Raw genomic sequence first — 69,549 nt, forward strand, 5'->3', positions numbered from 1 at the left:
GATGATTGGGTTTTTATAAAGAAAGTTAAGACTGGAGGACTTTGAAAGAGCCTGTTGCTCAGTCCCCACCCAAGCGGTCTTCATTTGACAGTTTGTCCCCCCCCCCCCGTTTTTCAGAAGCAAATCAGTGTTGAGTACCTAAGAATGCAAGCCATTTCTCCTTCAGAGAAGTTTGGTGTAAATCAGGCTTCATAATCTCTCTTGTCTGAGTCTTTCCGACCTGCCAGGAACTGAGCCCTTCTCCTCAATTTCCATTTCTAAATGGACTTTCTACTTCGGTAGAATCATAGAATTGGAAGGGACCACAAGGGTCATCTAAGTCCAATTTCCTGCAATGCAGGAATCATTTGCCCAATGTAGGGATCGAACCCATAACCCTGAGATTAATTGTCTTATGCTCTACCAACTGAGGTGTAAGCAGCTTGTTGCCCAGCCCGTTTGTCTTGTGGTCCTTGGCCGAAACACTTGTTCGGGTCATCCCTTCTGTTATGTACTGAGCTGAATCCTAGAACAATAGGATCCAGAATGCAGCAGTCTGATTGGTCCGCAGGAGCCACCCAATCAGGCTCCTGGATGAAGTGAATCAGCAACCTGATTGGCCTGCAGGAGCAGCCAATCAGGCTTCTAGAGGAAGTGAATCCGCAACCTACAGGAGCAGCCCAGATTTAGCCAATCACGCGGGGCCCATTGTGTAAATAATGTCTATATAGCTAGACGTTTTGGGGAAAGTTTCATTCATTGCTATTACGAGCTGAATAAAGAACATGAAATTCACACTCAACTCCGAGTATATTTCACCTTCCAATCCTATATCTTCATAATCTGAATGGAAGGTGACACTCCTACTATAGAGAATAAATAGACCACACTGGTCTTCCAGCCTCTTATCTTATACTAGTCAATCTGGCTCAAAAGTGTACTTAACCTCAACCTTTTGCAGCATTTTTCTCCTGAAGAAAGGTAGGAAAATGATTTGAAGCAGTGCCATTTTTCTTGAAAAAGAGGTGCCTGAACTCACCACGAATGCCTCCCTTGTTCTCTTATAATGGCAATGGCGCTCATCTGAGAGGTGCCGGAACTGATTTTCTGGCAATTTCTGGCTGAGAAAAAAGCCCTGATTCTGAAAAAAAAAAACACATTCCAAGCTTCAAATCCATAAATAATACTTTGAATTTACATACAATTTAAGGCGCACTGTGGCTGAAATGTTCAACTTTGGTTGGGTCATGGCCAATATGAGTCTCAATGTCTTAAGATTAATTATCCCTTATCTATTTAAATTTGAAGTGTTGCACAGGAATTTGAAGCTGGAGATGGCCATTTTCAGATGGTATGGAGCTTGTTTGTCTGTCTTAGTCAGGGGTGTCCAAACTTTTTTCAAAGAGGGCCAGATTTGGTGAAGTGAACATGTGTGAGGGCCGACTGAATATGTTGAGCTTTTTTTTTAGGATTGAAGTTTAGCTTTTTCTACAATTTGACCCCGAAGGGGTGATTCTGGGAGGCTTTCAGTATGTGATAGAGCTTATCTTCCTGAGAACTTTGGCCTGTGTTGTGCTTTCGTTGCAATATGTTTGGAGTTAAACTTCTCAGAGGACTGTTAGTCCGGTCAGTTGGGAAAGAGGACAAGACTCCTTCTTGCACTTTTAATAGAGAGAGGTGCCATACAAGTGATGCTTGCGGATGCAGCTGCCTGGCGTTCTTGTCCCACCTGTCGAATGCGCATGCAGAAACCAGGAAAGGATCTGCACAGGTCCAGATGTGCAGAGACCAGATGTGTGATAGGGGCCCATCAAACTCCATTCCCACATAGGCCCCCTCTTTTTCTTTGTGGCCGAATAGCAAAGCATTGACGGGCTTCCCTGAGTATAATCTGATGCCATTAGGAAACAATGTAAAATCCATTCTGTTTTAAGAATCTCATAAATTCAAATCCACTTTTTGTTATTTTGAGGTGGAGGGGAGAAGGTTGGAATGACTCATGTTTTTTAGGAGGTTGGCAATGCGAGGACATTCAGTTACCCCAGCTGTCAGGAAGTCTCAGCGAGCGAGGGAGGATTTGTCACAATTTCTGACGTTAATTGTCACATTTATCAATTATGCTAATAATGGAGGCACTTCATCACTGGCACTTATTTCCCATTCTTTTGCTGCCCCAAGTTGCTCGACAAGTGATGCAGCCTTGTTTAGGCTGTAGTCCTAAGCAAAGTTGCTAGAGAGCAGGTGTAATATACTCTGGCATGAACATTCATACAGGGCAGCACATAGTGAGAAGATATATGAGGATCGAGACTATTGCGCTAATCAATAAATGGACCAATCCTGGGCTTTCAACTAGCCTTGTTGACTTGCAGAGCAATCCTAACTACAGAAAGCTGGCGTAAATTATATTGGCATCAGCGGGACGCGGGTGACGCTGTGGTCTAAACCACTGAGCCTCTTGGGCTTGCCGATCAGAAGGTCGGCAGTTCGAATCTGCACAACGGGGTGAGTTTCTGTTGCTCTCTCCCAGTTTATGCTAACCTAGCAGTTCAAAAGCACACCAGTGCAAAAAGATAGATAGGTACCACTGTGACAGGAAGGTAAACGGCGTTTCCGTGCGCCCTAGTTTCCATCATGGTGTTCTGTTGTGCCAGAAGCGGGTTAGTCATGCTGGCCACATGACCCGGAAAGCTGTCTGTGGACAAACGCCAGCTCCCTCGGCCTGAAAGAGAGATGAGTGCCGCACCCAGCCTTTGACTGGACTTAACTGTCCAGAGCTCCTTTACCTAGACAGGGAATGTCTAGCGGAAATCTAACCAGCACGCAAGGGATTAGAGTGCTAGACCTGTGAGACCGGGGCTCAGCCATGAAGCCCACTGGCTAACCTTGGGCCAGTCAACACCTTTCAGGGAGGTAGGAGGGGGTAGTTGTTTTGTTCTTTCTGATTTAACTATTTATTTGTGCTTTTATCTTGTATTTTTATCTTGTGAACCACCCAGAGATCTTTTGATGAAGAGTGGTATATAAATCTAATAAACCATCATCGTCATTGTCCTGTACCAGCAAACTAAAGGAGGGGTTTGGGACCACAGCTTAGTGGAAGAGCACATGCCGTCATGCAAAAGGGGTTAGGTTCACCCCTTGGCTTCTCCAGGTTGTTGTTTTTTTAAGGGCCAGGTTCCAGGTGATGTGAAGGACTGCTGCCTGAGACCCAAGGGAGCCATGGCCCCCTGGAAAAGACAATATTGGGTTAGATTAGGGCTGCAAAATGGCATCTGGGCAGATTGTTGCTGAATTGGCAAAATGTCCGGGAAAACCTGAACGTATGGCAAGTAGGGCGATTTTTTCAAAAAAATGCTTAAAAATAAAAAAAGCCCCAAAACTGTTTTTTTTTGGGGGGGGGGGCGGGGAGATGTTTCCAAAAATAGCTTTTTAAACAGCATGTGGCTCAGCTGTGGCATGAATCATGTGCATGTTGATGCCCAGCAGAAGTGCTAAACAGAGCTCAAGGCCATATAACCAGATTAGGTAACACCACTGTCTTAATGATGGAATCCGACCTCTGACATATCAACATCAGTGGCAGATCTAGCATCACTAAAATGGTGGCAATGGAGAGTTTAGGCCTGCAAAGAAGTACTCAAGGCAACTAAGGCATAGAGTTCGCCCCCCCCCCACCAAAAAACCAAAACACTTGGAGCCAGGTTAGGGTCTCAGGTGTCATACCTATGTGACTACATCTACATAAATAACTGGGGAATATTGTGTGAATCATGCAACAGAGTTTCTGCAGCCGTCATTTTTGTTATCGCCCTGCAATTGCGGTAGTTATTGGATTTTTATTGCTGCTTTATTAGCAATGTTGCTTGTGCATTATGCGGGTTCCTATGTGCACAGAATGTAATTTGTAAACATTTCAGATGATTGAGGGAACCAAGCAGTCCAGATTCTCCCATTTTAAATCCTTTCATGCCAAGCTGTGTTCGTTCTCAAGAGCAAAAAGACACTTGTGGAAGAACAGCTCTGAAATATACTGGGAGTCGAGTGTGAATTTAATGCTCTTTATTCAGCTCATAGTAGCAATGACTGAAACTTTCCCCAAAATGTCTAGCTTTATATACATTATTTACACAATGGGGCCAGCATGATTGGCTAATTCCGGGCTGCTCCTGCAGGCCAATCAGGTTGCTGATTCACTTCATCCAGGAGCCTGACTGGCTGCTCCTGCAGGCCAATCAGACTGTGGCATTCAGGATCCTATTGTTCTAGGATTCAGCTCAGTACATAACAAGCTCCAAAGCCCTTTCCAGGAATTGGCTTAGAAGTTAAGTCTAAACTCCTGGAGGCTGCCCATCTGAAGTGGGGAACTTATGACCAGGAGTCTCCATGGGATACAGGAAGCTTCCCGCTTTGGACAGATGGCCTCCACAAGTTGATGAGCAATGGGATTGGCTGAATCTCACCCAGTGTTAAAATGTGTCATATAAACAGGAGCAGCCAGGAGGGACATTCATTTCCACTGCCCTTCCAGCAGCAAGACCGTTGGTGTTTTGCAGGGCAGGCTACTGGTGATGAGGTTGGAACACTGTGCTATCTGCTCCAGTACATAAATACAAACATTTAACTGGAGATGCTGGGATCTGACTTTGAATCCTTCTGCATGCAGAAACTGTGTACTTCCATCGAGCTATGCTTCCCTCCTTGGCTCCTGCTGGCTACTTCACTTGGTAGCAGGGATAGCTAACATGCTGCCCTCTATGCGTTGTTAGACTCCAGCTCCCAGCCAGCCTCTGCCAGAGCAGTCAATAGATGACAGGAGCGAGCAGCAATAAATCACACTGAGTGAGTTGGAGTTAACCCTTTATTAGCAAAACAGGATCTACATAGGAGTGTCAGACCCAACGAGCAGAGCAACTCATCTCCGTCAGGCCTCGCGCCCGTGAAGCAGTTGCCAAACCTGCTCTCCCCGCAGCCGCCTATGTCTCCTCTTCTCTATGTTTTCCCCCAAGCAATCAGAGACTGTGCCTGCCTTTGCTCCTCCCGTTTCATGCCCCTCCTGATTCTGGGAGAGGGGAGCTGGATGCAGTAGGAGATAGCAACACCCATGCCTCTTCACAAGCCTAACCCATCTCTGCCTCGTGGTCTCCCCCCTCTCTCGCTTCAGCTTCTGGAATTCTCTCTGTCACAGACTCTCCCCGCTCACTAAACTCTGTTGCCTCTCCATCTTGTGACGACAACTCCTGCCAGTCTTCTCCCTCTGACACTCATAGTCATCCCACCACCACTCCCTGGGCTCTGAGCCTTCTTCCCTTGCTGGTTCCTCCCACCATTCCTTTGTATCCAACCAGCCCATGACAATAGTCAGGGACGGTGGGAACTATGGTAGGCCCTCAGCTCCCCAAAGTCACCATGGCTGGCTACCCCATCCCACTGTGTTGGTGAGGTACAATACATTGTTTGCAATTACACAAGGTTGTTGTGTTTTTTTAAGGTTCAGGAAGTAAAGGGGGAAGTGGGTTAAAAATCTTGTATTCTGGCTACAGATGGCCCTATGTTAGTCATGTTTACATCAAGAAAACATCTTTTTTACCACAGCAAAGATCTTGATTTCAAAAGTCTTAAGCCCCTTTAACTCTGCGTTGGGGTAGGAACCATTACATTCGGTCCCTACGCCCCAATCTTCTTCCAAACCCACCGTTGTTAAGTTATAAATACCCAGCTTCTAGCAAATGCTAACTTTTTCACTTTTGATTTTCTGCCATGCGCCTCCTTCCACTCTTTCAACTTTTATGGCATGCCCGCAGTGTGTGTCTGATAGGCCCAATGTGCATTGCTGTTCAGTGTTCTTTTTAAGGTTCAGTAATTAGGTAAGTAGCCCGTCTGAAAAACAAACAGAACAGAAACAGGCCATTCCTGATGGTCGTTCCCCCCTCTCCACCCTCAGAACTTTTGTATTCTTTTTTCCAAAGGAAGGGGGGGGGAATCAATAGTGTTTTAATGTGTGGCTAACTTGCCAGATGGAAACTGTGGCTCCCAAGCCTGGAGAGATTCTACAGTGCCTTTACAGAACAAACTTCCCCAGAGTGTTAATCATCCCTAATTTGGAGAGACCCTTTCTAAGGTTGACAGACAAAGGTCATTGTCGAAGGCAGGCTGATGCTTTGTAAGCTGTGCTGGCAGCCACAGAATAATGAAGCAGATATCTGCCAATTTGGAAGTGAACAGAGACGAACAGTGTGTTTCCCATACGTTACTATAAAATGGCTGTGTTTAAATACAATTTACCTGGCTGGATATGAACCTGCGGCCTCCGGGGGAATGGCTCGGTATGTTTGCTGAGTGATCTCTCTGTATCGTCTTATCTCTGGCATGGCCGCTTTGGCATTTCAAAGGTGATACTTTGCCGACTTTCTTGAATGGAGAGGATTGAATGACGCAGTGTTTCCTTGGGGAGTACTGGTCCCTTCCCTCGGCAGGACTCAAGAGATCATAGTTGAATGAGGGCGAGACCAAGGCTCAGGGGTAAAGGACATGCTTTGAATGCAGAAGGTCCAGTCCTTAGCATTAAAAGGAATAGGCAGCAGGTGATGTGAAGGACCTCTGGCTAGGACCCTGCTCTGCCACTGCTAGTCAGAGAGACTGTTCTGGACTAGATGGGCAAACAGTCTCACCTGAAAGAAGGCAATTCCATTAGTAAACACAGGTGGTCAAATGCCTACCTGCTTGGAAGTCAAGTGGGGCTACAGATGAAGGACCCTGCATGAGATACAGGAAGGGAAAATCTCTCAGGGTGAGAGGCTGGGAGAAGAGAGGGTGTGAGCTGCTTTTCTGTATGGGACAAAAGTTAAAATATATCTGTGGGGCAGGATTCTATCTTTTCTCTGTTCTTCTATTCTTTTTTTGTGTAATTAGTTAGTCTTTCATTGTAATGTGAAAAGTCTTAATAAAACTTTACCAGGGGTTGGGAGTAAAGGAAGTCAAATGGGGCCACCCTAAATTAAAGGGATGGTTTCTTTATTTGTTGGGGATTCTCTTGGTATGCAGAAGTTTATATTGCTGTACAGTGGTACCTCGGGTTACAGACGCTTCAGGTTACAGACTCCGCTAACCCAGAAATAGTACCTCAGGTTAAGAACTTTGCTTCAGGATGAGAACAGAAATCCTGCGGCGGCAGCGCAGCAGTAGCAGGAGGCCCCGTTAGCTAAAGTGGTGCTTCAGGTTAAGAACAGTTTCAGGTTAAGTATGGACCTCCAGAACGAATTAAGTACTTAACCTGAGGTACCACTGTAAGTTTAAAAAAGTTTTTTTAAAAAAATAATAATACCCAAGATGACCCAAGAAGGATCTACTAGGTTCCAGGATTAAAGGCAGAGAGATAAAGAGATATTGAAATAACTCATCTTGTGGTTCCATGATAACATGGGATACCAAAGAGAGGAGCTGGGAGTCTTTGCTTCTCCATTTTTTTTGGAGTAATGCGCAATGCTGCACCATCAAAGCAGTGCTAAAATTCTATGGGGTAACTCTGATTTCCACCTCGGAATTGGTGCAAAACACTGCAAAACAAACAAAAATAAAAAAAAACACCTGCAAGACTTTGGCACCAGTTTGGAGAGGGATCCCAAATGTTGGGGTTCACAGTTAATTTTCCTGTCGAAAAGGAAGTTGTGGTCTGGCAGACTGTGCGAGTCTCTCAACTTAGCCTATGGCTTGATCCCTAGAATGCAAGGGTGAAAGCTGAATGGAAAAATTGGGAGAAACAGAAGGCAGGAGGAGAGAGGAAGGCTGCCTGCTCAAGCATGAGGGTGTCTTATAAGGACAAGATTAGGGTTGGAGAAAATGCTTGACTCTAAAAACCTTGCCTTTCTGTGCTACGCAGGGATGTTTCAGGAGGCTCTTAGTGGGAACGCATCTTCATTTCAGGAGATTAAAATCAAGCCACACTATGCTTTAAACTTTTAAAAGTAGTTGCAGAGTGTTTGATAAAAGAGAGACATAAAAGAGCTGTGTGGGGGCACAGCCCATTGATGGCCTCCTCTTAGCAAATTAATTCTCTGCTCTGCATACTGGGGGTTAAGTGCCACGTAAATCATAATCCTCTATGTTCAAGGTGGACAGGCAACATACTTCAGCTTACTGCCTTGGCTTTCTCCATCAGTCATGAAGTCTTATTCTATTGACATTTCTGGAAACTCCTTTCTTGTGTCATCCTCAGATCGCAGCGATCTGCCATTTGTAGTTCCATTTTTTAAAAAAAACAAAAAAAAAACAAACATCCCCAAACCTTTCCCATTGCTGTTTCTGAATTGTGATTCCTGATTTCTCTAAATCATATAGATGTTGTTGTTGTTTAGTCGTGTCCGACTCTTCGTGGCCCCATGGACCAGAGCATGCCAGGCACTCCTGTCTTCCACTGCATCCCGCAGTTTGGTCAAACTCATGTTGGCAGCTTCGAGAACACTATCCAACCATCTCGTCCTTTGTCTTCCCCTTCTCCTTGTGCCCTCCATCTTTCCCAACATCAGGGGCTTTTCCAGGGAGTCTTCTCTTCTCATGAGGTGGCCAAAATATTGGAGCCTCAGCTTCATGATCTGTCCTTCCAGTGAGCACTCAGGGCTGATTTCCTGAAGAATGGATAGGTTTGATCTTCTTGCAGTCCATAATTCAAAAGCATCAGTTCTTCGGCGATCAGCCTTCTTTATGGTCCAGCTCTCACTTCCATACATCACTACTAGGAAAAACATAGCTTTAACTATACGGACCTTTGTTGGCAAGGTGATGTCTCTGCTTTTTAAGATGCTGTCTAGGTTTGTCATTGCAATCATGTAGATAGCCAAAAGAAAAAAGTGTCAGCCATATGCTGATGACATGCAGTTCTACTTCTCTGTAACACCAGAGTTGGGAGAGGCCGGGCATGATCCGGACTATTGTCTGGGTACAGCGGTGGGGTGGATAAGGACCAGTATCTTGGGAAGACAGACATTTTGAGTTGGCGGTGTGGGATATTTGCAATGCATGTTTGCTAGATAGGCACATGATAGGAGCTGTAGCTCACAGAGTTTTCCTGTAAATTTGCTAGAGAGGGCTCTGAGAGCCACTCCTACATAATCATATATATTCCCCTTACCTTTTTTGCCTCTCTTCCCTCTTACATCTTCATCTCATCACCAAGCCAGAAATGTGAGAACAACTAAGTCATCTTAAGCATGCCTTTGTAATTGAACTACCATTTTAAGTCTGTCTGAACAAAGCTGCTGTAACTGTTATTTTGCAACGTTGAGCAAGTAAATGGTTTTTGGGTGTGTGTTTTTTACCTTTTACAAGATTGTTTGTGCGATCATTGCTTTAAGGAGAAAAAAAGGGGGGATTTGCCTTGAGAACCCTGTCTGCCTTAAAGCACCCTGGATTACAAAACTAAAAGGCGAAAACTAGCCTATTTAAGCAGCCATACCTACAGCACCTGAAAAATGTGCATTGAAACACATAAAGACTAAAAGTGACCACTGGTGTTCATAGCTAGGGATGATGGGAGCTGTAGTTCAACTTTTGGCGACCCAACTTTGAGAAAGTCTGTATAGGCTCATTCAAGACTTCCTGGACTCTGACTTTTACTTTTTCATTGAATGTTGCACATGTATTGTTTTTAAGCTACAACTATCTGACGTTTAGAAGACATCTGAAGGCAGCACTGTTTAGGGAATGTTTTTAATGACTGATGTTTTAATGTATTGTTAATCTTTTGTTGGAAGCCGCCCAGAGTGACTGGGGAAACCCAGCCAGATGAGTGGAGTATGTATAAATAAATAAATAAATAAATAAATAAATAAATAAATAAATAAATAAATAAATATAATTATTATTAAGCAACCCATTTAGAGAGATTTTTTAAAATATAAAGTGGTATAATTTTCAATTAATAAATTCACAAGTCAGGGTGTCTAGTTCAGAGCAAAAATGCAAAGATCTGGGAAGATTCATAGGAACCGTAAAATAATCCTTTCAGCGGCTTTGAGATAGGTTTCCAGTTTTTATCTGTATGTGTCTGTGTCTATTTAAAAAAAACCCTCAACAATGCCCACCCTCCTGCCCCATGTTGCCTCACACTTTATCTAGGATTTCTTTATTAACCCTCTTTAAGTTTTCAGGCTGACACCTGTGCTATTGTATGGCTTATAAAATTTTAAAGCTGATAGTATAACAATCTCAAATAATAACACTGTGGATGTTCACAGGCAACCGGGGAGATATAACTTGGAAAGTCACAGGAGGAAGAAAGAGTTCCTGTGTGTATGTCTTCTGGTCTGAAACATGCTTGTTATTTTGCAGTTCTGGAAAGCGAAGCTGTGTTGCATCTGAGGATCTTTCTGACTAATTAGTTTCTGGCACCCAAAATGGCACATTTGCAACTCATTTGTTGAGCACAGCCCACACACCTTTCCTTTATCTTAGAGACGGCATCTTCCCATATGAACCAGCCCGGCCTCTGTGAATGGCCTTGTAGACCCTGCTCTCTGTTCTGTCCAGCCATTAAATGAGGTAGGAAGCTACAAGAGACAGAGCTTTCTTGGTGGCGATGCCAAGACCTTGGAAAGTCCTGCTCCAGAGCCACTGGACTCCATCTCTAGATAGTTGGCAAGTCTTTCTTTTATTGCAGTTAGCTTTTGAAGTATGGTATGACTAATTATTTTTAACCGGTGAGCTAGAGCAGTATTCGGTGCTTTTGCATAAGTGTTATACAGTGGTACGTCGGGTTAAGAACTTAATTCGTTCTGGAGGTCCATTCTTAACCTGAACCTGTTCTTAACCTGGGGTACCACTTTAGCTAATGGGGCCTTCCGCTACCGCCGTATGATTTCTGTTCTCATCCTGAAGCAAAATTCTCAACACAAGGTACTATTTCTGGGTTAGCGGAGTATGTAACCTGAAGTGTCTGTAACCTGAAGTGTCTGTAACCCGAGGTACCACTGTATGGGGTTGCCATATTTCAATAAGTGAAGAAGGGTGGGGGAACGCACCACAAAGTTTGTTTCTTTTATTGCGGGCCCAGTCGCAGTGTTACCACCTCCTCCCCAGGCAGTGGCTGAATGTAAAATGAGATTAATAAACTCAAGCAGGCAATGTTCTGGGTTAGAAATGACCACAACTTTATTGATTACAGTTATAGGTGGAGTTTTGGCTCTGGCATTGGGTGTACAGTGGTACCTCAGGTTAAGAACTTAATTCATTCCAGAGGTCCGTACTTAACCTGGAACTGTTCTTAACCTGAAGCACCACTTTAGCTAATGGGTCTCCTGCTGCTGCTGCGCCGCTGGAGCACAATTCCTGTTCTCATCCTGAAGCAAAGTTCTTAACCTGAAGCACTATTTCTGGGTTAGTGTAGTCTGTAACGTGAAACGTATGTAACCTGAAGCGTATGTAACCTGAGGTACCACTGTACAGCTGTTCCAGCTGCCCCAGAGGAAAAAAACCATATAATTAATTTTTAAAAGGTAAGGGAATTTGGTTCCTCCCAGTTCCTGCTCAAAACCCCCCCTGGTGTTATAGGTTGAGCGATTGAATGCAAAGGACACCACACCTGTATTACTGAAAGGTTCAGCTTTGCTCACTTCCGCTTTGGCCAAAAGTCCCTCCTATTGTAAGAACCTCTGTTCAGGAACTTTGTGTTTCTTTGTCCTAATCATAGTTCCTGCTGGATGTATTTGCCCTGAAGGTCATTTACCCATATGGATGCCATGCACATAGTGGGAAGAGGAAAAGCATGTGCCAAGGAGTCTGGTCATTTGAATGTGTGGAGCTGTAATAAAACTGGCAATCGTGTTGATTGGCTGCTTTGGAGAGGTCCCACCCACATTCCCACCAAAGAGATGGAGCCGTGCGATTGACTTGGCTGCTGTGTTAGCAAAGGGTTGTAGCTCAGTGGCCCGGCATCTGCCTTGCATGCGGAAGGTTCCCGGTTCAAACCCTGGCATCTCCAGGTAAACCTGGAAGAGAACCCTGGAGATCAACTGCCTGTCAGTGACAATACTGAGCAAGAGGGGACCAGTGGTCTGGCTCACTATAAGGGAACTTCCTATGGGATCAGGGACTTGGACCTCATACTCATAAAGAGATTGCCTTTTCCAATATATCTTTGCATGTTCTTCTGATCATGTGTTTCATGATTCCAGGGGTGCCAACTTGAACAAAATATTGGGAGGGGGGAAGGTAAGCACTGCCCCGTATGGGTGATCACATAAGGCAGTGCACACACACCCTTTGAATGGCAACGCCCATCAACTTTTTAAGGGGGGCGGCTCCCTCAAATATTTTATTGAGGGACAAAGATGCACCCCCAGGGTCTAGGAGTTGGCTCCTATGACTGCTTCACCCTAAAGAACTTGTTAAAGGAGATTTTATCAAATGTTGTTCGCATTTTCATTGTATTTTTTCCAGTGTAAACTGCTTAAGGATTTGAATTTTATTAGTGCCTGTCCACTGTGGCAAATTACATAACATGCAATTTACTTAATGAATTACACAAATTACATAGTTATTACATTTGAGTTTCCGTGGCAAAAAAAGCAACGAATAAGCTTTAACAACATTATTACTACTACTACTACTACTACTACTACTACTACTACTACTATTACTATTATTATTTCTGGATTTATGCTGGACATGGGATAAATAAGCCATTTCCACTTCTGTTTCTGTTGAAATTCTCTGACTTCCCTGCTCTGCATGGGACATTTTATTTCAGGTTCCACTTGTGAAACGTGCAAATCACTTTACAGGGGGAAGGGGGCAACTGCGAGGCTAAGGAGACCGGTCCATTTGATTCCAAAAACGTGGCAGCTTACAGGTTCCGAATATGAAAATAAGGAAAGAAACAGAAACTTTTACAGACTTTTACAAGAAAAAAAGACTCCCAAGCACTCAGCCAAATGTAATTGTCCCCCAACACAAGCCAGATCCTGTCAGCATACTGAGGAAAGCCATGAGGTGGTGGGGTGGGTGGGATTCTGTTTCATTTGGTGATGTACGAACGTTAAAAAAATAATTCTTTATGTTTTAATTGCAGCAGGAGTGGGAAATTTATCTGGGGACCACAGCCCAAAAAGAAAAACCCACGGTATAGAGAGAGAAGCACAGCCGTAAAATCGGGCGTGTATGTTTGCCAAGCTCTGCCTGCTTTTCTCTTAGGGATTCTATAGCTTCCCTTCATTCTTCACTTCTCTCATATTACAGAAAGAAGGTAATTTTTCCTGGCCATTTACTAAAGCTCATTAAAGACCGGAGAGAACAAACAATGCTACTCCTCAGAGGCTACCATTCAAAGTCACACTGCAATTCTCTCTTCTAATACTTGAGACATATTAATTATTCCTTAGTGAAAAGTGTATAATTCCTATTCTTCATTTTGCTGGGCGGGGGTGGGCTGGGGACAAATAATAGGAAGTTTCCATCTGAGTGAAAAGCTGTCTGAACTGAAGGGAAATGAGGAGGGGAAAGTGTGTTGTTCTAAGACGAGTAAAAGCAATTATTCTAATAATAATTCGAGGGATATTAATGTCTTTCTAAAGTGGATTGCTTTCAAGTAAACACTTAGGTTGAGAGAAGCTGTTTTATTTATTAATCATTCCAAAAAGTTCGCTCTTTTAAATGATCAGCTTCGTTGACACATAATGGATTTAGTTAAGTGGCAACTTGAAAACGTCGAAAAACTTTTGTAACCAGAGACTAATTTGTTTAATGCATTGAAAATGTTGTGCAGACATGAAACTACATATTAAACTTCAAAGGCAAATGCTCCAGAGATTAAATCATTTTAAAAGCAGGAGCAGTGGCATTAGCAGTTATGCATTACACATAACAGATTTTAAAATTCACCTACCTATCTGTTTTTTGGTGGGAGGGAGGGATGAAACTTAGGTGTTCGCTGACCTGCTTTCCTTCATCTCAGGACTGCGGTGCAGCGCCTGCGTTTAATGTCTGAACCAAAAATTTGAAAGGGGAAATATTTTCTTTTGTATCTCTATTAATTAGTCCTGTCTCCATTTGCCCAGCATATAGTGCTGTTGACATCACCTTTTCCGTATCCTTTAAAGAGTCCCAGGAGAAATCTATTGCAGAACAAAAAACGAAAAGTTGGGGGGGGGGGAGAGAGAATACATTTGGAAACCATTTTATCCCTCAATTACCAACCAAAACGTATGGAAAAGATTTACGCTCTATCTGATTTACACCATAATTATACTTTGAAAGCTTGGAAATAAGTGGCATGATCCTCAGAATCATTAGTTACTCTACCCAGTGTAATTGGTGTAAACTAATGAGTTTACTGGATGGCTGACCCTTAATTACTGATTAAAGTTAAAGCAGAACTCGAACCAATCCAAAGCTAGTTTGCTTTCAAAAGCTCAGAACTCTTTCTTATTTTTTATTTTAAAAGAACACATTTCTAAAGTAAGCTGCTTTATGATTAGCTGAGGCACATGGCACAAGCCTTTTTAAAGCAATCACATGCAACTTCTTAACAACGGTACAGCAAGCTACTTTTACTCTCATTAATTAAGGTCCATCTGACAAACGTGGAATAAACTAAGGTCATGATCTAGGGCCTTTTAAACTTGAGGGAGGGGAGAGAGAGTTGTTTTTGTTTGGTACTATGCTATGCATTTTTGTGCCTTTATATTTTAAGCTGCCCTGCGATGCTTGGAGGAACAACAGTATAGAAATTTATTTGATGATGATGCCCTTTAATGCCCTTTCCTAGAATGCTCCATTCCATCCCCTCTTCCCCTTAGATTTCCATTTCCTCACAACAAACATTCTGTGCCCATGAAGCACACTCAGTATTTACTGAGTGTAAGATTCCTTAAGATGCCACCTAAGATTTCTCCCTCCCCAAAATCCCCTCTACTTCTGCAGAACTTGGGGCTCCCTTGATCACGCTGTTACTTGCCTCTTGCATCTCATTCGCCTGTTTGCGCTGCTTCCCTATTGGTACTCACAAGATGTGTTCACTATTGGGAGGAGTGATAAGAGAAAGCACAGAATCCTTCAACTGGGAACTCTTTATCTGCAACGGTCTAATAGCAGATCCGGCGTGCATTTATATCATGTAAGGATCCACTGATTTCTAGGCTCCTTGGCTCTGAACCAGGGCGTCACGTGAACCAGGTTTGAGCCCGGCAACCTGCCTCCGTTATGGTGGGACTTGGCCTAGGAACATAAATGGGAGATTAATATATACTCATCCCCCAGCTAAAAGAGATAAATCTGTTCCTGGTAGCAGATGGCCTTTTGTGGAAACTTTCTAAGCCAGATGACAGATCGCATTATGATCGGGTGCTATACTTTGCAGCAGCCTGACACTATCCTAAGCTACCTCCACATGACAGCACCAGTCCATTTTGATGCATTGCTAAGTTCCATAATTGTGGGCTAGCCACTGAAAATGGCATTTCGTACATGCCATTAAAAGTGTACTCTTCAGTGTATCTTAGGTATGTTGTTGTTGTTTATTTGTTTAGTCGGGTCTGACTCTTCGTAACCCCATGGACCAGAGCATGCCAGGCACTTCTGTCTTCCACTGCCTCCCGCAGTTTGGTCAAACTTATGCTGGTAGCTTCGAGAACACTATTCAACCATCTTGTCCTCTGTCATCCCCTTCTCCTTGTGCCCTCCATCTTTCCCAACATCAGGGGCTTTTCCAGGGAGTCTTCTCTTCTCATGAGGTGGCCAAAGTATTGGAGCCTCAGCTTCAGGATCTGTCCTTCCAGTGAGCACTCAGGCTGATTTCCTTAAGAATGGATCGGTTTGATCTTCTTGCAGTCCATGGGACTCTCAAGAGTCTCTTCCAGCACCATAATTCAAAAGCATCAATTCTTCGGCGATCAGCCTTCTTTGCGTGGACAGGCGGAGTCCCCAGATCCCGCGCGGTCCCCACGTCATGTGGAATAACAACTCAAGACAACATGCTATGGGATTAAATTGGCCACAACTTTATTAAATTTCAAATGTGGGTAGACCTTGGCTCAGGCATTGGGCGTTCTCCCTCCCCAGTCCCCAGCCGGGGACCTACGGAGCATCAGGGTTATCCAGTGTGTGTGGGGCGGATGGGCCGGCTCTGGAGAACATATTTTCAAGCAGAGATAGCCGCCCCCGTAACGCCGCCGCCGCAGGGAAGAGCAATGACGACCTTTCGGCGTACGGTCAAAGCCTCCCTTCAGAAAACCCCTTTAACGGGGAACCCTGGTATCGCCACTGCAAAGAGGAAGATGGACAAAAGGATTCCGCCCAAGGCCTGATACCGCCAAAGTTGTGACGTTTTGCTATGGGAAAGGCGAAACCTGCCAATGCAGGGAAATTCCTTTCCGGCCCTTTAACAGCGACCTTAACGTAGCAGCGCCTGCATACCTGTGAAGAAAAGTTAACCTGCAAAACCTGTGAAGAAAAGTTAACCTGCAAAATGAGACGTTAACTGAGGGTGGGTAGGGTGGGAGAAGCTCTGGAGCCAAGAGAGGATTCCCAGGTAAGATCCTCCCTCTATTGTGTGGGCAGGTAATCCCTCCCCTACCTGGCCTGGTCTCCTTGGCAACGCTTCCCCCAGGTGGGATTGGACAACTGACTGAGGTAGGCGGAGACCTCCAGGTATCCCACCTGAGGAAAGGCAAAGCCAAGCCTATGGTGTTGGAGCCGCTCCAGATCTAGGCCTGCACGCGTCCACGCAAAGAGCGCCCCCCGTTTTAAACGGGGAGCGGTCATTATGGTCCTGCTCTCACTTCCATACATCACTACTGGGAAAACCATAGCTTTTACTATACAGACCTTTGTTGGCAGGGTGATGTCTCTGCTTCTTAAGATGCTGTCTAGGTTTGTCTTAGGTATGTACTTTGGGCCTAACCCTTTGGAAGCCTGGTCCTTTGATTCCTCACCAGCCGGCTTTCCTCTTGAGCCTCTAGTGCTGGCTTCATCCGCAGAAATCATTGGGCAATGCTTTTCTTGGCTTCTTAACCTGCCTCTGCCCAATTTGTCCTGCTTCTCCTCTCCCCACTGCCGCCAGCACTCCCACTGCCCAGGAGAAGCCCCCCTGACTTCCAAGAAGTTTTTTGGGGGGTACAGCACTCTGCACTGGAGAGGAAGGGATGAGGAAATTCCCTTTGCACAATTGTCCCTGCACTCTGGATGCAACCCAGTCTTTTTCAACGAACCCCCCCCCCCATAAGCAAACGGAGGATTCCATCCTTAGAGGTTTATCAGTCGAAAACACAATGTTAAATTGTTTCTGGAGATGTCCAACTGGAATGTGGCAAGTATGGTGGATATAGAGTTTCTCCTCTTTTACTTACGAGTTTATAAACTTCTAATCGGAGGCTACCTAGAAACCAGAAACATCAGGCCTTCCTTTCTTAACAGAAATACTATTATAGTGAATAAAATATACAGGCCATGCTTAAATGGATTAGCTGCTTTCTGATTGGATGAACCACAACATAAATCTCTTTCCTTCAGCCAAGCAGAGTGCAGCTATTCAGTAACGGTAAGATGAGCAACTGTCACTTTGCTGCACCAACATACATCAAGGCAAAAATAATTCCATTTTCATCAGTCATGTAGTAAAATAGAAATATGCAAAGCAATTGCAAGAGAATCTCAGGATCCAGGATACTGACTCTGAAAATAAATCTCCTGGCTTTGTCTTCGTGTTGACTTTCTATTAATACCACAACTTTGCCATGATATCTATTTAACGGCAGGAAGCCATTATCCGATGGCATTCTTTTCCATTAAGAGTAGCTTTTAATTGCCAGATTGTCACAAGACTTAGTAATCGCAAAGTGGCAAGTGTGTGCAGTCTGCTGCAGTTAGGTCTCATTCAAGCATTATTCCCTTCCTGGGGCATTGCATGGTACAACTTCCATTGGATTGGCCTATTGGATAGGCTTGCACAACAATTTGACTGGTGTGCCTCTTTTCGCAGTCCCAAGCAGGCAGCAGAAGACTTATTGAATCACTGGCGACCTATTGTCACATGCATTAAGTTATCTTAATTTTAGAAGCTCTAAATTGGTGATGACATAATTTAAGACGCCTTTAATGGAAATTGGCTGGATTTCTTAAACTTGGCCAGCTTAATTAGACCAGCTCCATCTTTTCTTAAGCCTCAACCCTTCCTCCTTCCACTGTTAGCAAACCTCCAGATGTTATATGAGTAAGTTCAGTTTCCTGTGTAGGAAGCCTATCTTACACAAGAGTCGTGGGTAGAATGTGGGTTCACGGCCATGGAGAAAATATGAAGTCATTCTCCCTACATTTGCATGGGATTGGAAAACCTCATTTGCCTAGTTGTCTGTGATTAGCTGGTCTGTCCTTTCTTTCTTTGGCTACATGGCTCTTCCTGATGACTGTAACCAAATGTTTTCAAAACCAGAGAACAGACATGGGAGATTCAAGTAGGACTTTCTTGGTGGTTAAGGAGAGAGATTCAAGCTGGAACTTCCTTTCAATGGGGTAATCATCCTGCATCTTGATTCCGAGGCAACTTGGGTCTGCCTTCATTTTGAACCAAACAATATTTGGATATCGGGCAAGACAATGCCATTAATTAAAAGCACATAATCCTGGGAACTGTAGTTTAGGGGTGCTGATAACTGTAACTTTGTGAGATGCAAACTAAAGTCCCCCAGGATTCTTTGAGGGGAAACGTGCTTTAAATGTACTTTCAGTCTATGATTTGCATGCTGGCCATCTAGGATCATTGGTTGGTTGGCATCTTGGGACACAGTGGAAGAGATCGTGTCTTTGGAGGTGAAGTCAAACCATTGGAGAATCACAGCGCCTGCTGTGACTGTAGAGACTGATACGGGAGAGACATGTTTTCTAGCAGCTGGAACAGATGAAGGCATCTGATTGTGCTGCTGAAGATGCACCATGGTGTTTTCCTCCCGGTGGTCATTCCTCCTCCAGTCACTGCTGTAGATACACAAACCTGACTGTCTCAGGTAATAACCCACCACACTTTTGTCTAGGCATGGAGACATGGCAGGTTGAATGGACTCCCGTCACTCCTTGAACACCCCATTGTCAGTTGAGTTGAAGGCATATGGAAGCAACAGAGAGAAGAATATAGAATAATATGTCAAAGAGAGCTGGAGCGAGAACACAGCTCTGGAATCATAGAATTGTAGAGCTGGTATAAAGGTCTATTTCTACAGAAGAAATTTCTTATGCTTTTTGCTAGTTTCACAAGACTGCTTCCCTTTCACTTTTAGATGCCATGAAAACTCTGGTTTCCTTTAGAATAGTTTCCCCCCTGATTTGAAAGCACCATCATCTGCCCTGGATTTGTCCCTCTCATAATTTTTTGGATCCATTTCCCCAGACTGATCTCAATATAAATACTGGAGTTCTTTGAGATAATTTATTCCGGCATTCTAGCTGCTTCAAAGAGATCAGATGGTGTTAGAAAACTCTGGAATTTTCTTTTTTAATTTTTATATAAGTTCTCAACTTTAAAAGTCTGGTTTGCAGAGCATTGATTAAGGAAAAAATCAGCATGCCTCAACACCTCAGATTACGCAACCATTTTTCTGCTTGATTTAAGGAGGGTCACTTAGGTTATGACGTATTTTCAGATTCCAATTAGAGACTCCTTTAATGAAATGGAGGGGCGGGGGGGGGGGAGGAACATAACATGCAAAAATGAAAAATAGTTTTAGAAGTGACACATCTTGTGGAGCTGATTCATATTAAAATGTTGTTGAAACAGTGTGTGCCACCCGTAAGTCTTCATGTAGCTCAAGCAGGAAGCCAATATGCAACTTGGGAACATAGGGAGTTGCCTTATTGACAGGAGAAAGCCAGCAGTAAATTTCACAGAGCAAGTTGGACTTAACTATTAGCAAAAACAGGATCCGCACAGGAGTGTCAAGTCTAATGAGACAGCAACTCGTCTCCAACTGGTTTTGCCTCCATGAAGCAGAGATTGAAGGTCCCTGCCTCCCCACATCTGACTAAATCCCCTCCGCTCCAGGGTTTCCCCTAAGCAATCTGGAACTGTGCCAGTGTGCAGCTAACTTCTCCCCTGCTCTTTTCATGCCTCTCCTGGTTCTTGGAGACCAGAGGGGAGGGGAGCTCGTCACAGCAGGAGGGAGAGACTCCAGCACCTCTTCACCAGCCAGACTCATCTTTGTCTCTTGACCTCCCTCCTTTCCTGCTTCAGCTGTTGAGACTTTCTATTCCACCTTAAGGAGCAGGGATTGTTACGTGTCACATGTCTGTTTACATTCCAGCACAGTATGCTGGGAACGTCCGTTGTGTATATAGCTTTTGCTTTTTCCTGTCTCTCTGAGAAGACAAAGAGAGGAACGACATGTTTCTTTGTCCTGATTTATGATTAATAAATCCGTAGTTGTAGTATGCTTCCACAAGCAGTTTGCTCTGCTGACATAGTGTGCCCTGGCTTTGAAGCCTGGGTTGCTGATTTACATTGGAGCAGAGGCCGATGGGTCTTCGCAGCGGGACGGCTGGAAGGAGACCACCCAGCTGGGGCTAGCCAGCTGGCCTTGCGACCCTCTGCATGCTGACATCAGCTTCTGCCTCTGATTCTGGACTCTCTCTGCCATATACTCCCTTCGCTCACTAAGCCCTGTAACCTCTTCAGCTTCTGACACCTCCTCCTCCTAATCTTCTCCCTCTTTTCCCTCTGTCCACTCAGCGTTGTCCCTCCACCAATCCCTGGGCTCTGAGCCTTCATCCCTTGGAGTTTCCCCAGCTGGTTCCTCCCACCATTCTGCTGCGTCCAACAAATCCACAACACTTATACGGAGTCAGGCCCTAGGTCACTCTAGCTAGGTACTAACTGGCTGTGGCTTTGCAACTGTTTCAGGCAGGGGACCTTCCCAAACCTACCTGGAAAAGCCAGGGCCTCAACCTTGGACCTTCTTCATGCAAACCAATTACTACAATCCTTCCCCAGAATTCAGGATGAATTCTTCTGCAGAGAACATGTCAAAGAGGATTCCAGGTGTCTTTCTGATCCGTAGAAGATTCTGTTGACTTGAGAAGCCAGCGACCGAACCATCTATGGCCATCTTCAAAAGACCCTGAAAAGGGTTGAAAGTGGAGTGTGTTTTTTGGCATGTAAACCACACACTTGAGAACAGTCACCTGTCTCAAATGAGATGCTGCATTGAGGTCTTCACACAATGTTCTGGAAGGAAGTGGGAAGCAACTGGGAGACACCGAGGAAAAGTAGAGAGGCATGAGGACCAATAGGGCAGGTGCTCAACTACCACAATGGCCCCACTTTAGTAACAAACGAAGCTGTGTTAAACAAAGTCAGACAGTTGGTTCATCTAGCTAGTTCCATATTCTCCACACAGTATTGTCCAGGGTATCATTCCCAGCCCTACCTGAAGATCCTTGGGGCTGATCCTGGTACCACGTTACCATTAAGCTTGCTGCCTTTTTTGCTTCCTAGCAGGAAAAAATGAGACATCAATCGTAAATACTGTTTATACTCTTTTGAAATTACCAAAACTTCACAATATATAGTCACTGGCAATGTGGTAGTAAATAATTCATTCCCTTTCTGGGCTGATAACAGGGAAATATGCGATAACTTAATAACTATGAGACACTAGTTGTAAGAAGGTATTTTAATGCTGCCCTACATATTTATCTCAGGCTTCCTCAACCTCGGCCCTCCAGATGTTTTGAGACTACAATTCCCAGCATCCCTGACAACTGGTCCTGCTAGCTAGGGATCATGGGAGTTGTAGGCCAAAAACATCTGGAGGGCCGAAGTTGAGGAAGCCTGATTTATCTGGTCAGAAAGGAAATGAAACAATCAAAATGAACCAGTCGATGGGTATGCAGTCATTTGAGTACAATGCTAATATCCTCTCTGAATTTTTAAAATTTGCTTGGCAGAAACATTTAGAAAAGAAAGCTAAAGTTGCTTAACGTTTTATTCTTCCTGTGGAACAAATTATTCCTGGATATTGTTCTTTATTAGCTACTCTCTAAGCATATTTTTAGAGCTCATTCCAGACTGCAGCGAAAGAGTGAGTAAAAATATAAAACCCGGGGGCGAGGGTCTCCCCCCCCCCCAAGCTAATACTACAGTATCTTAAAATTAACTAGTGAAATCCATGGTCACTTTGCATTCTGAAAATATTCAAAACAATTACAGTATTTCCTGTTCTTTACAATGAAATGACTAACATATTAGATTTTACTACTGGAATATTCTGAGGTAAGGCCAGGCTTAAAGAAACAGTAGTGATTAATCCAAAACAGTTTAGTTATGGTGCCAAAAAGGATGACTCATGCCACTGTGACATGTATCTTGCGTTCACTAAACCAAAAAACAGTTGGATCAACTGAATTATCCAAATTTACTTATTCATTTTAAAGTCCATGTTTTATTTGTCCACTTAACTTGCTCACTGAAAATATTGTGTGAAATTTTGTTTTGCAGCACCATGTCAAGGGTCCGTAGCAGGAGAAAGATGAGATAAAATATTTCAGTGTGGGCTGGGCTGGGGGCAAAGTCCAAAAGCCTGCTTTTAGATTGTATTGAAATTATTGTTATTATTGTAAATCTCAAACCTTAACAAAATGTTTTAGTGCTGAGCCATACCTACCCAATATTCCCCACACATAGCTACAATTCCCAGAGTTCCCTGGGAAGGAGGATTGCTTGCTAAGTCATTATGAGAACTGTAGCTGTATGTAGGGAATGGGGTCTTCTAATAACTCTCAGCATCAGTGCTTTTTTCCAACCAGAAATTGCCAGAACTCACTCACAGGTGGGTGCCATTGCCATTATAAGAGAACAAGGGAGGTGTTTATGGTGAGTTCCTGTACCTCTTTTTCTAGAAAAATAGCACTGCTCAGCATCCTTAACAAACTACCATCCCCAGAATTCTTTTGGGGAAAGCCATGGTGATTTAAATTGGTATAATAGAGTTTAAACATATAATGTAAATGGGGCCCACCTGTCCTTTTCGAAACACGCCCATAAGAGCGACATGATGCCCTCACACTCTGGGAACTTTTGTGTGAAAAGAGTGGCAGCTACCAAACGACTAAAGGGACTTCAGTGAATTTGCAGTGGTGAATTTTGTACCCTACCCCACAATTTTGGCTCCCCCTCAAATCGCCTGAATTCTCTCTCTGCCTCCAACTCCCCACTTTCACATCCTTATGAATGAGGCGAGGAAAGCAGAGGGGGATATTCCTTCACTCAGTATTAATATATTTTTGGAAAAAATGCTGGAACTTTTGCTGCATTTTTTTTTAAGGCTGTGTATGCAGCATACATTTAAAGCACATGACATCCCCCTCAAAGAGCACTGGGAACTGTAGGAACTCCAGCACCCTCGACAAATGTGCTTTAAATGTATGGGGGGGGGTGCAGCGGTAATTAGCAAAGATATAAGAGAAGTGGTGAACTCTCCTCCCTTGGAGGTTTTTAAGCAGAGGTTGGATGGCCATCTGTCATGGATGCTTTAGCTGAGATTTCTGCATTGCAGGGGGTTGGACTAGATGACCCTTGGGGTCCCTTCCAACTCTTAAGATTCAATGATTCTATGATGGGGTCTGAAAACATGGGGAAGACATGGGGAAGACAGATTCCTGCCCATCCTGCCCATTGGTTTGGATGGCTCTGACTTCCACTCCTGAATTATTATTTGGGGTGGGGGGTAGCCCGATCCAATGCATATTTGCTCAAAAGTGCGTAGAGTCTCTTGGGCTTAAAGGTAAAGTTAAAGGTACCCCTGATCATTAGGTCCAGTCATGGCCAACTCTGGTGTTGCGGCGCTCATCTCGCTTTATTGGCCGAGGGAGCCAGCGTACAGCTTCCGGGTCATGTGGCCAGCATGACTAAGCTGCTTCTGGCGAACCAGAGCAATGCACAGAAACGCCGTTTACCTTCCCGCCGGAGCGGTACCTATTTATCTACTTGCACTTTGACGTGCTTTCAAACTGCTATGTTGGCAGGAGCAGGGACCGAGCAACAGGAGCTCACCCCGTTGTGGGGATTTGAACCGCCAACCTTCTGATCGGCAAGTCCTAGGCTCTGTGGTTTAACCCACAGTGCCACTCCTGTGTAATTATGCTTGCAGTTGCAACCTGAACTGCACTATATTGAACTAAATGGTGAAAGAAATCAGAGTCTGCAACTCTGTGCATGCTGACATAAGAGTAAGTCCCAGTGAATTTAATAGGGCTTACTTCTGAGTAGATATGCACAGTATCACACTGTATATCAGAAATTAGCCATTTGGCCAGGATAAGCCAGCCAGCATTCAGCACTGTTAAGTCTCATTGATTTTAGTGAGAGAGCTGAGCATACTCCAAATCTCTCCCAATAAGAACTTAAGACTCCTAACTTGGACTGGATAATGCTCCTTTTCTAGATTTTCCTATAGATGGGGGGGAGGGGGAGGGGAGAGATGCTTAAGTCAGTGTCCCTGTCTGGACATAGAGAAGTTTGTAGCTCTCAAAATATTTTGGAAGGGATATTGTTGTTGTTTTTAAAAATGTAAATATATCCTAAGGCTGCTTTCCTATCTATAGATAACAGATTTCTGAATAATCATATAAATGATGTGCAACGCCAACAGCGATTTTTAATAACACAGATAACCTAAGCTTACCTGAGAGGTCTTTCTATTAGAATGTAATTAAAGATAGCTATTCAACATTGTAGGTTGTAAGCAGCACTGAACTTCTAAAATAATAATAGGTTTGTCACTTTTCTTCCTGTGGCCAAACCACTTGCAAAAAGTAGCATACAGTGGTACCTCGGGTTACAGACGCTTCAGGTTACAGACTCCGCTAACCCAGAAATAGTACCTTGGGTTAAGAACTTTGCTTCAGGATGAGAACAGAACAGCGGTTTCAGGATGAGAACAGAAATTGCGCAGTGGCAGCGGGAGGCCCCATTAGCTAAAGTGGTACCTCAGGTTAAGAACAGTTTCAGGTTAAGAATGGACCTCCGGAATGAACGTACCACTGTACGTCTGTCTTTGAAAGAGTGCCGCCCCTACTGTTAAGCATAGTGAGGAGGAGACTTCAGGTGGTAGATATTGAAGGACAAACCCCAGTTCCGTCTGACATCAAAACACAGGAAACTGTGTCCCCCGTCTCCCCTAATTCTGGTTGATTCAAACAAATCAGGATCAAACCATGGTTTGATATTCTAATTTGTTAACTAATAAAGTTAAAACAATCCAGTTTTCTGTAATTAGGGAACTGTGGTTAGTTGACAACTTTCAGCATCAATAAAAATTAGAAGCAACCAAGGACGCATCAGTCTCCAGGAAAAATACATTGTTCAAACAAGGTTCAGATGGAAAAGGAAACCCTTCTGTCCAGAAAGAACCGATGGTCATCCTGAATTAAAGGAATCAGTCCAGTGCCTGAAACTCCTTTACTGAGGAGCTGTCCCCTCTGCTTCATTGGCTTATCACACAGGGCAGCTATTTACAGGTCCCGACACAGTCCTCATTCTTCCATTCTTCCATTCTGCAAGTCAGCAGGGTATGTTTCTATGCCAGGAAAGCTTCACCTAGTGAACTCTGCAGAACAAGCTACTATGAGAAGAGCAGGTCATGCTGACATTTTGGTGCAGGATGCAACATATTTGACTATTACACCATCGCTGCTGAAGGTGATAGGGATGGGCCTTACATGCAGAGGGTCCCTGGAAGAAACCAGCCTCTTTAGGTAGGTCTGGGAATGTTCCCTTCTGAAACCCTGGAGAACTGTTGTGTAGTGACACTGAGATAGATGGAGCAATGGATCTGGCTCAGTTTAGGGATGGATCCTATGTTCCTTGGTATGGGAAAGGATAGCCTACATATTTTCTGCATTTCTGGTTTCCAGTTAAAAACATAAGTTAGAAGTAATAACGGGGTGGGGGGGGGGAGAGATAAACAGTAGCAATGCTACTGAAGTGTCTATCACCTCCACCTGCCCCCTGCCCAAAGGACAGATGGTCTTACAAGGATGCAGAGTGATAGAGAAAGCTCCATCTCTTGACCATCTGCCTACGAAGAGCCTCTTAAAGGCACTCTATATAAATGAATCTATATAAAAAGATGCAATATGCATATATAGAAAAAACTATCAACTGCATTCTCTCATCTGAAACACACTTGTTTAACACAACATTTTAGTGGCGCTGTCAAAAACATGGAAAAATAATTTTGTTTTTCCTTTTATTTTTCAGACACATACTTTTTTATCATATATCCCCCAAAGTATTATATTGCATTGAGCTACTCTTTTGGTCCTGCTGAGGCCACAATTGCAGAAATAAAGGACACCCAAAGGTGGCGCTGTGGTTCAAGTCCACCTATATACTGTATCTATATATATTTATTAGACTGAATTATAATCATTCATTTTCTCGCATTTTCAAAAGGGATAATGTTAGTCTTTGCATCATCACCATCATCATCTGTAAAGAGGTATCTCTGGCTAAAATCTTCCTGCTAACATATGTTAACACATTAACTTTGCAAGTTTCAGGGTACTTTACTGCCTTAGGTACTTGCCAATACACTGTGATCACTGATTACTTTCACGTGTCCCTTTACTCTTGTCAGTGGGGCTGTTTTGGTCAATTGTAGGACATGGGAAAACAGTTGTTCTTTGATCATGGCAGGGCAATTGCGGGCTTGGCCGTGTGCATTGCTCCAACCCCTCCCCCAACCATAGAAACCAAACCAAAACTCTCCTGTGATCACTTGCATGCAGATAATGCAATTTCCCTGTCTTGAGCAAAGGGCCAACTGTTTTCAATTGTCACAAAAGTGGCTCAGAGAAAAGCAGCACCGTGTTGCTTTGATTTATTGGCATGTGAAAGTACTTCTTGCCTGTCAAAGCAAGACCTTGTTTTTTCTATATTAAGGATAGGCCAGGGGCTCAGTTAAGAGCCACGGGAGCTTCCCATTGGACCCTCAGCACAGCTCATCATTCCACAGATGCAGCTTACAAGGTACCTCTCTCAGGTGTTTTTTCCTGGCCAAGTTAAGACCACAGGCAAAAAGGATCTTGGACACTCCCCATCCTCATTCGAACACTGAGAGCTAAACTAGAAGTGGGGGCTGCAGTTCTGCATGTCAGGTCATCACTTGGCTCTATGGAGACTTTAGTGGAGCTGGATAAATTTTGTACTTGTACTAAAGGTAAAGGACCCCGGACGGCTAAGTCCAGTCAAAGGCAACTATGGGGTTGTGGCGCTCATTTTGTTTCAGGCCAAGGGAGCCAGTGTTTGTCTATAGACAGTTTTCCAGGTCATGTGGCCAGTATGACTAAACCGCTTCTGGTGCAATGGGACACCATGGCGGAAACCAGAGTGCACATTTACCTTCCTGCCACAGTGATACCTATATATCTAATTGCGCTGGTGTGCTTTCGAACTGCTAGGTTGGCAGAAGCTGGGACAGAGCAACGTGGATTCGAACTGCCGACCTTCCGATTGGCAAGCCCAAGAGGCTCAGTGGTTTAGACCGCAGTGCCACCCGCGTCCCTTTGCTATACCAATAGAACAATGAGGTGCCTACTATGTCACCCAAGGTTGGCTTATTAAGCCTATGTTAACATTGGGAAAAGCTATGTGGAAAAAGTTCAAGAAAAAAAATTAAAAAAAAATAAAGAGGGGTGAGAGAATGGGGAGTTTTATAGGAGGCAGAGGTGGTTACCTGATATCCTGGAAGTGGTGAGGAGGAAGGGATGGTGCAAAGTGCTGTCTCCCCTCCCTCCCCAGTAAGAAGCGGAGACTTACCTGTCAGGAGCTCAGGTAGGTGCCATCACCCCTCTGTCTCCTACTGTTTGGTGGATGGTAGTTTTACAATGTTCAGAATGGCTTAGAGGCTTCTTTGAAGTGTGAAGTGATATGTAGATTACCTTACTAAATAATATAATGTGTCATCTGGGTAGGTGGAAGCACCAAACCCTTCCTAAAATAAATAATTACCTACCATTAGGCAGAGTGTGGCAGCTTCCTCAGGTGGCAAACAATGGAGTGGGCAGGAGGAAGGGAGTGACGCTGAAGGTTTGGAGGACAGAACTGTGTGTGCCACAAAGCTATTCCTGTACTCCTCCCCAAGCTATGCTAATTCCCTTTGGTATGAGGGAGAATGCTGCCCTACCAGTCAATACATGGAATGGGAAGTTGCCATCTTGTCCTTCAGCCTGTGAAGCTACTTTTTAAAACTTTCTCTCTCTTCAGCGGTGATCTGGAACTGGAAGCATTGCATAATAATAATATTTGTATACTGTCCTCGCATAAATATTCCCAGTGTGTTTATGTAAAGGGAAAACATTTACTTTACTGAAAATAATTTAAGGCTGATTTTCTGAGCAAATGCCCATCCAAAGTACAGTAGCTTACAATCAAAATGCAAACACTGTACAAAACGTAAAACTTTATAAACGTATGTGATGGCAGCAACCCCAGGTCTTTAAATGCTGGTCTGCCCCAACTGTGTCCAAAGTGGGGTGGGATTTAAAGGGTATTTGGGCACCAGCCCTCATCCTGCCTGTCTGTCCTGCAAACTAGCTCCTCCAAGGTAAATTTTCTCCTAGCTGGGCTCCTCAATGTGGCCAGATGCAAAAGAGGAAAGGGCTCCTATACCTTGAGGGGTTGTGCCATAGAGAGAATTTCATTAGCTGTACCTGCAAATTCTGTATTGTACACAAGTATTAAAGGTGGCAGAGCCTCATCAACTTTTGCATCTGGTCACCCTAGCTCCAATACAACAGGTAAGTAAGTGTTGAGACAGGGTTGCCAACTAACCAAGGAAAGATAAGACACAAAACCAGCCTGGCCTGTCCTTTCAATAGAGGTTTGATACACTGAAATAAGCTGGGTGGTGTTTTTCATGGCATCCACTAAATGCTATAGCTAAAACTGATGTTAAAGGGGCAAGGAACCAATTAAAAATTTGGCAACCCTAAGCATGGGGTATGTGTGCAGGAGAGATAGGTTAAACACCTCATGTTATGCCCTCAATTTCTCCTCTATTGCTGCTCTGCACACGGGTGAGGTAGATTAGTATTTAAAGCATAGGAAGATTCTTTGGAAAGGATAGTAGCTAAGTGGTTGGGCATCTCTCTTGCATTCACAAAGTCCCAGCTTCAGTCCCCAGCATTTCCAAGTACAGTAGGTCTGAAACCCTGTAGAGCTGCTACCAGTCAGAGTAGACAACACTGATCTAGATGAACCAATAGTTTGGCTCTGTCTAAGGCAGCTCCCTATGATCTATCACCATTCCCTGTAATTTGGCCCACAGGCTATGAGCTGAACCATCTAAGAAACTTCTTAAATTGTTCTCCCAGGTTTATGCATTTTATTGCATTTATGATATGTCACTCTGAGCAGATCATTAGATATAGGATCCTGTTGCCTGTGATATAGAAACATAGCACTGAATATACCTACATCCCCCTTACCAATATTTCTTCTTCAGGGGCTGTTTGCTTCTGGCTTTGGTTAAGTATGGGCTTCAACAACTGTCCTTTGCATGGAATTAATATTTCATTTTTCTATTAGAATTTTACACAACTAGATATTTAATTCCTTTAACTGGGTCCTTGCTCTCTTCAAGTCGGCTCAGTTGTTTGTTTTAAAGAACGATGGTATTGCCTTTTTAAATGGCACAATGCGCTGTTAACTGCCAGCCAGACGTAAAACATATTCCTCTTTTAAAATTTTATGGGGTATTAATAACACTGAGTTACAGTAGCATTAATTTTTAAGCTTGAACTCCCCATTGATTTCAACAAGGAGTACTTAAGAATCAATGGCCACTGCTTTGATGAGAGGGACACGGCTAACTTTTTCTTTTTTACTTTTCCAATCAAAGGATCAAATTTTGTCCTAAGTAGTATACCGCATGAAGAGCTGGTAAAGTGTTAAGTGTGTGAGCATAGGACTGAGTCTAAAGTGCTCTCTGAAATTTCTGAGGAAAAAAACAGCCTAGGAGGCCTGACCCTATATTCCTTCAATATCAACATAATCAGTGCTAATACCTCCAGCTGCACTTTGGAGGAGTCCCATTCCATTGACCTCAGCCAGTGTGCCCTGGAGTAAGTGGTTTGAGGATTGCTGCCTTGATGATCTGTACCCTCTTCACACTCTCCTTCAACAGGAAGAGTTATACTTGTTCATTATCAATAAAGTGGCTTAGAGAAGCCGCTCTAAATACAAATTAACCAAACTCCAACAACGGGGGTGGAGAGAGATGGACATTCAGAGTTAATATAAGAAAGTTTGGTAGTTCGGTGATGGAGCTAAATCTTTGCATGCACGAGGCCCTTGGCTTCTCAGTCAAGGAAAACTGGCAAATATCCATTTACCTGACTGCCTATGATAAGAACTGCATCTAGGTAAGCAGACATGAAAGCATTTCAAAAGTTATTTCTCTTATGTCATAAATGCCTATCATGAAGTATGAGGGCAGTCATTTTTCTAGGTTTATCCGAAAGACTAGGAAATGTTTCTGCCCAAGAAGTAAGACAGTCAATTTTCCCTTTGGTAGGTAGTGCTTTCTACATGCCCATGCTGAGAAGCATAGCATGTCTCACAAAAAGGCACATGTGAAGAACCCTAAACTGGCTGTGATTTTCAGAATTGTAGGAGGTGCTGATATGGCCCTCATAAAGTAGAATGTATATAAAATCTGTTTTAAGAGCTATTTAAAACCAATGCTATCACAGGCACTGTAAAGAATACATAGGTGGCACTATAATTTTATCAGAATGACTACAGTCCAGTTTAGGAAGATAAACACGAAAGGAGAGAGGCTTGCCTGCAAGCTAAATGCAGGAAAAGAGACATTGAAAAGGAGAGTCTATTTTTCCTCTCTCTTTTTTGTAGGGCAAGAGAAGAGTTTCATTTATACAGCTCTCGTACAAGCACAGATACCAAGGCTGTGAACCGATGCCCACTTGCTTGGGAGCAGCAAATCTCCTCAAACTCACTTCTAAGTAAACATCTAGAGGACTTAAAGGAAAGTAAAAGCCCTTTTCAAAACTGAACTTCCCACTGCAGAGTCAAGTTCTCTGCTTCAGCACTCAGCAGGAAGGTGGAAGGAGTAGTATCGGAAAAGGAGTTATGGAAAATAGTTACAGCGGCGTTTAATGTTGGCTATCGGCACTAATCCTCTTTGGATCTGCCTTAGAGCTTAGCACTGGGGAAAGTCACAGTCCTGTCCAACTTGCAAAACCTGTTGAGCCAACGTCCCTGCTCCAAACCCCTCCATTTGAAGCCTCCTATGTGGTGCCACAAAGACGAAAGATTGGGGAAGGCCAGCAGGGCAAAAGGTGGTAAAAGTGATGCTTTGGAGGCATTATAGTCGTCCTCAGTTTTACTGAATGCTACCCATCTATCTAGTGCAGCACAGCACACATTTGTTTAGACCCAGTAACATCTCCAGTAAGTGAAGGGGAGCAGCAGTTGCTGAACTATTCAGACCAAAGGAGCCAGCATAGAGCAGCCCACTGAATTTGGACTGGGGTTCACCGGTTTGCTCTGCTCCAGGAAAGCTCTGGTCAAATAAATGCAAACACCGTATTTACTTGAATCTAATGCTCACCTTTTCTGGCCAAATTACGCCGAGAAAATTAAGGTGCACATTAGATTTGATGTCACATTTACATTTGCCAGCAAATACTTTTTTGGGTTTCAAGGTTCTGAAAATTGAAGTGCATATTAGATTCAATGCCTCATTAGACCCAAGTAAATACGGCAGGGTTGCCACCTGTCCTGTATAATACAGGATTGTCCTGTATCTCCATGTAAAAAGCTACATCCTGTATCATGGGCAAAGCTGAGATTTTTGTTAGGGGGAGACAGAGCTTTTATTCTGAAGATCGCCCACCAAAGTTCTTGAGCTTTTTAAAAAAATCATGGGTAAAAATATACCACAGCCCCCCAAAAGAAGACATTAAAAAGCAGCAAGCTTTCGCTGGGGACAGGCATCTGCTGGGGGGTGAGGAGTGCAGAACCTCAATTAATTGAGTACTTTCAATGCTTTTCAGTACAGTATTATTTGTGGATCTTTTTGATAAGGGTTTTGTTCTGTATTTCAGGTATTTTTCTCTCTCTGCCAAGTTAGGGCCATCCTGTTAGGCTGCAACAGATTGTAATGGATTGCTTGGAAGTCACTTCAGGACCAGATTTTTTTTAACTATTAAAGAATATCGTCCAACAACCACCCCATCCTGACTGATTGAATTTATATACCGCCCTATACCCGGAGGTCTCAGGGCGATCCACGGAACAAAATCAGAATATAAAACCACAAAATGTTCTGTATTTTGCAAGAATAAAGATTATCTACTCGCAGGGTGGGGTGGGGGGTATTTGCAAATGAATGAGCTTTTTGAAACCTGCAAAGCAACACTCTGCATGAAGGTGGTGGACACTTGACAAGCGAGCGCCCTGATAAAAAGTGAGCATATCGCCACTCTTAATATTTCAAAGTTTCGTCGGGGGTTGTTCCCAGCAAAGGAGAAGCCCTCATGAGGGGATTTCGCCTGTTACTTTTGAGCGAGAAAAAGAGAAAAATTTGTTCTCGCGACCCCCCGTTGCCTTGACGCCCCTGCGCGTTCTGCCCAGAAGTTTAAACTCCCAACGGAATTTAACGGACTCCGCTCCCAAAGGCGCGCGCAGGAGGCGACAGCACAACCTAACCTCATCCTATCACGTCTTCCCCCCACCTCCTGGCTCTGCTCCCCCAGGTGATTTTAAGTTTCGGAGCTCGCGGCCTGCGACCCTACGCATAGTTTGTGCTGGGGGGCGGGGTTGCGTTCGAGTTTTAAGCGCGTGTTAATAAGTGCTTCTTCTGGTCCCGAGGAAGGGCGCGCAGAAGGACTGGGGCCTTTAATGACAGGAAGGACTGGTAAGCACGGCCGCCGAGGAGGAGACGGTCTGCCGGACGAGGAGCTGAGTGAAGCGGACGACAACGACGTCCTACCCCCTCCTCGCTCGCTCGAGCTTCTGCCGCCCCGCTCGGCTCCCCACCTGACTCGGTTCCCTCCTCCTCCCTCCCCCCAGCCCCGTTCCTTTGTTCTCCGGCTCGCGATTGGCAGGTTTTATTATTCCGCCTCAACAAACCGCGAGCGGATTGGCCGGCGCGGCTGTGACGCGAGGGGCCGAGCCGCGGAGTAGTTGGGGTTCTGCTCTGTCAGTAACACATGGGCAAGAGCGGCGGAGAGAGGCAGCGAGGAAGGCGCCAGCGGGGTGACGGAGGCCTCCTCTGCGCGCGTCCGGAGACGAGGCAGCGCCGCCCGGGGAGCCGCGGAGGGTCGTGAGAGGAGGAAGGAGAAGCAGAAGAAGCCGCCGCCTCCTCAGTCGTCGTCGTCGTCTTAACAGCAACAGCCGCGCGCTCCGGCTCCTTCGTTGCCCCACTCTCGGGACTTTCCCCCTGCGTTGGCCGTTGGCGGCGAGAGGCTTTGGAAGCCGCCCGAGCCCCGCGACAGGGAGGTGGCGGCGGGAAAGGGGTGGGGGGGAAGCGCGAGCCAGCTCGGAAGTGCGGCCACATCTGCCAAAACTTAACCCCAGCTATTGCAGCAGCAGGGAGAGCGGCGTCGGCGCCGCCGCCCGTGCTCGCCTTTTGCAGCAGCAGCAACAACCCAGCTCTGCATCTCCCCTCGAGGGGAAGCAGCGAGAGTAGGACGAAGAAGCAGCAGCAGCAGCAAGGAAGGAAGGAAGGAAAGGAAAGGAGGGCTGGAGCAAACGCTTCCCGGACATTTCCAACACCGCCACCACCTCCTCCCTCCCAGCCCGGGGCTGCTTGCAGTTCCCTAACCCGGACGGAGGGTTGCTGCTCCGCGTAGCCCGGCGAGCGCGCTGGGTTTGCTCCGAATTGCTCCGCCGTCTGTCGGGATCGAGCCGGGCCAGCCCACCAGCACCAACCCGCCGGTCTCCCCCTGCGAGAGCTCTCCCGAAGCTACAGCCACGTTGTCCACGGCCTCTTGCACCATAGAGGGGAAACAGGTAAGATCGTGGGCGCGGGAGTGGAGAAAGAGAGAGCTGCTTGGTGGTGCGTTGTTTTTTTTCTTTTGGGTGATTGTAGCTGTTTCTCCTTTCCTCCCCCCCTCCACTTCGTTGCGGTCCGGAGTGGGAAGTAAACACGGCCACCCCCGCCATCGCCTGGAATCAGATTGGGGAGGGGGGGAGCTGGCTGCACCTCCCGGGAGCCAAGCGGCGGCGGGGCCGCCCGCAGCCCGGCGTAGCGGTACAAAAGGCTGCCTGCTTTGCCCCGCGCTGCTTCTCTCTCCACCCCCCCCCCGCCCGGTTCTGCCTGGGAGTCGCGGAGGAGGTGGGAGGAACGGTCGCCCACTTTCTTTGTAGTAAAAAAACCCACTTATTTTGAAACAGTGGCAGGTTTGGAGGAGGAGGAGGAGGAAAGGGAGAAAGAATAATCTTAAGTGAGGTATTTGCTCTCTTCTCTCACTCTCCTTTCTCTTTCTCTCTCCCCCCTCCTTTTCTCCTCCTTTTTGTTCAGGGGAAATCTGATGAATCAACCTAATTAAAACCAAGCCGTGAATTAAGCATCCATTTTTAATTTTTTTTGGTACTACAAATTGCAAGCTCTACGCTTGTCCCTCCCTTGGTCTCCATTAAAATCACCAGAGACGTTGTTAAAAGGAGGGAGGGGGTGTGTGTTTTGCCTCTAGCTGCCAGCTCTCCTTTCTGTTTCACTGCCTCTGTTCCAGGACCTAAATTGCTTGGCTGTGTAATTACCAGAGTAAGCCTATTTAAGTTAAAAGCTTTCCTTCTCTTTCTCTGCCCCCACCCCCCCAACTCCAAATGAAACTTGATGAGGGCCCGTCCTTAGTTATCAAGGGAGTCACTTTCTGGTCAGTCCTCTTGATTCATCTCTTTTAGATTTAATCAGCATTAAGGTATTGCTTGTCCTTAAGAGCTTTAGCTTAATGGGGTTACTGGATGCTTCTGTCAGTGTAGCGTTTCCTTTTATATATAATATTTACCTTTCAACAAAGACAGGGTGGGTGGGAGCAAGGCAGTGGGGCTTGTGTGGGGTGTTTTTGGTCTTGGAAAGATGGGAAGTAGGTTTAGCATACTTTAGGAATCCTTTTTGCTTTTAATCATAAGTAAGAAATGCAGATTCATATTGCTGGAAATGGTAACAAAAGGCCATTCCATGAGTTAAATGCATCAGAAATCAATTTACATAAAGGTATATGATGCATTCAGAGAAATGCAATGCTAATGGCTTTTAGAGTGGTTCTCTTTCCCAAGTCTCGGGGTTTTTAGTTACAGTCTTAATTGGTGCAGTTCGCAGTCTGGTTTATTGTGTGGTCAACTGAACATATGATCAGGAGTTATTTTGAAGGAAATCCTCTTTTGTTTGGTCCTTTTAATTTTTTTTTAAGTGGCCTATTTTAAGGACCCTGAAGCTTCTGTTGTAACTTAGTTGGGCAACTAAGTGGCAGGAAAAGTTTGCCCTCTCCTCTTCACTCTTTCGCTTCAGAGGTATATGTCTTAGCAAACAGCCAGATGCTTTAGCTTGAGTATGGACAGCTTACAAAGGACAAAGGGAAAACACACTGCTTAATTGGCAGTAAATAACTTGATCTTTTTATAGTGCAAATGACTGAACAGTAGCCTGTTCGACTACTGGATTTGAGGCAGAGCAAATTAATCAGTTTGGAGTAAGCTTTATGAATTGGTTCCATTATTAATCTCCGGGTTGCCCTGCTTGTACAAAGCATTTATTAGAAAGTGAGAAACACGCTTGTGGGCTTGCATGTGTGTCTATTTCCACCTTCACCCCTCCCCAAGCAGCACTTTTACAGCCAGCCATGCTAGCTGTTTCCTGAGTGGGGCATGCTTGATTGTTCTGCCTCTCTGCTTTTACGCAAAACTTTTTTTTTAAGGGCAACAAAGCGCTTAGCATTTAAATTGCTGATCAAGGGCAGATTAGTGAGACAAAAGTAGATGTGTTTGTATAGGAAGTTAACAGGCTTCTGAAAGTTAAGTGATCTATTATTATCCAGTAAAGTGTCCTTTGGGAGGAGGACCCCACTTTCATTTGATCTTTTGAATAAATAAATAAATAAATAAATAAATAGGGAGGATCCTGGCTGAGCCCTTGCAGATAACAATAGCATGAAAAGGGAGACCTTGAAAAACTAGTTTCACAACTTTCTCACAGTTTTCTCCAGAGCTTATACTTGCCTCTCCTGTAAAATAGAACCAAACAATCCCCAGATCATTCCCAGCTGGTGAGCTACAGCTGCACTCCCCAAGAGTTGTGGTCAGGGATTGTGGCCTCACTCTGGCTGTTTTTCTATGCCATTCTCATTTTAGGACTGTGGGGCCCAGCAATTTATATCTGGGAGGGCCATGTAGACTGTGAGACTCCAGGTGTGTGTACTTTCCTGGCAGCAAACAAAGCGGGGGTCACTCTAAGTTTGACAGCAGTATTGCAAGCTAAAACTGTCATTGAGCACCACCAGCCAACTTGGAAGGGGAGGCAGCTAATTAACCCAGAACAAAGGCTCTGAAAAGTAAACAAGTTGCTGCTATTCCTCATCTTTCTTGGGCTGGGAGGGGCAGGTTGCAAGAGCTCTTAGTCTGAGAATCAACCCCTTCGTCTCATTTTTCTTTATTTCTTATTCCCTTATCCCAGACCATGGTGAACCCAGGCAGCAGCTCGCAGCCTCCCCCGGTCACCAGTGGCTCCCTCTCATGGAAAAGATGTGCAGGCTGCGGGGGAAAGATTGCTGATCGCTTCTTGCTCTATGCCATGGATAGCTATTGGCACAGCCGGTGCCTGAAGTGCTCCTGCTGCCAAGCCCAGCTGGGAGAAATTGGTACGTCCTGCTACACTAAGAGCGGCATGATCCTGTGCAGAAACGACTACATCAGGTGAGAGAGACACAGGGGAAGTTAGGCTGGTTTGCTGGTTTCTTGAATACACGACTCCATACTTTTCCTATGAAGCAGAAGGAACTGCAGGCCAGAAATACCTCTGGTTGCAAGGGGTAGTTCAAAACTAGAAGCCTGATTTAATGAAACAATCCTTTTCCTGGATTACAGTAGAAAACTTTGGTAGATGGCTCAAGGAGAGGTGTGGTAGAATAAAACTCCTAAAGTGATCCTAAACTTTTGAGAGAGAAGTCCTGGTTTAAAACAGTTGGCTGCCCAAAGCTACTATGGTAGTGGGGCAGAAGGACGCTTGTTTGGAACCTAAAGGGGTGAGAGCGAGCATAGAGTTTGCTAGAACAGTGGTGGGAAACGGCTAAAACAGTGAGAGAGCTACCCTTTCTGTATCTGATTTATTATATTTTTATTTGCATAAGCACCTTTAAATGAAAATGGAATGACTCATTCTCTGTATTCATTGTGAAAGAGTTGATTAATTGTTGGAGGGACTGTGACCGTCTCCTGTGCCAAACTCTGCACACCCAACACAGTGGTAATACATGCTTTCCTATTGCTGTGGAGCATATCTTTCAGTATAAAAGTGAACATGTGTATAGTTTGATCAATGTTTAAAATATTTCTTAATGCATCCAGTATTCTGCATCTCCTCCGCTTTGCATAACAAAAATGTGTTTGTTTCTTCTCCCCACCCCCACTAGTTTTAGAGCAATTAATAGAAAGAATTTAAGAGGTCCAGGTGCCCATTCAATCTTTTCAGGTGAACTCAAGCTCCTTTAAACTCATTTTGAAAGGAGGCATTTTGAAGGATTACACATTTAATTTGAGTAAATGACTTGATAGACTGATGCACATGAATGCTTTGAGGAGGTGTTCTAGTTCAGCAGCCAGTAATTAAACAGCCCCCTCCCACCTTCTTTGGCATATAAAGAATGTGAGGTAAAGGCATATGGAGTTTTTTTCTAGATAGTCTTGATTTTCATACTTAGAATAGATTTGAAAAAGTATCCCAGTTCTTGGAAGGAGTGAGCAAGCTTTAGTGGTTAAAATCATCTCTTTGTGTCTATTTTCAGATACTTAGTTATAAATATTTTGAGCCGATTTCTTCTGGAATTTGTACATGTAACAATGTAACAACTCTGTAAGTTGCATACTAAATATTACTTTGTTCTGATTCTGGAGGCAACAGCATTTTGAATCGGTGACACCAATAAGGAGACCCTTTCTTGTTCTGATAATGGCTCTTCTTTATGCTAGCACCTTCAATCAGCTAAATAGAATACAGAAAACAAAATGGCAATAGAAAGGTTTTAAGGGATTGCAGCATTCATTTTGCTAAGTGTGTGGATTTTTAAAGTAAATGCTTGAAAATCAGTGTGTGCAGGCTTACAGCGATGCGTTCTTGATCCCTGTCCGAAGCAACTGCATAAGCGAGACAGAATTCTAATTAAATAGAGCAGAACGGTTAGAAAAAGAGGTTTGTTTGAAGTGGAAAAATTGACACTACTGTTCAGATTCAATGAACAGTACAGATTTCGTCTCTCTCTACTAAAACCATCAAACAAACCTCTTCTGATCACTACTAATTAAAAAGAGAAGTTGTCTACTGTACGCCTAAGGCAAGTTCAGGCCAGCTTATTGGAATCTCTGCCTCAGGTTTTTGTGTGGCCAAAACTTATTACAGTTTTAATATAGGCTATTATAAATAGGGTGCTTTATCAGATGGTAAATTTGAACTGATTTTGTTCCATCAGTCTGACTCTTCACTAGAACTGAATAGCTTGTCCAATAAAATATGGATACTTGAGTGTGCACTTCTGGAAGCTTATTTGTTCCGTAGCATAAAGGTCTACTGACCCAAGTACATAAAGTTCCAGCATTTTCATCTGTGACCCTGATGACTCAGACATAGGTAGCTACATGTCCTAATCTACTAACAAACAAGATGCTACCATTTTACAAGTGCTCTTCAGTGTGTGTGGTTTTTATTGAGGATCATGTAGAAAAATATATAGAAATAAGTCGTGATTTTGTTCTTTTGACTGCTTGCAGAAATTTCAAAGTTGATCTTAATGGGACTTTCAATGAGATGTTTGTCGTAAAGCTTAGAGACAAATTGATCATTCAGCCTCTGAGGTGATAGGGACTGACTGATTGAAGTCTCTTGATAGGATAAGACAAGACAACTGTGTGTTTTTTTAAACCACCACTATGGGCTCTACAACTAAATCTGGGTAGTGGCTTTACCAAACCAGCCTTACCTTATCTAAGGATTGCCAAAGATTTTATTGGCAGCAGAGGGCTGTGGGGTGTTCATGTAAGTAAAAGGATGGCAATACATTGACTCTTCTCTGACCCCTTAACTCACAACCATAGTACCCTAAGCAAAGGAAGAATTTATTTGGAAGGGAGAAGGGTGATGGGCAGCCCTCCCAGCTATGAGATTCTAGATAAAGCAGCAGCATGGCAGTGAATCTGCACAATTAAGAGCTTTAATTAGTGTCTCCTCCATTTTCTCTTAGTTCTGATAGGTTTTTATCTAATGAGATCTCGTCCCTGGCTTAGATCTGCCTGGAATGACGTGTCCAAAATGAATGAGAGCTGTGTCGCAAACAAAACATTTAATTAACAAAATTGGCCTTGGAGAGAGCAAGAGAGAATAGGCTGGGGGGGTGGTTGAAAGAGGTGGTGGGGAGGGAGAAACAAACTAGGCTTTTCTTAAAGGGCTAGTGCTGCTTGAGAACTTTTTCTGTACAAATGTCTATTTAATATGATTATAATCTCTTATATCTCACCTGGTGTTTGCTACTGAGGTGGCAGTGGAAATATATTTTTGCTTTGGGGGGCAGGTGAGGAGCATATAGCCTTGCCTAGATCATGAGAGCATGGTCACCCCCCCAAAAAAAAAGTGTTCGTGGCACTGTGCTTGACATGCTGGGCGGCAAGCACCTGATTCCCATTCCAACAGGCAAAAGATGTTCTCTGTTCTCCTTGCTGCTCATTGCCATTCACGTGGGCTGTCTGTCCACAGTATGAGCCATTTGAGGAGGGGAGGAAAGGGAGGGAGCAGCCAAGCAACGAGTTCATTTTTCTGGTAATCAACAGCAAGCTGCTATATTCAGGGAATGCTGTCCCTTTAATTGAACAGGCTAGGTAATTAAATGGCATTTTTCCAATAGGACGTGCTAGGTAAATCTAATAGTTGGTTATTTAATATCACTTTGAAGTCTGCCCACTCAAGCACAATGACAGCACAGGAGCATGTGAACTATTAGCTTGGAAAAAAAATCCAGGATCTCAAAAATTAATTAAATCGCATGCAATTTAGGGGGAACGTTTATCTTGATTTGTCATAACAGAATTAATTCAAGGCCTCCAATTCACTTGGGGGCAGATCTGTTACTCTGAATTAACCAAGCGTAATTTGGCTGATATTTTTTCCTCTCTCTTCCCCCCTTCTCTCTCCCTCTCCCTCTAATGCAGCACTTGCACAGCCGCCTTCCTCCCCCTTAAGTATCAATAGCTTCTGGTGCTTTTAAGGTGCTTGGGCTGTAGTTATGCTGAAGTACCTTTAATGGACTTGGCTGTAGGCATAATTTTTTTGCGTAGCCTTTGTTACATCTGATACAGCTGGCACAGAATTTGGATCCGGTATAGGAAATCTGATGGAAAACCAATTGCTTCTGGATCAGTAGCTTTGGATGTGCTTTTCTTTCAGCTAGGAAGTTTGGATGCTTCTGGGTACAGATATGTCGCCCCCCTCCCTTCTCCTCCTCTCTCTCCTCTCCCCACCCCTTTCAGGTGCAAGGGGAAAATTGAACTGCGGGACTGGCAATGTAAAACTCTTTGTGGTGCAGAGCTGTTTGGTTTCCACAGCATGGTAAAAATCCCCACACTGCACCTTACTTTTCTGTAGTTTATTTTAAAAATGTTCCAGTTGAATAAATAGAAATTTTCAGCTAGCCCCCCACCCCACATCCTCTTGTTCCCATCTCATCACCTCTGTCCACTTCTAAAGGTTTTGAATGAGGAAGAGAGTTGGGATTAATTTAAGGTGGCATTGCATAATGCTGCAAAATGTAGGACCTTTCATCCATATATGGAACATCTCAGTGTTGGTGATTGATTGTGTTGCCCAAATGTTGAAATATTAACAACCTCTTTGGACTCCAAGACCCAAAGAGAGGAAACTGAAACCACTTCTGTCATTGCAATTAAAGAGTCCCCTGGCTTTAATTAGCCTGACCTGGGGTATCTCTCCCCCATTGCTGGAGTTAAAGAGAAAAGAGCCCATTAAAGTCCAGTCTGAGACCGATAGTTACTTAATTGAGCACCTAAAGCCTCCAGCCTTTTAAATTAAATACTGTCCTGGACAGTCTCCCTGATTAGCTAATTAACTCTACTCTCTCACAGAACCCATATAAAAACAACTTTTCAGGATGAGGGTAGTTAACAATGATTGTCTTCCTCCATGGTGAAACAAAAATTATCTGAAGCTTCTGATAAAGTGCCGCAAAATAAGAGTATTCTCATTAGTAGGAAAGAAAAGAAAAGCATCTAAAAAAAGTAACTGGCAAAGTCCTGGACATTTGCTTCAGTAGTAGCCTAACCCTGCAGATTACGTAGACTGCCTTAAGTTAGTTTTGGCTGTGACTTCTGAAAATTCAAATTCTTTTAGAACGAGGCTGGCGCTGTGTGTGTGTGTGTGTTTAAAATGATGTACAAGTAGCTTTTGGGGATTACATTTTTGACTTGCAATTATTAAAATTTAATTTAGATGCACAACCACCATTGCTCAGGAAAGTTTGTATGATGCACACATACTTTATGAAGAGAATGTGTCACAGTTAAAGCAGCATGATTAAAAATGATTTTTAAATTGTGTGGTGCGTTTGAAATCCTCGCCTCTTCCACAGGAGGCTGTGAAAGAGGGTTTTTTTTCTGTCTTGCCTCCTTTAAAAGAGGGGTGTGTGCCTGTGTGTACTTATGGGAAGAGAGTATTCATACAGCTATGAGATCTTCCTTTTGCCATTCTAGAAAAGCTTCCGTTGTAATTTTTGCTGCCACTTTAGTCACAGTTCTGCAGATGGACCTAAATATGCCTTTCTCGCTGCCTCTTTAAATGACTTCCTTCTAGAACGTTGCCACTGATAATGGGGAGTGGTGGAAAGAATACACATAGTGATGCTCTCAGTGAAATCGGTTGTCCTTGTAAATACTTTGAAGTGGTCCTCCTGATCCAGCAGATGCTAGAATAGCATCCATCTACTTTTTTTCTGGATGGTTCAGCCCTTTTTAGGCTGGAGGTCTTGGCAGTATATTAGTTCAGCTTTCCCTTTGTACCCATTCTGACTCGCAAGAAAGTGTCAGTGTGTTGCGGATCTCAGACTAATTAGTTTTGAAATGGAGTTTTGATTGAACTCTTCAAATCGATGCTGCTGCAAAATTTGTTTCTCAGGCTTCCTATTAAAAGCCATCTTAAGGGGCAGTTTTACTACTCTCCCTGTCGTTCAGTCGATACATTTAATACCAACTTACAGGCTATTTTCAATAAAGTGGCGACAGCAAATTAGTAGTTTGAACATGACAAGCCTCCCTCTGCAAGCACTGATTCTGGAAAACTCAAAGCAATTATTTTCGTCCCCCCTCCTTGATACGGAGGCACGCAGCAAACATTCAGATCACAGCATTTTCAGTAGTAACGCGTCCTCCAGACTGATACACAAGCACGAATGTATGACATTACTATTGGGCAAAAAAGGCAATGGAAATAATTAATATTATGACACCAGTACATTTATTTTATAGATGCTATTGCACTCTCCCTCCCCCCCCCCAAGCACCCAAATCCTAAGCCATGGGAGGGGGAGCCTGCCAGCTAGTTCAGATTCTTCCTTCACTATGAGATGGTCCATCATTGTAATAGCTGTGGGTGCAGTGAGAAACTGCAGAAAAGCAAACAAGAGAGAAAAAAGCCATTTTTAAAATTCTAGCATACATATTCTGTAAAAGTGGGAGATCAATATTCATTAAAGTATTGTAGCTCAAATCAGCATGTTGTGCCTTTAAATGCATTAGAAGAATTGTGTATATTTTCCTTCAGTCCTTCCCCCCCTCCTTCCTCTGCTTTCCCTCTTCTCTCTCCCCCCCCCCCCCACCCCCATGGCAGATGTTGTGGTCTCATTTGATTGCATAGGAAAACTGCAGTGATACAGCAAACACCCAGAGAGATATGATGACAAATGGGTCCAGATCCCGGTAAATTACTTTCTGCTCAAATCGAAATTTCATTCAGTTTGTTGCTAGCAGAGATGAAGTAATCTAAATTGTGGACTCAGGAGCAGATAGAGGGAAGTTGGAGCAAGCATTTCATTATCAAGAGAGAGAGAGAAGGTTAGGATGAAAGAGATGAGCAGAGGCAAATCTAAAGTGTTGACACCATGATTGAAAAGGTTAACCCATACACATTATATATCAACCTGGATAGCCGAGAGTTTCTAATGGAAACTCTGCCCTGCTAGAGGTTTACTGGAGTTTCAATACACTGAGCATGATGTCGTCTTAGATATACAATCAAATCCTCTTAACCCTTTTGATGACTCATCTCTCAAGATATGATTAAAGTACAAAAAAGTTCTTCATATAATTTCAAGGACACAATGCATTTAAACTCCAGTCATGAATTCTGTCCCTTTTTTTATGACAAACCCAGTAATCTGATAAAAAGTCTTGTACAGAATTGGTTTGTGTTGCTGGATGCAAGTTAATATTTTATTAGATCCTGTGCTTCCAAGTCTTGAGAGGTCTAGGGTGCTCCTGTGGCAATTTGGCTTGTGTTGCAGTCTCTTAAATTATCACGCCCCAAAGTATGTAAACAAGCTTCAGGGGTGGATTTTGACAAGTTGAAATGGCTCTTTCAGAACTGGCTTCTTGATTCACAAGTGTCTCAGGTGGGGGGAGAAAATAATAAGCATCACCTTTTTGTTTTCAGGTTATTTGGAAATAGCGGCGCTTGCAGTGCTTGTGGGCAGTCAATTCCTGCTAGTGAGCTGGTTATGAGAGCACAAGGGAATGTCTATCATCTTAAGGTAGGAAAAAATTGCCTTTCTGACACTGTCCCCACCCTCTACCCCAAATATTGCAGCACCTGTACACAGATCTATATTGGAATAAAAGCAGTGCAGCATCTGCTCTAAATTCGTAAAAGGGGCTTAGTCATAAATGGAAAGGCTTTTGAAGTTGCGTATGTTGTCCTAGTGATTAGTTGTGCTGCAGGTCTGAACACACTATTGGGTTCCAACAGGTGCAGCTTCCTGTATTTGGCCAAAGTCCCATATATCCCTTAACTTTGTCGTAATTCAGATTATAATATTTTTTGGCGTTTTTAATGCCCTCCCTCCAGTTTTAACTTTGCCTTTTGTTCACCCATTTCAGTGTTTTACGTGCTCTACCTGCCGGAATCGCCTGGTCCCTGGAGACAGGTTTCACTACATCAATGGCAGTTTATTCTGCGAACATGATAGACCTACAGCCCTCATCAATGGTCATTTGAATTCACTTCAGAGCAATCCACTACTGCCAGACCAGAAGGTGAATATTGAACAATTGCTAATGGACCTTATTAGAGTTAAAACAAGATTAATATATTTTTCAGCCTACTACTGAATATCTTTCAAATGGCTTTACACGATGGAATGTAGTGAAACGGGGTAAAGCTCCAAACATTGAGGTGCTTGAATTGTGAAGTGACTCCAGTTTAATTTGGGTCAAGCCTGTGTGTGTGTGTGTGTGTGCATTTGCTAAAACAATTCTGGCAGTCAAGAAGACTTGTGGGATACAATCTGGATCGGTCTTAACAAGTGCATGTACTTAATTGTAGCATTCTAGAGTCAGATAAGCTAATAGCACAGTAGTGGTTTGTAGAATCATTGCAGTAGCATTAGAAAAGTAGTTACATTATTTGGTTCAGTTAGAGTTGGCTTGATTTTCAAGAAAAATGCTTTACTTTCTGTTAGCACCATTTGTTCATGTCCGTTATGTCTCTTTAGTTTTTGGTATTAAAGTGTAATATGGCTTACTCACTAGCAGAGTAGGGAACAGTTTTAATCAACAGTTGTCCTGCACCTCTGCTGTAACTGGACAGTTTTTAGATCTATTTTAATCTCCCTAATAAGTCCCATAGCTATGCAAGTGAGTGCATTTTGATAACTGCTATGCCTAATTTATAATAATTACTGTCAACCTTCAGTTAAGGGACTGTTCATTCCACACTGGTCCAGAAAACACTGAATGCACAAGTCTTGCACATAATTTTATTCACATCATATTTCATACTGATTATGTATTGATGACATTGATTCATTTACTCTTTACAGCACCACTTGCATGGATATTAAATCTTATTGACCACAGATGAATTTTAATTTCAGATTGGTGATGGATTTTTCCATCAGCTCTGATAGTATATTTGACTTTTTCATCATTAACCCAGGCAATCACACAGCACTGAGTTATTGCATTGAAACAAAGTGCACACTTCACTTGGTAATTCTTTATGGATTTACAATAGGGACTTCATTAATGTCTGTTCCAAGGATAGCAAAAATAACATTTATCTGTTAGTAGGAATTTTGAAGATAAAGTCTTTTTTATAAAAAGAAAGGAAGAAAAAAGAAATGAACGAAGCAGCCCTTGGGCAACTTATGAAGTCTGCAGCATCAGGGAATCTTTAGAGGCTTAATATGTTCAGAAGAACATGAACTTGCCCCTTAATAGGGGTGCATTGCTATAAGTATGTGTATTCTAGAAAGCTGCCCTAAATTTAATAGTTACCAAGTGTGTTGTATGTTAGATGTAGTTAAGGACTCCCATGCATTCTATACTCCCAATAAAAGTCCTACTGAGTTCAGTAGGGCTTATTCCTGTGTAAGTGAGTTTAGGAGGACTGCCTTCTTTAAACATTGTTTTGGAATCCCCTATAGGCCTGATGCTATCCTCAAGTCCCTGTTTCTAAATAACTGTTTAAAATATAGGGAATACTTCTTGCATCTAGTTCAGCTTCTTTGTGTATCCGTTTGTTTTGTGCATGCAGTAAAAGTTTAATATGCTTTATGGTGCCTTTGTTCTTGCTGTGCTTCAGCAAAAGTAATACTAATGTTGGCAGTTACAGAGGAGAGATAAGTGTGGAATAGAAACAGGGATTCAGGGGCTGCAAAGCTATATTCATCCTACATGTAACTCTTTGTGCAGGAAGACTTCAATAAGAACAGTGCCTGGATTCTGTGGCTATTAACTGCATAGCTACAGTATGTTAAAGAGGGAGGCAAAGAGGTGCTGAGAAAGATGCAGGGAGGGATGGACGACAAAGTGATGTTCTCAGCGGGTGACACTAATATGGCCTAGTGAGTGGCTTATCAGTTCCACAAGTGGGGTTGTGTGAGGGTGGTGTACTATAAGTTAAGCCCAATTTTCATGGCTGAAGTTTAATAGGATTCTAGAGTCCGGGAAGAAAGCGGATTGTGCGCTTTTTTGGCACTGCATATTTTTGGGTTACTATTCTATGCATTACTCAGAGGGAAAAGTTAGAATTCTCAGTCCAGTAAGCTTGTTCTGCTAGCACCACAGAAAGCCCTTCACAAATGAAGCTGTTGTGTGCGGTTGTGCTGTGTTATTTGCTCCCATCCCTCTTCCACACTCCATTTTTAGCCTCTTCCTTTGGCTTCCCTATCATTTGAATTGTAACTCGTTGGACAATGAGTGCTTCTGATCTCTGCTGTTTACCGTACCCAGCAAAGCCTTGCTGCTTTAACAAATGTTATGGGGAGCCCGAAAACAGTCCTGATGTAGCACCCTATATATTCCACCTATAGAAATAGTAGCCCATACTCTGCTTTGCCCATTGGTATTTTATTGGTGATGGACAACCTGAAGTCGGCCAAGCAAACTCTGGAATTAGATTGATTGCATTGTGATTTGTTTGCTCTGGCCCTGGTTAGTATAATTTCTGCATGATGGCCAGGAGTTGATGTTGCCCTAATAAGCTGGTTCCAGAGTCCTTCTTTATTTCAGAAGACATCAACCATCCAGCAGGGATGGGAAGCCTGTAGCCTCTAGCATGAACCACTTCTTAAACCATATCCTTACTATCATAAACAAAATATTGTACTACCACCCCCAACCATGGACACCCCCCCAAAAAAAGCTGGGTGCTTGATGGAAGTTTATGATGTCCTGTGCAGATTTTGTCACTTTGTAGCTGAGGAATGTTGTCTAAAAGCTCATCAAGTTTCTTTCCTACTCCCTACTCTTAAAACCCTTTTCACAAGGTATAAGTTTTCCTTTCATTGGTGATGATCAGAGCATTTGCTTGGCTCTAGCTCCTATACTTTTAAATAAAGCATGAGTTAGGTTACGTTTTGCTATTCTGTCTGTTGCAGAGAATCTTCTAGTTTACATATCGCTCAACAATTCCCTTGTACTTACATAATTGGTATTGTCTCTGTCCATAGTAGAGGACACTTGATGCTCATTTATTAAATATGCTTGCTGGCTGCTCCCTAATCTTTGTTCTGGACAGACAAATTACCTTTCTCACACTGAGCATCAGCTCTGGGGAATTAAACCTCCAAGCTTCCACCACTTTAATTAGCTTGAAAGTGGGGGGTTGCAGTTACTAATAGACCTCAGGCTTTTAGTAACTTGGGGAAAGGGTAAAAAAAAACAAAAACTTCCTAGGAAGCTCAAAATGTCATTTAAAAACCATAAAAATCTAATATATTATTTCATTTTGGTAATTGCAAACAGATTGCATTTGAAGACTGTCGATCGTTTCTACTTTATCCATGGAAGTTAGATTTCTGTCGAGCTAGGCATTTTTAATTATCACAATTCATTAACACATCACTGTGGAGGCACATGTTTGACTTCGTATATTACAGAGTTTATGTAACGTTAACTAACATAGCAGATGAGGAATCTTAAATGGGAGGAAAATATTCCAAAATGTCTATATTTAGCTTTTGTGCTATGCAGCATGTTAACTAGCGTTGCCTAGGGGAGGGTATCTTATTTGCTTTAGACAGAATTTTTCCTAATTTAGAAGATCACTTTACTTTGTGTGCTTCAAACGCAAGGCGTGTCATTTTATCCCTGTCCAAGGGAAATGCATCTTTTATAAAAGAAAAAAAGAAACTGTAGGATTTCCCACCAGAAGCTTCTATCTTTCCTTTGTGATAAATGTATCTTGCTACTGTCAAAACTTAAAGGACATTATTATTATTATATTATTATTATTACATTTTTAGTGTGGTCTGTTTTGGTTTCCCCCGTTTGAACTCTTCAGGGACTTGGATAAGTAATGCAGAAAACCTTTAATTGAGTCGCAGTTGGAAAGTAATTTAATAAGATAAGCAAATAAGGAGAATGTGAAACCAGTCACACTTGACTCAAATCAAGCATTTTAGCTAAGATGCCCATTTTTATTTCCTTGCAGGTCTGCTAAAAGGTCAGAGTACTGCAGAATGCGTGCCTTCATCTCAAACTTTGTTCATCACAGATGGATCCCATGTCTCCAGTAGACAAGTCACCTTTGTAGCTAGCATCAATGCCAGCTCCATGCCATTGCACCTTCTTTACTCTTGGTTGCCCTTCCCACATTTATTGGTGTATTAAAATGACTGAAAATGAACATTAAGGACTCCGTGAATCTGGGCTATTGGGAGACTGTAGAGGAAATGGAGAAAAATGCCCACCAGAAGAGAACAACTTTGGGTGGGGAGGGAGTGGGGGAAATGACTAATGAAGCTAATTAAGTTAAGCTTTCGAGTCTGCTTTCTACCCTCATTAACAATTAGCAGGGCACTGGTCAGAATTTGTACCCTGTGTTTTACCTTAACAACATTCTCTTTGCTCTTTGTATATTTAAGTGTTGTAAGGAAATGTGTTTCAAAACTCAAAACATGAGATAAAGGAAAGATGGGGCTCTTGTGATATTCTATCACAAACACTTTTATTGTATCTCTGTAAAATACAATGTATGTATGCATGTAAGTGTTTTTTTTTTGTCCTAATGTTGCTACTTCCCATGACACAAAAAAGAAAAAAAATCAAGCTCATAGCAGCTACTGTGTAGAAATTTTCACCTACTCCTAATTTGCTGAATGAAGAAGAAGAAAACTTTTATTTGTGATACTTTCAGAGACATTTGCTCTAGTATGGTGTATTTAAATAATAAAAACATAAAATGAAAATACTTGTAATTGAGTGTGACTTCAGTGCACTATAATAATAATAATACAGCAGACTTCCATTCAGAAATGAATTCTTATGCAGCTTTTAACTTTAGAATCTGTTTTTTCTGCTTTCTAATGGGTTTATGAAAATAAGGAATGCATTTAACTCTACAGAATAGGTGACTTTTGGCAATGAACTCAAAAGTATTGCTGAGTGTTTCAGATATGCAGATAACGGCAACATTAAACCTGTATTGTGATTCATTTTTTGCTCTCATCAGCTAAGTCATCTAGGCTTTGTGAACAACAGGAAGTGTATATTTCCTAACACTATTGCATCGCTCTGTATACAGTACAGTCATGTGGGTTGTCAAGCTAAAAACTCTCTAGTGTTTTGAAGACTCTTTTAAAACTTTGGTAATGACACAGCACATGTTCAGGCAGAATTTTCATTTCACTTTAAACCTTTCTGTATCATTATGACTGGTGTTTGGGAGTGGCCAATCAGTTTTGTTCCGGCTATAGGCCTTTTGATTGTACTGTTGCGAAGGGCTGCACAACTCTTCTGATAAATTTTATTAAATGGTCTGCCCTGGAAGGTGAGGGACGCAGAGCCCTTGCATTGTATCCAGTTAACCTGACACGTTACACAACGTTTGCAGGCATGGGATGCTATCCAAGAGCACAGGCTGGTATACAATATTCATGGCAAGCAATACACAAACCTCATGTAATTGAGATTATGCATGTAAACGAACAAACAAGCCTTTTGGACAATAAGGCTTTTAAATTGGATGATGATGATAATACGGCATAAAAATTGGAAATAGTTAACACCGTAAGATTGCTGTGACGATAGAAAATCTTTTAAGTAATGGCATTATGTACAACTAAGGAAGTTCAAAGTTATGCCAGGCTATAGTATAGTATAGTATAGTATAGTATAGTATAGTATAGTATAGTATAGTATAGTATAGTATAGTATAGTATAGTTTGGTCCCTTCCTCAAGTTGTCTCTGTTGCAGCCTTGTAAATGTCTCCCCTAGAAGTCACTAGTTTGGCTTACCTGGGGTCAGGAAAGTCACCTCTAGCAGGCAAGGACTTACTCATAGAAGAGGCTTGGTGAGTATACCCACCCAGTGAGACTAAGGTGTATAATGAATTGTTCATGGAACACTAGACAATTCTTCCACATGGGAATTTCTGCGCTTTCACAGGGTTAAGCATACGTGAAGGATCTCTTTCATTATGGAAATAATGGATAGTTTGGAGCATTAGTTGGAAGTCTGAATGGAAGATGCAACATGCACAGTTCTGGATCTTGACTAAATGCCACTGGCGCATGCACTCTCCAAACTGCAGGAATAGGCAGGATTTCCAGTGGGAGGCTAACTTCTGTGAGTTGCAGCCTAGTAGTTTGAACGATGGTGCTGTGCCTTATGTTAGTGTGCTTAAGGGAGCTTTGTGTGAACCTGATCCATGCAAGCTGAGGAACGCCACTGAAATTAATGTGGATATCCTAAACACACTATCGATAGTCTTTGAAGTGAGAAATGCCCATTCTATTGCTAGCTGGGAAACTGGTGTGTATATATTCTTCAGATCCTGGGCAAAAATACAAAGGCAGAGAAGATGATATCAAAATTAAGCTGCACATTTTAAAGTAATGGTTTCATTTGCTGGAGTGCCCGTCAATGCTTTGGGCTGGTTCAGTTGTAATATCAAACCATTTGTTTGTTCATGAATGAAATTTGATTGCCTTCCACCCTTTGTGCTCTTGCTGACTTCTAGTTTTGTAGCAAACCTCAATGTGTCATTATATATATATATATATATATGCAGGTTTTGGTGTCCTCGGGTGTCTTCCCGTGTAAAAGTTGGGGTGTCTAGGCGACGTTTCGACGAGGTCTCACTCGTCATCTTCAGGCTGGTGCTTTCGGCTTCTTGTTACTTCTAGTAACAAGAAGCCGAAAGCACCAGCCTGAAGATGACGAGTGAGACCTCGTCGAAACGTCGCCTAGACACCCCAACTTTTACACGGGAAGACACCCGAGGACACCAAAACCTGCATTCCTGTACCCGTGAAAATCTACGAAAGCAAATATATATATATATATATATATATATATATATATATATATATATATATACTGGGAAAACGTGAGTTGTCTCTAACTTTAGTCCTCCTCAAAGTAGACCCCTTGACATTAAAGAGCATAACTTAGACATATCAATTTCAGTGGTCTTCTCTGACAAAATGTAGTTGCAGCCTTCCAACCCTGTTTTGCCGCATTCGGATGTTACAATCTACCTCTCAGTTGGAAATTGGGCATTGTAGGACGGGGGAGGGATTGTGATCCTGTGACTCCTTTGTGTTCCATCAAACAACCAGGTCTCAAACAAACAAATAAGCAGTTTGCTGTCTTAATATGCATAGGAAGGACTTGTCTGTCTGTGTCTCATTTTACTAAACAAAAATTTCTGTGTCACTTCCTGAAAACAGTTTTGGTGAAAACCTGAGGACCAAGCAATGAAATACAAAGCCATTTTAGATTATGCCGCAGAGGTGAACCCTAACAATGTTTGAGCCAATGGGTCCTTTGAATTATGCTGTCTGAATTCTTTTGAGAAGATCTTCTGAGACATAGGAGTATAAAGCTCCCGTATTAGTGCTGTTGTAGATATCCTTTTAAAATTCATTCTTTCTGCCTATAAGCACTCATTCTGCTGCTGTGAAAGCTGTACATGCCAGGTTTACAGTTGTTTAATATAACCTAGAAGTCCTAAGATGATGGCTAATAATTTTCTGTAAGTAATATAGTGTGGCATTTAGCAACGAAGAGGCTGAAGTTCATTAAGGCTTTAAATAAACTATTATATGACTGGTTCTTAAAGCACAGCTACCTATTTAATAGCAGGCTTAAAAGCATTTCTTAAGTTGGAGACCTATAAGATTACAAATGTCACTCATGTTAGCATAATCCACATGCAAGTGATGAAGCCTTTGCTTTGATGTGCTAAATTGGAGGAGGACTGATGGAGCTATGAATATACAATGGAACATATTTAACTAGGATTCTTGCCTGGGGTAAAGCACTCTCGAAACTGGAGGCATATCAAACAATAAAAACAGGTTCTAATGGTGGAAGGCTGTGTGTGAGTTTGTGTGTTGGGATATTTGCTCTTACATGAGCAAATGTTTTGGGTGTCTCCTCCCCCTTAAAATGCAGCGGAGATTAACCATACTTGATCATACTTGCCCTTCTCTCCCTGCACTTGATACAGTCGATTTCTAGGATCCATGCTATATACTGTGTATGTATCTGTAAAGATGTAGGTCTACTTTGTCATTCGCCAGAAATTCTAGTTATGAACTCTACCCATCCTAGCAGGCACATGGGCAAACCTTCCAAATTCTGTTTGCCATAAAATATACTGTCTTTCTGGTCCTTTGTGGTTTTATTTGGCCTGGTTATGTAGTATCAGAAGCTACACACACACACACAACCTATAAACATCACACTATTTAGAAGATCACCGCTGTCCCACATTTCCCCCTCCCTCAATCTGCATTTTCTCCTGCCAGGATACTCCCAAAAAGGAGAGAGTATGAGAAAAGGAGAAAGTGTGGGAAGGCAGTGATTCAGAGGACAACAGAAAACTAATGGAGCTACAGAAGTTTACTATCCACCTTAAATGACTGTATAGATGAGCCACCAACCTATGTTACTTAGTATTCAGGTTTTTCTTTAAAAAGTGGGAAAAAACACCTGCTACTAAATGAGATTGTATTTATTGGTCATCTAGGTTAATTGAAAATCTCAAAAGTTTGCAGCATGCTGGTACTGAATGTGCAGTCTTGGAAAGGCATTTCAGTGATGAGAAGTGAGATTGTGGCATGTATAGCTCCTTTTATGCTAAATGCTTTTGGTGTGGAGCTACCTTGGCATCGTGGCTTGCTCTCCTCTGCCGTGACATACTGTGCAGAACATAAAGTTCTGGATTTCCATTGTCCTCCTCTTCTTTCAGGTGCATGCCTGCTTTGTTAGCCCTGCTAAGCCGCAATAAAATTTATTACGGTTAAGTGGCAATTTGTTGCCATGAAACTGCAATTAAAGTATTACCGGGCAGCCATTTTAGATTAACACACATTCGGAGCATAGGCAAGCGCTGAATGGGCTCTTGTTATCTTTACCAGATCGGAGCTCTCCGCATAACAGTAAAACTGTGACACGTTCACCTATGTCTTTTGTCAAGTTGAAGAATTTGAGCTCTCGGTGGGAGCACAATGATCTCATCGCAAGCATACTAAGAGCAAAGACAAGTCAGGGCTGATTTCTGCACGTTCAACCTGCAGTGTATAAAGTTATTGCCATGTTTGGGCGATGGAGGTGGGGGTTTGTGGGAAGGGGGGGGAGAGATGGCATTGCTTTGCTGAAATTTTGCAGGGATGGGGATGCATTCGAGAGAGCGTGCTTTTGACTTCAGACTGACTGTTAAAACGGACTGCACACTGTGGACTCTGATGCCAGTAATGTGAAGCGGGTTCTGACTTGTTAGAGTTTTAAAGGCGGGCGTCTTTTTTCTCCTTTTAACTGCAATTAAACGAAAGGCTAGAAGAGAACTGATCTGAAGGCATTGATTCCGAGATGGCCACTCATACGTAATGAAAACTTGCAAGGCTTTCCTTAAAATTTAAGAACCTCTTAATCTTCTTCTTCTTCTTCTTCTTCTTCTTCTTCTTCTTCTTCTTCTTCTTCTTCTTCTTCTTCTTCTTCTTCGCATGCTTTAGCTTGATCAATTAAAACAAAAATATTGGGCACTCCTTGATCCTAAGCACACACTGGCAAGAGATGTAAGTTCCATTGACGCGAAATGCTTCGAAATAGGCAGTTAAGATTGCACCACCAGGTAGAACGAGGGTGTGAATTTGCTTAACTCTTTTTTGGGGGGTGGGGAAAGGAGGCAGTGAGGGTTGGCCTTCCACTCTGCCACTTCCTTCCACGATAGATTCCCTTAGGTATTTTTACTTTTAGTGAAAACGTTGGCCGAATCCAGCACAGACATCATTGTTCCGAAGCTCATTTACCTCAGTCAGCTTAAGAGTACCGTCACCCCATATCTACCGATGTGAAACAGTATGAATGAAAATTCCCGGAACAAACCCAAAATATGCTTTGAACAGTGAAGCAATTATTTTATTTGTTTTTATGTTTACATCCCACATTTCTCAAGGTCGTGTAGTGTGTCTGCATTTCTCGGTCTCTGTTTTATCCTCTTAACAACCCTGTGAGATAGGCTGAGAGTGAGCATCACTTGGCTCTGTCTCTATATGGTGTGTGATGCTGCACTCTCGGCTTTCTGCCCTCTCAAACTTTCTGCAGGTAAAACTTTGCCCTCAAATTCTTCCCGAGAAACGAACAATTTGTGCTTGTCTCACTAGCTTGCCTCATCACCGCACATATGATTGGTCCGGGAATGAATGCACTTTGGACTGGACTTTACCTGTTAATGGACCACAATTGTCTGTGTGGCACCCTTCTGCCCACAGCTGAATGGGCAGATGCAGCAACACAGAAAATGCGCAAAGAATCCCGTCCCCCGCAAAACAAAAACCCCCCACTCCATTCCTTCTACTTAGTGCAAGACATAACATGAATTTGTGGACCTGTCGAGAAAGAGGTATGTTTCCTCAGACTCTTTATTCCCTTTTGTGCATGCATGGACACACTCTCTTTCTCTCAAGCTTTGAGGGCAAAGATATGTGAACAACCTCCGATGGCATCTAGGATTGCTTTAATGCATCGAGTAATTTGGGTCATGCAGGTTGTCTTTATAATTAAGGTTATCATTTTGCTGTGCAAAATTTTAATGAATTTCAGGGCACCGGCTTAGTAAAAAGAGTCGCAGAAGGGTGACCAAATATTTATAGAATAAATAGAAGCATCAAAGGAGCAAAAATATTATGTCTTTACCACAGTGGTTTAATTGGGCTGATTGAACATAGGGAATTATTAAATGTGTGCCTCTGTTAACTTAATGAATGTACAGCGGAGGAAACTCAAAGCCCCTGCTAGAAACTAGAATATGAGTGTAGAAATCTGTGGCTGTTCAGATGCTGATAAACTCCCGTCATCTCTGCTTATTGGCCATTCTAGTTGGAGCTAATGAGAGTTTGAATCTTAACATCTGCATAGCCCCATATTTCCTCTCCTTGGACATGTGTCTTGCTGTTCCATACACTAACTGCTTCTCAAGCTAACCTACCTCATAGTTTTGATATGAGGTTAAACGTTGGTTTTAGTGGCAAATGTATGCTGCTATGAGTTGCTTAGACTGTGAAAAGCAAATAGGCAGTATTTAAGCTGCCATCCTAAACTAGGTAAGGACAGAGTGTGGGACTGTGTGCTTGCATGAACTTCTTAGCTTTTTTCCGAGTGGAGTGATGGAACATAGATTAGTATTATCTTCTTTCTAAGCTGGGCTTCACCTTGGAACTACTACAGACAGGAGTTGCTAACACTGGCAATGTGCTGCTATTATAAAGAGCATCTTTATAGGCTTTAACCCCAAGTTTGCATAAGAAGAACTCCATCAATGGAATACTTCGACTGGTAGTGGTGTGGAGAGGCCAAGCTCACTTCCCCTCCGCTCTTGTGGTTCTCTGTGCCCCCAGAAGGTTGTTCTGGAAGATTGGAGAATAACATGGGAGGTGGTGTTGGGGGAATCGGTGAAAATTTCCTCTCTTCATACACTCCAACGTTTCTCCGATGAAAATAGGGACATCCTATTCCATAATGATAATTTTACTATTTATAACCCACACATCTTATTGGGTTGCCCCAACTCTGGGCAGCTTCCACCATATATAAAAACATAATGAAACCTTAAACATAAAAAACCTTCCCTATGCAGGGTTGCCTTCAGATGTCTTCTAAAGGCTGTATAGTTACTTATCTCCTTGGTTCAGGTGTCGCATAATTCCATACCCTCCAACATTTCCCCAATGAATATAGGGACATCCTAAGGAAAAGCCGGACATTCTGGGATCAAATAAGAAACCGGGACAGCTTCACTAAATCAGGGACGTCCCTCAAAAATAGGGACACTAGGAGGGTCTGTTCCTTCCCTTTTGCCAGTGGGAGCCTCTGCTGGACTGGAATCCCCCAATGAACAGAATAGCTATTTGGGCACCAAGCTAATATTTTTCAAAAGTGGCCTTCAGGCAGCTTAGCACCTGTACTTAGCACCTGCAGGGAAACTGGGTCATTTGCCATTCACTCATGCTCCTTCCTGCACATTGACCTTGTGATGTGTGGGTATGTGCGTTTGTGTGACAGAGAGGCAATAAGCCACGCCGTCTCTGAATCAAGGTGGAAAATGCAAGCCCAGTGCTGGCAATGGCTGGGATCCAAAGAACCACGTGCACAGCTGGTTCCCATTGTCAGCGATGGAATGCAAAGAGCAAGCTGTTCCGTAGCTGACAACTGGGAAAAGCCATGTCTGAGCTTTTGGTATTCAATTGCTGCATTGTGGCCAATATCGTTCTATGCATAAAGTCTGGATTTCACCCAAGGAATTAAGGAGGGGAGCTTTCTTGCTGTAAATGTAGAAAGAACGCAAAAACTGCACAGCAGCAAATACTCCAAGAAGGTACTGGGCCATCGATCATACTTGAATATGGAACTGTCCAATTCTGTGATTACATAAACAAGTGTGGTGCTTTATTGCAGAATACCAAAAGACTTTGGGTTATTGTAACACGGCTCCCTCTGAGTTGCTTTCTGATCTTCCAACTACAGCCTTTCTGAATGAGGCATAGGTAATGAGGCATTTGTGGAAGTGTACATGACACCCTTCAGAATTATAATTCTGGCTTCATCCCTAAAAGGCTCTTTTGAAGACTTGGGAAGAAGAAGAAAATCCTTGCAGATGGACTCCTGTTCATATTTGTTGCTTTAAGGAGAGCGTTCGCAGGGGTGTTTAAATGAAATAGATCATACCTTTAATTGCATCAAAGCCGAGCTGACTCTGCCCCCCAATTTTCAGTTTAATTGCTGTGGCTCAAAAAGGCGTTGAAAATCGGTAGCGGAGTTACTGAAACCTACTTGGTGGTGGCTTTAAAAGGAGGGCAGAATGTTACTCCTTCAGATATCACCTTTTCTCTCTGTTAAAATGTTAAAATGTTGTGCACAAGGCTGTATCTCTTGGGATTCTTGGGAGCTCTCTGCGCAGGGAGTAGAAGAGTAGAATGACAAGAGGAGAAGGGAATGAGATGGACTCTTTTGAGACCAGCACTTTGGAGTGTGTGTGTGTGTGGTTAGTGCCTGGCTTCTAGTAATTTTCTGTCCACTACACCCGACACTGAATTCTCAGAAACAATGAGTGTGCCTTCTATAAGGCTAGCAGAAGGAAACTCTCCATGACAATCTGGCTTGGAAGACTGCATTGCTGGTCCAATTTTTCTTGCAGTGCCAGTCATTCTGCACAGCTGCAACTTCTGGAGCATATTCAAGGGTAACCCTGCATAGAGAGCATTGCAGTCATCTAACTGAGAGGTGACTAAAGATTGAGGGGTCACTAGCTAAGCTTTTCTTGGTCCAGAAATGGCCATAGCTGGCAAACCAACCAGAGATAGTGCTTCTGAAGCCATTAGCAGTGGTGGATGTTGGGCTCTCAAAATCTGCCTCTTGTAGCATTGTTGTGGAGGCCCCTGCAGCATGGTGCCCAATTCTGCTGTACCAGCTGTTCCACCCTAATACCACCTCTGCCACCAGGCTTCTAGAGATAATGACGTCTCCAGTAGCATCACCCAAAGCTATGAACCTGCTTCTTCAGGGGGAGTTCAACACCACCCAGAACAGGCTGCCTACCAAACTCCTGGCTCCACAAACTGTACTTTGATCTTATCAGGATTCACCTTCAGTTTATTGGCCCTAATGCAGTTCATTGCTGCTTCCAGGCATCTATCCAGCACCTAAATGGCTTCTCCTGATTCAGATGGAATGGGAATGGAGTCGCATGCTATCTGCATACTAATGGCATCATACTCTATATGTCTAGGTGATGGCTTCCAGTTGCTTCATAAGGATGTTAAAGAGCATCAGGGACAAGACAGTATCTTGTAGAACCCAACAGCATAAGTGTCAACAGGTAAAGCAGGAGTCTCCATCTGCTAGTCTCTGGGATCAGTTCTTTGCAGAACTATTGTAATACAATGCCTCTAACTCCCAAGCCATAAAAAACCAATGCAGGAGAATACCATGGTCAATGGTACTGAAAGATATTGAGAAATGAAGGAGAACCAATATAGTGTTACACTCCCCATGCCCATCTCCAAATAGGAGTAATCAGTCAGGGTGACCAAGGCCATTTTGGTGCCAAATCTGAGCCTGAAGCCAGATTGCAATCTGATTATTCTGTTGGGCAAGCTGAAATGGCAGAGTGCGGCACTGAATTCCTCCCACAATTCTAACATCATGAATCTGTTAGGCCAACTGTCAAGAGCATTATGCCTTAATCCAAACTATGTTAGTTGCATTCCCGTTGATTTCAATGGAAACTTAAATCACAATGAAGTTCAGTCATTGATTTCAATAGGATCCAAGGTCAACCACCAATGGGCTATAATCTGAACCTCTGGCCAGCAATGGTAGGACTTGATGGAACCGTTTCAGGGGTACCCAGAATAAAAGTAGGGGCATCAGGATGCTGGAAGGAAAGATCAGTGCTGTCGAGTAGATGAGAGCTTCTTGCTGTGCAACATGCACTAAATTTGGTACTGCTTGGAGCATCTATTGGCCCAGTGGTCTGTCTGATGGCACCCGATATTTTTGAGTGCCTCAGTCCAGGGAATGCTCGAGTGGAAGAATATTAGGCTGGCCATGTAAAAAAGAGGAAATGTCTCACCAAGATAACAAAAGAGGGTATGGATTTGCATATGCTAATTTATACGCATAGATGCTAATTTGGAGATAGCTTTAAAATAGTATAATGTAAACGGAAATACACTACCTTTCACTGTAGTGGAGCAGAGTCTGCTCTCCAGATACTAATTATGGATGGGCAACTTCAAGGCCGCTCTTGCTTCCCTTCCTTAAGGTTTGTTCTCTTTGAATTGGCTGGATAGCTCAGCTGGTTAGAGCAAGGTACTGATGATGCCTAGGTTACAGGTTCAATCCCATATGGGACAACTGCATATTCCTGCTTTGCAGCGGATTGGACTAGATGATCCTCAGGGTCCCTTCCAAGTTCTATGATTCTATGACTGGACAGCTCTTCAAATAGAGAAATATCCTCTGTCCAAAAGGGCACGTGGTCACCTTGATGAGTGGGCAGAAGAAACACACAGACTGGGGTCTCTCTCTGTGTGTGTGTGTGTGTTTAAAGCCAATTGTAGGAACAGAAAGCAAAGGAAAAGGTAGCACACACAGTTTAGAGGTGTGTATTGTTCCTTTGGCCCTATTTCCATCAAGCACCTCTCGATCCAGGCTGTGCTTGATCTCAGATTCTCCTCCTTGCCGAGTAGAATAATTAAAGCAAACGCAATCCATCACTTCTTCGACTAAATATATTTTCATTTGGTTTGCACGTGAATGTGTATATATCACTCAGCGCATATATATTTAGAATATGTGATACGACATTATGGCAACAGATAAATCCTGCATGCTTACTATATCTGCATTATTTGCTGCAACATTAAGCTCAGTAAGAATTTTTATATGTATCTTGTTCCAGAGCGAAATATATTGAAGAATTGATGCTCGGTTATAAACAAACACATAACTTTCCTGCACAACGTAGTGAAGGTGGCAGCTTGTAGCTTGTGTGGAGATGATTTTTTGTAAACAATTGTAAGCTTTCATGGGGGGGTAAATAATTTCTAATGTTTTTTTTTTTTTTAAAGAATCCTTTTAGAATGATAAGGAGTGTGAACTGAATGAATGGATCTCTCTCTCTCTCTTTCCCTCTTGTCCTAAGCTGCAATCACACTGCCTCTTACTTGGGAGAACTTGCTTCGAAGTAAACATGCCTAAGATCAGGCTGCTAATGGTTTAAAAGCATACACACACACACGCACACGCACACGCACACGCACACACACACACCTTGCGCTGTGAATTCAGAGGAAAGGCATTCCAGCTTCATTCCATTTAAGTGGCTTTTGTGGATTATCTTATTTCATTACTTTCAATAAAGCCATGCCTAGGCTGCCAGCTCAGTATGCTGATGTGGTTCATAGCAGAAGCTCAAGATGTGCTCTTAAATACTCTAAGCTTATGCAAGGCCTTGACATTAGTAGGTTTTAGACATCAGCAGAGTTGGCAGTTCTGAAGAACAGATATGATACCGACGCTTTACAGGTAAAAGCGAGCAGATCCAGTGTGAAATTGAGATAGCAGGAGCAAGACTGGTATACAACTTTTTTTTTTTATTGATGAAGTTTGGGGGAAAAGATATTTTAGGCCAGATGTATTAATCCTGTAATGACTTGAAATATAATCAGTCAGCTACTGCAGGGGGATATGAAGAGGGAGGTGGGGAGGTACAGATTTCAGGTTTTGACTGTTCAAGCTTTCCCAGTTCATTAAAAAGTGAATCAATCAGGCAGGCATACACAGACTTGATATCCAAAGGGCTGGAAATTCTAAATAGGATTCAGACATTATTTAAAAGTTGCAGATGGTCCTTTTTCCACGGCGAGGGTGGTACAACTCGACAACCGTCGATTCCTCCGGGTGATTGTTTTTCACCTTTTTAGAGCTAGTAAAATGTGTTATAAATATGAAAGGAGAGAGAGATTTGGCTGGATATGGAGAATTTAAAAGCTTTGCTGTGGGCCATCGAAAGGTGCTATGTAATATATGTCTAAACAAAATGCACAGCTACAAAAGTTTTGTTTTATGTTTTCTAGAATGTAGATTTTAATTTTTTTTCCAGCAGGCAGAAAGGCAGAAGGCTCTTGCCTACAGGACCTCGTTCTCCCCCATCATCTCTCTCCTCCCTTTTTGCAGGCAGCTGGCAATGGTAATTAACTCATTACTATTAATTTTTGCCAACTCTTGTTGGAGAAGCGATGTTATTTTTCAACTTTATTTACAAAATGGAAATCTCCCGTATTGGGGCTTGGCAAGTTCCGCGTGCCTCTCGCGAAAGGAATGCATGAAAAGGGGCAGAAGGGGCCAAAAGGAAACAATTCTTGCACAGTGACATGATTGGTGAGGGAAAGGTGGCGGTGACTGCACCCTCTAGTCCTTAGTGGGACTGCCATGCTGGGGAAGAGGGATGGCTCTAGACCTCAAAGGGCAAAGGCATACAAGGAACATAGCAGGGATTCAGCCCTTCCACCATGATGACGGTGGCCGAGAGTTCCTTCTTGCAAGTGCACTGGACTGCATTGGAGATCCTGTAACTGAACTACACATTGCAATGCAATTCATCAACATGATAGAGGCCACATGGCTCTCCCATGCATCCATGGTAAAGGCAACCTGTAGCTTTGTACCTGAGTAGGTGCAAATTAAATCCGACGGCGTCATACTCAGAGCAGGCTAACCGATATCAGATTGCTGTTTTCATAGTATTATTAGAATTCATAGTATTATTTGCATTATTTTATTTATTTAGGTTTGGGCTCTGCCCTGATTATGTGTACTCTGATTAATAAACTGTTAGATGATGATGATGATAATTTATTTATACCCCGCCCATCTGGCTGGGTTTCCCCAGCCAGATGGGCAGCTCCCAACAAAATATTAAAAATACAGTAAAGCATCAAACACAAAAGATTTCCCGATACAGGGCTGCCTTCAGATGTCTTCTAAAAGTCAGATAGTTGTTTATTTACTGCCGAGAAGGCCCTCTGCCAATATAAAAATATAAACCAATATAAAAATATAAGCTAAAAAAATAAATAAATCAAAAATTTGATCAGTCTGACCCAGCCTGTTAATAGCCATCAGAATACACTTGCTTCTGAAAATCACTATATATATATATATATATATATATATATATATATATATATATATATATTGCTAAACTTAAAAAACCCAAAAAACTTATATAAGAATACCAAATGTTGACCTGGAGTAAAATATTGCATGTGGAAGAAACCTAGCCTTATGCGCTGGTGAAATTCAAGTGGAAGGAATTACCAGAGTTGTGGAATAACCAGTGAGGTTGCATCTCTATGTGCTCTGGATGTGGCATGTATGATAGGCTGCTCTTAACTGATTTTAGAAATCCACCATGAGAGAGGGGGAAGAGGTGTTCTGTACAGTGAGGTTTGTATGGTCTAGGATTATATATGGCGGCTGCTCAACAGGAGAAGAAACTGCTTTGGAGATTCATGGAATGAAATGAATGGAAGAGGCTCCATCTAGCCATAATGGCACATGAGCTCTCTGAACAGGTAACACCTCCCCCCCCCCCCCCGACAGGTGAGCCTATGCCATGCAGATCATAAAGTGCTATATTGTGGATTGTGGAATGCTCTCCCTAGAGAGGCTTGCCTGGTGTCATCATTACTGGGCAAAAACATTCCCCTTTATGACTATTAATCGATGGCCTGTGAAAGTGTGGGGGAATAAAATAGGATGACTATTTTATTATTAGCGACGTGGGTGGCACTGTGGGTTAAACCACAGAGCCTAGGGCTTGCCGATCAGGTCAGCGGTTCGAATCCCTGTGACGGGGTGAGCTCCCGTTGCTCGGTCCCTGCTCCTGCCAACCTAGCACTTCAAAAGCACTTCAAAATGCAAGTAGATAAATAGGTACTGCTCCAGCAGGAAGGTAAATGGCCTTTCCATGTGCTGCTCTAGTTTTGCCAGAAGTGAGCCACATGACCCGGAAGCTGTACGCCGGCTCCGTTGGCCAGTAAAGTGAGATGAGCGCCGCAACCCCAGAGTCGTCTGCAACTGGACCTTACGGTCAGGGGTACCTTTACCAGTATGCTTCTTATTGTGTTTTTATCACTGAAGTTCTGTAATGTGTTTTTAATGTTGTACGCTGCCCTGGGATCTTCTGATAAAGGGCAATGTGTAAATTGTACAAATAATAAAAATAACAACAAACAAACAAACGTACACAGAAAAGGAGTGAGTGAAGTGGTACCTATAGGACAAAATAGTGCATTATTACTGGGGCGGGGGGGGGGGAGAATGTCCATGGTTCTCAGGCAAAACAATGCTAGCAGTTTCCAGCCCATGCCTGGCTAAGAAGACTGAAACATTTCAAGACCTCCTGTCCGCCTAGGCTACTCTGCTATTGGCTGTGGAAGAACTCTGGCTAAGGGATGCTGGCCCATACCTAGAGTGGACACAGGCTGGACAACTTCAGCCTAAAATCTCAGATGCTTTGTGATTTCGATGAAACGAGACAGTACTTTAGCTGGGAAATAACATCCCTTTCAGGACTGCCTGTCGACAATGAAAATCTAAATATTCATCAGCCACATTTAAGTGCTGATAAGGTGCTTCGCAGAATAGCTCTGTGTTCACTCTGAGCCCGAATCGGCCTCCCTTATTCATGCTAAGTACCTCCTTGCCATGGGAGTTCAACAGGGGCTTTCTTGCAGAGTAATGTGCTCCTCATGGACTGCAAGTGTGCTCTCGCCTGCTCTGATGTGCTTGCTTAAGCCACCCGTACATTTTAAGAGGAACTTTTATTCCCCGAGACAGACGGAATCGCAGCATTATCTTTTCACATTTTCCTTTTCATTGTCTTAAAGACAAATCTTGGGCTAGGATACGCTTTAATCCCCCTTGACCTGCTTTGCTGTATGTTATTTTGGACTAATGAAAGCCTATTTTGAATATACTTATCTGGGCGGGTGAACTTTATGACAAGAGATCAGAGTAATCTACACAAAGGGTACATTAAACTTCTTGCAGAGGCCCTATTTAAATCCACCACAGAGAGAAGCTAAGGCTGAAATTGTATCAGGCTTCATGCTGCTCCTTTCCCTACGTATTACAATGATTTCTCAGCAACAGCCTATGAGTTACTGCATCTATGCAGAAAACACAGTAAAGATGTCAAGCCCTACATGCTGAGATTTTATAAAATGTTTCTCGTGATTTCAGCAAGATGTTCAAATTATTGCTCTCTCAGTTTAAGCCCCCACATTAAGGACTGCTTAGGATTTTTGTAACGGAGGCTGCAGCCCTAAACATGTAAGATGCTGTCTTAGACCACGTCAGGTTAACAGTCCAACTCAACATTGTCTTTGCTGATTGGAAACTGCTCTCCAAAGACTCTAAGAGTTTTTCCCGCCCTGGAGATGCCAGGGACCATTGAACCTGGGGCCATTTGAATGCAAAGCATCTGCCGTGCCACAAACTCTTAGCTTACGCTTACCTGGCAGTAAGTCCCATTAAAGTCAATGCAACCTATTCCTGTGATGGCATATCTAAGATTGCACTGAAAGTCTGAAACTGGGTAGACTGTCTAGATTAGGAATGGCACAACCTGTGTTCCTACAGATGTTGATCTACAACTCCCAGCATGGACAACTGTCAGGGATGATAGAATTTCTAGTCCAATAACATTAGGAGGGCCATAGGTTTCCCATATGAGCCAACCCAGGCTCTTGGGGAAAGAAGAACTGGATAGAATTAGTACTGTATTTTTCGCTCTATAAGACGCACCGGACCACAAGACGCACCTAGTTTTTGGAGGAGGACAAGAAGGAAAAAAAAATCTGAATCTCAGAAGCCAGAACAGCAAGAGGGATCGCTACGCAGTGAAAGCAGCAATCCCTCTTGCTGTTCTGGCTTCTGGGATAGCTGTGCAGCCTGCATTCGCTCCATAAGACACACACACATTTCCCCTTACTTTTTAGGAGGGAAAAAGTGAGTCTTATAGAGCAAAAATTACGGTAAGTAAGTAAAGAGACTTGGAAATTTATTTTTGTGTCCCAAGTCATTCTAAATTAGATGGGAGGAAGTAATCATGAAATGCCAAATTACTACGATTTGATTATGCTCGCCAGATAATGGGGCAAATTTGGAATTGAAGAATTGTAGAGCTCAATCCAATCCAAGTAACTTTATTGTGCATTGGCCAGTAGTGTAGGAAGGGAACCCGAGGAACATCTAGTCCAACCCCTTGCAATGCAGAAATATGCAGCTGTCCCATGCAGTGATCGAACTTGCAATCTTGGCATTATCAGCACCACGGTCTAACCAACTGAGCTATCCTGGCTGACAGTAAAACTGCAACAAACTACCAGCACAATCACACCATTGACGGCCATGGAATTTTTTGGCACATTTCCGTCAAGTAGTAATTTGATAACCTAGGTTTTGATTCAGCTACATGGAACCATGACATGTAATCTCAGTAACTTCATGAAACAATCAGCTTGCTTCAGTTACGGATGCATATGACAACACATGCATAACTGTGCAGGAATCCTGGAAGTGAGCATACTGCTCAGCTATTCTTAGAAAAAAGGCCAATCTGTGGACTAGGAAATCATAGACCAAAGCTCTCGACTTGACCTCTGATTGCCCTGCAGACTCCAAAAACAAATCTCCCTGCTATAAGTAGCAGGTATGAATCATAGATTTTCCAGCAACATCCTATTTGTCTCGTTTCCTTGTTTTTCTAGGCCTGTTAAAACAATCCATCAGGTATAATGAATGTGTGGAGGAAGAAGGAGTGGGATGGTGATGGTGATGGTGCTGTTTTTGGCCTTCACACAGTCAGACGAAGGTCTGTACAAAGCCTACTCATGTACACCTTGGGCTGATTCTCTTTGTTCAATCATTTTGTCTCTGAGTTTCCTGCTACTTAGCTCCACTACTTCTTAGGGCCCCAAGTGACTCAATTTCCCACACTTTACTAACTCAGTTTTCTAGTTCTCAGTCTGCCCCAACTTCTCCTGTGTGAGATTTTTTTCCTGGTAGATAAACCGGCCTCCCACATCCATTACAGAGCATTCTATGTAGTCAGTTGCATTTTCCGAGGCATTGAAATTTCGTGAGTATTCCAAGACATCAAATCAGCTCAACCAATCGGGGCCAGAGGCTTCATCATCTCTGCCATCTCAACAAAATCCCTTAGCACAGTAGAATAGATGGCTCCATTAAAACATATCAACACACGGGATTACATGTAGCTGGAATAATGTGTGGGGTAGGTCAGACCGAAGTCCGTAAGATTCATTCCCAAGCCTGCCATGTTTATCCTATTATACTGGCTGCCAGCTGTTAACTTATTATTTCAAAAGTAGAAACCTCTTAAATAGGACCACAACCCAATTAATGAAAATTCAAAATAATTAGTCCTGTAAGATTTACTTGATAAACAGATAAATTTATGTATATTTATTTATTTATTTATGTTATAAACCATCTAATATCACACATCAAAGTGATGAATAATAGAATTGCCGCGATAGAAGGGACCACAAGGGATATCTAGTCTAAGTCCCTGCAACACATGAATCTTTTGTCCAATGTGGGGTCAAACTCACGACCAAGAAATTAAGAGTCTCCTGCTCTACCGACTGAGCAATCTTGGCATGACAGTATTTAAAAATACATCAGAGATACATACATACATACATATATATATATATATATATGCAGGTTTTGGTGTCCTCGGGTGTCTTCCCGTGTAAAAGTTGGGGTGTCTAGGCGACGTTTCGACGAGGTCTCACTCGTCATCTTCAGGCTGGTGCTTTCGGCTTCTTGTTACTGGAACAGAGCGGGATCTCAATGTTTGAGTTCCTATAAATACTGTAGAGGGGGTGTGGTGTCTAGCCTCCAATGTTCTGGGCAGAGAGGAAGTTCCCAGGCTAGTGTGCCTTTTCTTCTTTTGGAACAAAAGAAGAAAAGGAACAAAAGAAGAAAAGGCACACTAGCCTGGGAACTTCCTCTCTGCCCAGAACATTGGAGGCTAGACACCACACCCCCTCTACAGTATTTATAGGAACTCAAACATTGAGATCCCGCTCTGTTCCAGTAACAAGAAGCCGAAAGCACCAGCCTGAAGATGACGAGTGAGACCTCGTCGAAACGTCGCCTAGACACCCCAACTTTTACACGGGAAGACACCCGAGGACACCAAAACCTGCATTCCTGTACCCGTGAAAATCTACGAAAGCAAAAATATATATATATATATATATATATATATATATATATGTTTTATTTATTTATGTATGAATCAAAATTGAATAAATGTTTGAAATGCAAAGAGAAAGAAGGTACTTTATATCGTATGTGGTGGTCTTGCAGTAAGGTTAAAGCTTATTGGGAAACGATATATAATGAATCGGAAAATATGTTTAAAATCACATGTGTAAAAAACCCCCAGAAGCTTTCCTTCTGGGAATTACAGGGGTGTTGCTGTTGCCGTTGTTTAGTCGTTTCATTGTTTAGTCGTGTCCGACTCTTTGTGACCCCATGGACCAGAGCACGCCAGGCATTCCTGTCTTCCACTGCCTCCTGCAGTTTGGTCAAACTCATGTTGGTAGCTTCGAGGACACTGTCCAACCATCTCGTCCTCTGTCGTCCCCTTCTCCTTGTGCCCTCCATCATTACAGGGGTAGAACTACCTAAAGAGTATAGAAGTTTATTCATGTATGCGACTACAGCGGCAAGAATGTTATTTGCCCCCAAACGGAAACAACAAGAAGTCCCAAAGAAAGAAGACTGGATACAAAAACTCATGGATTATGCAAAAATGGTGAAACTTACCAGAAAAATAAGAAATCAAGACAACAAACTTTTTTTATATATATGTAAAAGAATGGAAATGGTTTATTGAATATGTACAAATAAATTGTAAACAGATAAGGACATTGGCATGATTTTTGTAATAACTTGCAGTTTCATAAGAATGCAAAATTTAAAGTAGATGAATAAAAGAATAAGTTAAGTTAAATTAGAATATGCAGCAAGTGATAAATATAAATTTAAGGAACCGCAGAAAGAGGAGGATGGAGGTCGAGTTTTGAAATGTCAAAATGACTGTAAGACTATTGAAATGTATATAACTGAAAATCACAAAAAATAAAAATACATCAGAGGTAGTCTTAAAATCACAAAGTATAATTAAAAACCCTTCATTGTAGATAATATTGGCTGCAAACGATAAACAGCAATTCATGAGTTCAATCTGGATGCGAATATTTCTGAAGCCAGAAGTCTACTTTCCATTTTTGCTTTTGGATTATACACATCCGTACCACAGGAAGCATCTTCTCAGAAGAGACATTCTGTCCTGGGTCAGCAACCCTTTTCCCTATGCCTATTGTGGAAATTGTAAATGTCACAGCTGATGTGCTAGCTCCTGCACTCAGGATCAGGTTATTAGAGAGGCCTAAAAACATAGCATTTTTCTCAGAAAGTATATAATTTCAGTCTCTCTTTTATTGTTGGTGCGTGTTATATATTTAAAACGAAGTTATGAAAGAGATGGGTTTTCACGCCCGCTTTGCCAAGTTAAACAACTAAACAGTTGGTTGCATAAAAGGATTCAAAGTGATGAGGGAGAGGAATGCTTCATTACTGGAGAGTTTCTTGTGAAATGAAATACATCCTGGTTGTCTGAAATAAGCATGAACAGGTAAGAGGCATTTATAGCAGGAAAGCAAACAAGCAATTCTAAGGCTTGCTGAGCCAGTAAGGGAGGACTTAGGAGGCAAGGTGTACTGATAACCTGTCAGGATAACCTCCACACAAATACTTAGGGTAGGTGACAAGCTACAGGCCTAAAATCAGGTACCCCAAATCAACTGTCCTGATTTGAGTGGGACACCCCAGAATTACAGAGCCCATCCTGGCTTCTGTTTGGATCACCAAATGTCCTGTTTTTTGGTCCAGCACTCCGCTGGACCAAAACACATTGCTTTTTCAGTCTCACTCTCTCGTGCGAATTAGCTGGCGCACAGCAGCACACTGGGCCAAAATATGCTATTTTTCTTGGTGTTCTCACGTGAGTCAGCTTGCTCCCACGGGAGCTTAGGACCCAAAACTGAGCATCCCCATTATGATCAGCAGGATGTTGTGGAGGGGATGCCTAAAGTAGCCAGATGTCAACAACGAACATATTGAATAACCAGGGTGGGGATCTTGAGGTTCTCTAGATGCGGTTGGATTCCAACCCCTCTGAATCCTAGCTATTGGCCATTATGAATAACTTTGAACTAGGGTTATTCTAGGGACATGGGTGGCACTGTGGGTTAAACCACAGAGCCTAGGACTTTCCGATCAGAAGGTCGGTGGTTTGAATCCCTGCGTCGGGGTGAGCTCCCGATGCTTGGTCCCTGCCCCTGCCAACCTAGCAGTTCGAAAGCACATCAAAGTGCAAGTAGATAAATAGGTACCACTCTGGCGGGAAGGTAAACGGTGTTTCCATGTGCTGCTCTGGTTCACCAGCAGTGGCTTAATCATG

The 69,549-nt window shown here is 43.0% G+C and overlaps 1 protein-coding gene and 1 long non-coding RNA gene across 2 annotated transcripts; one reads left to right on the forward strand and one right to left on the reverse strand.

Moving 5' to 3' along the window:
• Positions 1-18,962: 18,962 nt before the first annotated feature.
• On the reverse strand, positions 18,963-28,383 carry LOC310846676. Its single transcript, XR_014565449.1, has 4 exons — positions 28,140-28,383; positions 21,381-21,444; positions 20,878-21,071; positions 18,963-19,034 (listed from the first exon to the last, which is right to left on the reverse strand). It is a non-coding gene; the product is annotated as an uncharacterized lncRNA (long non-coding RNA).
• A 23-nt stretch (positions 28,384-28,406) lies between these two features.
• Positions 28,407-49,155, forward strand: LMO4 (LIM domain only 4). The gene is made up of 5 exons (XM_083743622.1): positions 28,407-33,991; positions 36,654-36,892; positions 43,899-43,995; positions 44,342-44,497; positions 48,399-49,155. Exons 2-5 carry the CDS (start codon positions 36,657-36,659, stop codon positions 48,405-48,407), a joined length of 498 nt encoding a protein of 165 aa, XP_083599748.1. The 5' UTR covers positions 28,407-33,991; positions 36,654-36,656; the 3' UTR covers positions 48,408-49,155.
• Positions 49,156-69,549: the final 20,394 nt, after the last annotated feature.

The sequence above is a fragment of the Podarcis gaigeae genome (assembly GCF_964106915.1).
Source record: "Podarcis gaigeae genome assembly, chromosome: 6".
Lineage (NCBI taxonomy): Eukaryota > Metazoa > Chordata > Lepidosauria > Squamata > Lacertidae > Podarcis > Podarcis gaigeae.

Coding starts and splice junctions, on each gene's coding strand:
- LMO4 (XM_083743622.1), top strand. CDS start 36,657: ATGGTGAACCCAGGCAGCAGCTCGCAGCCTCCCCCGGTCACCAGTGGC. Junction 36,893..43,898: donor TGCAGAAACGACTACATCAG/GTGAGAGAGACA, acceptor TTTTGTTTTCAG/GTTATTTGGAAATAGCGGCG. Junction 43,996..44,341: donor GGAATGTCTATCATCTTAAG/GTAGGAAAAAAT, acceptor CACCCATTTCAG/TGTTTTACGTGCTCTACCTG.